Consider the following 58,456-nt stretch of genomic DNA (forward strand, 5'->3'; position numbering starts at 1 on the left):
GCAGACACACAGACAGAATATTGTATACATAATAAATAAATAAATATTTTAAAAAATGTTTTATTTATTAATTTTTTTAAGGTTTTACATTTTAATTTGTGAAAGTTTGTGCACACAGGTGCATGCATGTGCTGCTGATGGCCACAAGAGGGCACCAGATCCCCATGAGCCTGAATTTGCTAGGTGGTTGTGAGTTGCCCATGTGGGTGCTGAGAATTGATTGAACTTGGCTCCTCTGCAAGAGCAAGTGCCTTTACCACTGAGCCATCTCTCCAGCCTTGATTTTTTTAAAATTTAGTGCAGAGCCTCGGGCAGTGTCATACAGAGCAATGCACGTCCCCCAACACTAAATGGCTGACATCATTTTTTTTCTTCCACGTCAAGCACTTCATACTGCAAAGACCCATTTTCCTCTGTGTGTGTCTCAGACTCTGACTCAAACAAAGCTATCCTGAGATATTTTGCTGCAACTGGGAAGGTGTTTCCTCAAGTTCTTAGCCAGAGTTTCATCTGGCTGTTTGCCACACCACCAATCCCAATGACGAATGTTTTCAATACTTAGCCTTGGAGATCACACGTTCCTAATATTTCTGAGGGGGTTGGAATCCTCCCCAGCAGGGCTGCGGAGCAGGCTGCACGAGTGTCTCACCGCTGCTGGGACTCAGACCTTGATTATTTTATCCAGCATAGCGGTGGTTAGTGCTAACTGTCCACTCCGCAGGGTCTATACTCACCTAGAGATAACCCCCGGACACAACCGTGAGGGGCTGCCTGAGAAGGTAAGACCCTGAGAATGTAAGGATTATCTTTTTACGTTTATGGATGTTTTGTGGGCAGTGTGGGTGGGGACCAGAAAGGGGGACGTCGGATCTCCTGGAACTGGAGTCACTATGGTTGTGAGCCTCCATGTGGATGCTGGGAATAAAACCTGGGTCCTGTTGAAGAACAGCCTGCTGAGCTGTCGCTCTAGCCTCTCACCAAATTTTCTTAATTCTGTTTCTAAACCTTGCTTTCCATCGTTATCAGCAGCGCTCATCACGTGGCGCCCGTGCCTCCCCACCTGTTGCCTCTCAGCGCTGAATCTGTGTTCTCACAGCCGTGTCCTTCTCAGCCAGCGCAATTTTACGTTTTGCCAGCAGATGGCGCAGGAAGGACGCTGCCCAAGGAAAACGCTGGCTGCTGGTGTCTGCGGGCTTCATGGTGGCTACAGTCGGGGGTTAGCGAGGCAACACTCAAGGGTCTCGGTCCCAGCTGCGTGCTAAGGGCAGGCCTTCCTTCCACGCCCTGGTCTCTGCCCCTCTCCCCTCCAGACTTCTGCCACACCCGCCCCAGACCGTGACCCCAGGATAGAAGGGATGTCGTCTGTAAGCCTCATGCAGCTTGCCCTGAATTCTGGTGCAGAAATGAGAGGCAGCGCCTTCCACATTAGCCTCTCATGGGTGCTCTCACTCAGCCCGGGAAGGCTTCTGGGTTGTCCTTACTTGGCTGTAGCTGCTCCCCCATTGCTTACTAAGCGACAATATCTGTCAAATACTTAGGTTACAGGTTGACTCCTGTCTACTGACTGTACCTTGAATCCTTGGCGGACATCTTTTTGCTTGATTGGTTTTCGGATTTGGGGTTTGTTTTTAAATGTTTATTTTCATTTTATGTGTGTGTGAATGCTATGTCTGCTTGTATGTATGAAAATCACGTGTGTGCCCGGTGTCTATGAGGGCAAAAGAGGTCGTCGGATCCCCTGGAACTGGAGTTAGTGACAGTGTGAGCCACCTTGTGGGTGCTGGGAGCCAAAGGTTTGCCCGTCCCCTGGAAGAGCAGCCAGTGCTTTTAATCGCTGAGCCATTCATCTCTCAAGTCTTATATTATTTTAGAAATCGTGTGTGAGTGTGTGTATATATTAGTGTGTGAGTGTGTGTGTCTGTGCGTGTGTGTAGGTCACAGGACACTAGGAAGAGGCTGGGTTTCTCCTTCCATCATGTGGGTTCTGGGGATCAAACTGGAGTTCTGAGGCTTGGCGGCCAGCTCCTCTGCCTGCTGTGCCATCTTCCATACCCACCTGAGAAATGTTTATGTCATCCCGAGTTTATGAGTATGAAAAATAGACATTCAAACCAAACACATTGACAGTAAGTTATAAATTTATAGAAGGTAGGCATAGAAATCAAACATTGATAGTAACAAGTTTATTTTAAAAGACTTGTTTGGTATACGTAATTTTACTCCTTATTTACTTATTTAGAGAAAGAGCAGATTGCATGTTGGCTAGATGGATTCGTTAGCTTGTCTAACCTAATGCACTCTGGAGATAAACTGATAATTACGTGGTGAGGAATGACAAGGAAACATTAAGTGTTTGCTTTCCATCATCAACCCGTCATGATCTGTAAGAGCAGAAACAGTGTATATAGAGAGCAAACAGTGCGGTTCGTCACGTAGAAGAGTCTGCAATCTGAGCATCGGTCTTTCAGGCAGCGTTTGTTGGTCTTTCCGACAGTGAGCTCAGGTGTGAACGTTGTGTGTTCCTGTCAAGGCTGCATTGGGGTGTCAGCATGCAGCACAGGCTAAAAGCACCCTAGATTCGTTAGGTCTTCGATTTTGAATTTATTTGGGGGAATTTTGTATTCTCAAACCTTTATTGTTGAAAATATTCATGACGCCCGCGTTCCACGGTTTGAAAACCTTGGAGCCCAGAATCTTGGCAGCTGGCGAAGGCATGGCGCACTCTTCCCACTAGGTGGCGCGGTCGCATCGTTCAACGCGTGAGACACCGCACCACCTCCATCCCTGTTAGAGCATTGAACATCTCCCTTCTCTGTATTCTCTTCCAATGAGTACACACACACAGACAGACACACACACACTATGTTTATTAGCACATGTGGCTTTCTGGGACAGCTCTAAAATAAATTTTGCTATGGAAAAGCTTTGAACTTGCCCACAGTTAGGAAAAACTGTACTGTATAGGTTCAGCAATAGTTAACATACTCCAGTCTTGAAAGAAATTTTCACATTGGTTTATCTTATCACTCATAAAGAGCTATAGCATTGCCTGAGTGTGGTGGCACCTGCCTTTAATCCCAGGACCCGGGAGGCAGAGGCAGACTGGGAGTTTGAGGCCAGCCTGGTCTACAGAGTGAGTTCCAGAACAACCAGGGCTATGTAGAGACTCTTGTCTTTAAAAAAAAAAAAGGGGGGGGCACATAGGATGGATCAGTAATGTCCTGGGCTTAGCAATCCACATATCATAGGAAATTTCTGGAAACACACCATATTTCACTTGGTATTTGTTCTGGGGATCCCTCAGGCTCTAACACAGGAGGGGATACTCCTTCTTTTTCTGCTCTCCAGTTTCCGGATTAACATGTGATGGTCATGTCTGAACTCTCTCCAGATAAGACCATCCTCTCCACCCTGTGTCCCTGGGCTTGGGACAGAGCCTGGAACCTTGTTCCCGCACCACGCAGTGATCTCCCTGTGGTTCACACACGCAGTGATCCCCCTGTGGTTCACATACACAGTGATCTCTCTGTGGTTCACATACACAGTGATCTCTCTGTGGGTGTACACCACGTAGATTTCTCTCTGAGTAATAATGAGAAGAACTTCTCCGCTGGAAGTTCAGTGAGGGGAGCTAAAAACATCCTGAATTGCTGGTTTTTACAAGAGATAGCAATGGGCCCACCCTGTATGAGGTATGGACTCCGAGTACAGCAGACATGAAGACTCAAGTCATATAAAGCATTAGTAAAGTGCATCCCGCCCTTGGCAGGCATACCACGTTGCTAATGAGCCACCCACATCCTCCCTTCGGGATCAACCTCTTTCCTGCACTGACATGACTATTGGCAGTTACAGATTGTCTGGAATGTCTCTCATCTGAAGGGTATGCCCTGCTGGCAGGAGGCATCGCTTGCTCTCAGGACACCTGCCTTTGGAGCATCCTCATCTGGGGTTTCTGCTCCTCGTGCTTTCCTCAGATCTCGGTAGGGCACCGACGGCAGCACTGATGGAGTGCTTCAGGAGTTTGGAACCTCGTCTGCATTTCCTAATCTTTAAAGACTGATCTGCCTCTGACAGAGCCTAGAAACATAGCCAAGAGGTGGTTCAGTGGTTAAGAGCGCTTACAGCTCTTCCAGACGACTTGTATTGGTTTGCAGCCCCTGTTGGGTCCCTCACAACCACCTATAACCACAGCTCCAAGGAATACAGTGCCCTCTTGTGGCCGATTCAGGCACCTGCAGTCATAGGGACACACCTCTCATGAACATAAATGAAAAGTAAATATAAAGCCCAAAAACAAAAGCAAGTTAACTTCATGAGTAATTCTAAAAGTACAGTTGAGGAGGAGAGGTGTCGTCTGTGTGCACAGAGCTCCGGGAACTCGGGCCTAAGCCATTGGAGACTCTCAAATCTCAAGAGCAGCTGTCTTTCTCTTGGACTCTGGCCAAGCCTGAGGGGACACACAACACACAGAACACGGCGGATCCCATTAGCAGAAGGCTCATCGGGTCCTGGGTATCTGGAAGAGTGGTGGGAATCAGGAGAGGACCAGACAGCACCAAGGAAAAGACAGGGCTCTGTAAACGATGCCATGGTTTGAAACCTGTGAACTGCACTGCGCTCAGCTCTGGACAGGAGGATTCGTGTCAGCGGAGACATCTACAGTGTGCCGGACAGGAAGCCAAGAGGCTCATGGCTCCCATGCACAGGACTGGAAGCTGAGAGGCTCATGGTGCTCACGAAATGTTGCCTGATACATTTGTAAATCTCCAAGAATGTGGGAATGTCCAGACACCACTGTAAAAGGGAAGAGCAACTCTTCATGGATGGTGGAGATCTTTCCTGGTTGCGTTTTTGAAACATGTTTTATTTATTTATTTTTTAAAGTTTTACTTTTTAATTTTGTGAATGTCTGTGCAAACAGGTGCATGCAGGTGCTGTTGATGGCCACAGGAGGGCACCAGTGAGCTCAGGTGTGAACGTTGTGTGTTCCTTCCAAGGCTGCACTGGGGTGCCAGCATGCAGCACAGGCTAGAAGCACCCTAGATTCGTTAGATCTTCGATTTTGAATTTATTTGGGGAATTTTTCATTCTGAAACCTTATATTGTTGAAAATGTTCATGACGCCCGCGTTCCACGGTTTGAAAACCTTGGAGCCCAGAATCTTGGCAGCTGGCGAAGGCATGGCGCACTCTTCCCACTAGGTGGCGCTGTCGCATCGTTCAACGTGTGAGAGACCGCACCACCTCCATCCCTGCTAGAGCTTTGAACATCTCCTTTCTCTGTATTCTCTGTATTCTCTTCCAATGAGTACACACACACACACACACACACACACTATGTTTATTAGCACATGTGGCTTTCTGGGACAGCTCTAAAATAAATTTTGCTATGGAAAAGCTTTTTAACTTGCCCACAGTTAAGAAAAACTGTACTGTATAGGTTCAGCAATAGTTAACATACTCCAGTCTTGAAAGAAATTTTCATATTGTTTTATCTTATCACTCATAAAGAGCTATAGAATTGCCTGAGTGTGGTGGCGCCTGCGTTTACTCCCAGAACCAGGGAGGCAGAGGCAGACTGTGAGTTTGAAGCCAGCCTGGTCTACAGATGGAGTTCCAGAACAGCCAGGGCTATGTGGAGCCTCTTGTCTTTAAAAAGAAGGGGGGGGGGCGCATAGGATGGATCAGTAATGTCCTGGGCTTAGCAAAATCACACTATCTTAGGAAAGTTCTGAAACACACCGTATTTAAGTTGGTATTTGTTCTGGGGATCCCTCAGGCTCTAACACGGGAGGGGGTACTCCTTCTTTTTCTGCTGTCCAGTTTCCTGATTAACATGTGATAGTCATGTCTGAACTCTCCAGTAATGACCATCCTCTGCTCCCTGTGTCCCCTGGGCTTGGGACAGAGCCTGGAGCCTTGTACCCACAACATGGAGTGATCTCCCTGTGGTGCACACACGCAATGATCTCCCTGTGGTCCAAAGACACAATGATCTCCCTGTGGTCCACACACGCAGTGATCTCCCTGTGGGTACACACCATGCAGCTCTCTGAGTAATGATGACAAGAACTTCCCCTGCAGAAGGTCAGAGAGGGGAGCTGAAAACAACGTGGATTGCAGGTTTTTAGAAGAGATAGCAGTGGTCACACCATGTATGAGGTATGGACTCTGAATACAGCAGACGTGGAGGCTCAAGTCATATAAACCATTAATAAAATGCATTCAGCCCTTGGTAAGCATACCACGTGGCTAGAGCATCATCCACATCCTCCCTTCGGGATCAACCTCCTTCCTGCACTGACATGACCATTGGCAGGCACAGATTCTGTCTGGAATATTTCTCAACTGAAGGGTATGCCCTGCTGGCAGGAGACATCGCTCGCTGTCAGGACACCTGCCTTCCGGAGCAGCCTCAGTTGGGGTGTCTGCCCCTCATGCTTACCTCAGATGTCAGTAGGGCACCGAAGGCAGCGCTTCTGGAGTTTGGAGCCTTGTCTGCGTTTCCTCATCTTTAAAGACTGATCTGCCTCTGGCAGAGCCTAGAAACACACCCGAGAGTTGGCTCAGAGGTTAAGAGCGCTTACTGCTCTTCCAGAAGTTCTAGATTTGACTTGCAAACCCTGTCGGCCCCTCACAACAACCTATAACCACAGCTGCAGGGGATACACTGCCCTCTTGTGGCCCATGCAGGCACCTGCAGTCATATGCACACTCCTTTCATGCACATAAAAAAAAAGTAAATATAAAATCTAAAATAGAAAAGCAAGTTAACTTCATGGGTAATTTTAAAAATACAGTTGAGTAGGAGAGGTGTCGTCTGTGTTCACAGAGTTCCGGAAACTCGGGCCTAAGCCATTGGAGACTCTCAAATCTCAAGAGCAACTGTCTTTCTGTTGGACTCTGGCCTTGCCTGAGGGGACACAACACAGCTAGTCCCGGGCACAGAGCACGGCAGATCCATTAGCAGAAGGCTCATCGAGTCCTGGGTATCTGGAAGAGTGGTGGGAATCAGGAGAGGACCAGACAGCACCATGGAAAATACAGGGCTCTGAACACGAGGCCATGGTTTGAAACGTGTGGACTGCACCGTGCTCAGCTCTGGACAGGAGGATTCATGTAAGCGGAGACACCTACAGTGTGCCGGACAGGAAGCCGAGAGTCTCAGGGCTCCCGTGCACCTACAGGAAGCTGATGGGCTCATGGCTTTAGGAGGTTTTGCCTGATACATTTGTAAATCTCCAAGAATGTGGGAATGTCCAGACCCCACTGCCAAAGGTAAGAGCCAGTCTTCATGGGTGGTGGAGATCTTTCTGGTTGAGTTTTTGAAACATGTGTTATTTATTTTTTAAGGTTTTACTTTTTAATTTTGGGAATGTCTGTGCACACAGGTGCATGCAGGTGCTGCTGAAGGCCACAAGAGGGCACCAGATCCCCATGAGCCTGAATTTGCTAGGTGGTTGTGAGTTGCCATTGTGGGTGCTGAGAATTGATTGAACTTGGCTCCTCTGCAAGAGCAGCAAGTGCCTTTACCACTGAGCCATCTCTCCAGCCTTGATTGTTTTAAATTTAGTGCACTTCTTTAGTGCCTTAATGTATATCAATTCCTAAAGAGTCCACAGTCTCACTCAGGAGCTGCAACATGCATGCACCAGGCCATCGCTACCACTAGTAGGGTTCAAAGCCCCTGCATTGTTTTTCTATTTAAGTATTTATTTTTATGTGCACGAGTGTTTGCCTGCTTGTATATGTCTGCACACCACATGTGTACCCAGTGCTTACTGAACACAGAAGAGGAGTTACAGATGGTTGTGAACCTGAGTGTGGATGCTGGGACCTAAACCCGGGTCCTTCCCAAAATCAGAGTGCTGCCCTTATCTTCCAAGCCATTCTCTCCAGCCTCAGTGTTCTGTTTTATCCCTTAGCAGTTTGTATCTACCAAGCAGCGTTTAACGCCCTGGCATAGAGGTTGCTTATGTGTAGTAAACAGGAAGGGATTACACAGAGGAACTTAGAAAGCCGAGTGAGCAGGTGCAGAGCCTCGGGCAGTGTCATACAGAGCAATGCACGTCCCCATGTTCACCTGTTCTGATGTTGGGATCACAGGTCTATGAACCTGCCACTGAGTTTCCAGGCACTTTTCCCATCGAGTAGCTCTAATCTCCAATCAAAGTCTTACATTCTTCTTGTTTATTGATTTTTATTAAGAAACTGTTTTTAGTGAGGCGTAGTGTTGCATGCCCTTTAATCCCACTGTAGCACGAATTCTAATTGGTCTTTATAATAAAAACCTGGAGTTAACGATCAGGCATGAAAGCAGAAAGATCAAAGAAGCAGAGCAGCCAGCCACTAGTTCTTACCTCTGCTTCAGACCAAAGAATGATCCTGTTCCTATGAATTCTCAGACTGAACCCTGAGCTCCTGTCTCCTCCCACCTTATATTTCTCTCTCCTCTTTAGATCTCATTTTATCTAGGTAAACAATCTCCCAGGTGATGGTGTTCATTTCTTGTGTTTGTTTTAGGTACATGGGTCGCACATGGCCATCCAACTACCCTGGAAGGTCCTGAGTATCCATGTACTCTTCTTCTTAATTCTTCATATCTGATGGTCAGAAAGTAGCCTCAGACGCACATGGTGTCCAGTGACTTACAATTAAAGAGAAGGAAACCTTCTGCAATTAAAATGAGAACCGTTGAGCATTTGCACGGCTGCTGGTCCCTCAGTGCCCTGGGGTTTCTTCCCAACACTAAACGGCTCACATCATTTTTTTTCTTCCACGTCAAGCACTTCAAGTACTTCATACTGCAAAGACCCATTTTCCTCTGTGCTTGTCTCAGACTCTGACTTGAAGAAGCTATCCCGAGATATATTGCTGCAGTTGGGAAGGTGTTTCCAGAATTCTTAGCCAGAGTTGTCATCCGGCTGTTTGTCACGCCACAAATCCCAGGGACGTATGTTTTCATACTTGACTTTGAAGATCACACCTTCCTAATATTTCTGAGCGGGTTGGAATCCTCCCCAGTAGGGCTGCGGAGCAGGCTGCACGAGGGTCTCACACACCGCTGCCCATACTCAGCCCTTGATTATTTTATCTAGCATAGCGGTGGTTAGTGCTAACTGTCCACTCCGCAGATTCTAAACTCACCTAGAGATAACCCCCGGACACAACTGTGAGGGGCTGCCTGAGAAGGTAAGACCCTGAGAATGTAAGGATTATCTTTTTATTTTTATGGATACTATGGATACTTTGTGTCGGTGGGGGCCATTAGGGGATGCCGGATGTCCTGGAACTGGAGTCACATATGGTTGTGAGCTTCTTGGGAATAAAACCTGGGTCCTGTGGAAGAACAGCTTGCTGAGCTGTCTTTCTAGCCTCTCACCAAATTTTCTTAATTCTGTGTTTCCAAACCTTGCTTTCCGTCTTTATCAGCGGCGCTCATCACGAGGCGCCCGTGCCTCCCCACCTGTTGCCTCTCAGCTCAGAGTCCATCTTCTCACAGCCCTGTCCTTTGCAGCCAGCGCAATGTTAGGTGTTGCCAGCAGAGGGCGCGGGAAGGACGCTGCCCGAGGAAAACGCTGGCTGCTGGGGTCTGCTGGAATTCTGGTGGCTGCAGTTGGTGGTTAGGGAAGCCACTCAAGGGTCTCGGTCCCAGCTTCGTGTTAGGGACACGCCTTCCCTCCATGCACTGGCCTCGGCCTCCGGTCCACTCCAGACTGTACCCCAGGATAGAAGGGATGTCGTCTGTCAGCCAGGGCCTCATGGTGCTTGCCCTGGGTTCTGGTGCCGAAGTGAGAGGCAGCGCCTTCCACATTTGCCTTTCATGGGTGCTCTCACTCAGCCCGGGAAGGCTTCTGGGTTGTCCTTAGTTGGCTGTAGGTGCTCCCCCCATGACTTACTAAGCGACAATCTCTGTCAAATACTCAGGTTACAGGTTGACTCCTGTCTACTGACTGCACCTTGAATCCTTGGCGGACATCTTTTTCTTTGATTGGTTTTTGGATTTGGGCTTTGTTTTTATTTATTTCTCTTTATGTGTGTGAATGCTATGTCTGCTTGTATGTATGAAAATCACGTGTGTGCCTGGTGTTCACGGACGGCAGAAGAGGTCGTCGGAAACCCCTGGCACTGGAGTTAGTGACAGTGTGAGTTGCTGGGAATTGAACTCAGGACCTCCGGAACAGCAGCCAGTGCTCTTAACCGCTGAGCCATCTCTCAAGTCTTAGATTATTTTAGAAAACGTGTGTGAGTGTGTGTGTGTGTGCGTGTGTGCGTGCGTGCGTGTAGGTCATAAGACACTAGGAAGAGGCTGGGTTTCTCCTTCCATCATGTGGGTTCTGGGGATCAAACTGGAGTTCTGAGGCTTGGCAGCCAGCTCCTTTGCCTGCTGTGCCATCTTCCATACCCACCTGAGAAATGTTTGTCATCCCGAGTTTATGAGTATGAAAAATAGACATTCAAACCAAACACATAGACAGTAATTTACAAATTTATAGAAGGTAGGCATAGAAATCAAACATTGATAGTAACAAGTTTATCTTAAAAGATTTGTTTTGTATACGTAATTTTACTCCTTATTTACTTATTTAGAGAAAGAGCAGATTGCATGTTGGCTAGATGGATTCGGTAGCTTGTCTAACCTAATACAGTCTGGAGATAGACTGATTTGATAATTACGTGCTGAGGAATGACAAGGAAATATCAAGTGTTTGCTTTCCATCATCAATCCGTCATGATCTGTAAGAGCAGAAACAGTGTATAGAGAGAGCAAACAGTGCGGTTCGTCACGTAGAAGAGTCTGCAACATGAGCGTCGGTCTTTCAGGCAGCGTTTGTTGGTCTTTCCGACAGTGAGCTCAGGTGTGAACGTTGTGTGTTCCTGTCAAGGCTGCATTGGGGTGCCAGCATGCAGCACAGGCTAGAAGCACCCTAGATTCGTTAGGTCTTCGATTTTGAATTTATTTTGGGGAATTTGCATTCTGAAACCTTTTATTGCTGAAAATGTTCATGACGCCCGCGTTCCAGGTTTGAAAACCTTGGAGCTCAGAATCTTCGCAGCTGGCAAAGGCATGGCGCACTCTTCCCACTAGGTGGCGCTGTCGCATCGTTCAACGCGTGAGGGACCGGACCACCTCCCATCCTTGCTAGAGCTTTGAACATCTCCTTTCTCTGTATTCTCTTCCACTGAGTACACACACACACACACAAACACACAAACACACAAACACATTATATTTATTAGCACATGTGGATTTCTGGGACAGCTCTAAAATAAATTTTGCTATGGAAAAGCTTTGAACTTGCCCACAGTTATGAAAAACTGTACTGTATAGGTTCAGCAGTAGTTAACATAATCCAGTCTTGAAACAAATTTTCACAATGTTTTATCTTATCACTCATAAAGAGCTATAGCATTGCCTGAGTGTGTTGGCGCCTGCCTTTACTCCCAGAACTCGGGAGGCAGAGGCAGACTGTGAGTTTGAGGCCAGCCTGGTCCACAGAGTGAGTTCCATAACAACCAGGGCTATGTGGAGATTCTTGTCTTTAAAAAAAAAAGGGGGGGTGGCGCATAGGATCGATCAGTAATGTCTTGTGCTTAGCAAAATCACACTATCTTAGGAAAGTTCTGAAACACAACGTATTTAAGGTGGTATTTGTTCTGGGGATCCCTCAGGCTCTAACGAGGGGAGGGAATACTTCTTTTGCTGCTGTCCAGTTTCCTGATTAACAAGTAATAGTAATGTCTGAACTCTCTCCAGATAAGACCATCCTCTCCACCCTGTGTCCCCTGGGCTTGGGACAGAGCCTGGAGCCTTGTGCCCGAACCACATAGTTATCCCCTGTGGTCCACACACACAGTGATCTCCCTGTGGGTACACACCATGCAGCTCTCTTTGAGTAATGATGACAAGAACTTCCCCTGCGGAAGGTCAGAGAGGGGAGCTGAAAACAGCCTGGATTGCAGGTTTATACAAGAGATAGCGTTGGGCCCACCCTGTATGAGGTTTGGATTCTGAATACAGCAGACGTGGAGGCTCAAGTCATACAAACCATTAATAAAATGCATTCAGCCCTAGGTAAGCATACCACGTGGCTAGCGCACCACCCACATCCTCTCTTAGGCAACAACCTCCTTCCTGCACTGCCATGACCATTGGCAGGCACAGATTCTGTCTGGAATGTCGCTCATCTGAAGGGTATGCCCTGCTGGCAGGAGGCATCGCTCGCTGTCAGGACACCTGCCTTCTGGAGCAGCCTCAGTTGGGGTGTCTGCCCCTCATGCTTCCCTCAGGTCTCAGTAGGGCACGGATGGCAGCAATGATGGAGTGCTTCTGGAGTTTGGAGCCTTGTTTGCGTTTCCTCATCTTTAAAGACTGATCTGCCTCTGGCAGAGCCTAGAAACACAGCCGAAAGGTGGCTCAGTGGTTAAGAGCGCTTACTGCTCTTCCAGATTACCTAGATTTGGCTAGCAACCCCTGTGGGGCCCCTCACAACCACCTATAACCGCTGCTCCAAGGGACACTGCGCCCTCTTGTGGCCGACGCAGGCACCTGCAGTCATATGCACACTCCTCTCATGTAGATAAATAAAAAGTAAATATAAAATCCAAAAACAAAAGCAAGTTAACTTCACGAGTAATTTTTTTTTTTTGGTTTTTCAAGACAGGGTTTCTCTGTGGTTTTGGAGCCTGGCCTGGAACTAGCTCTTGTAGAACAGGCTGGTCTCGAACTCACAGAGATCCGCCTGCCTCTGCCTCCCAAGTGCTGGGATTAAAGGCGTGCGCCACCACCGCCCGGCACGAGTAATTTAAAAAATACAATTGAGGTGGTGTCGTCTGTGTTCACAGAGCTCCGGGAACTCGGGCCTAAGCCATTAGAGAGTCTCAAATCTCTAGATCAGCTGTCTTTCTGTTGGACTCTGGCCAAGCCTGAGGGAACACAACACACCTAGTCCCGGGCACAGAACACGGCGGATCCCATTAGCAGAAGGCTCATCGAGTCCTGGATATCTGGAAAAGTGGTGGGAATCAGGAGAGGACCAGACAGCAGCATGGAAAATACAGGGCTCTGAAAACGACGCCATGGTTTGAAACCTGTGGACTGCACTATGCTCCGAACTGGACAGGAGGATTCGTGTAAGTGGAGACACCTACAGTGTGCCGGGCGGAAAGCCAGGAGGCTCATGGCTCCCGTGCACAGGACTGGAAGCTGAGAGGCTCATGGTTCCCAAGAAGTGTCACCTGATACATTTGTAAATCTCCAAGAATGTGGGAATGTCCAGACACCACTGCCAAAGGGAAAAGAAAAGCAACTCTTCATGGATGGTGGAGATCTTTCCTGGTTGAGTTTTTGAAACATGTTTTATTTATTTTTTAAAGTTTTTCTTTTTAATTTTGTGAATGTCTGTGCAAACAGGTGCATGCAGGTGCTGCTGATGGCCACAAGAGGGCACCAGTGAGCTCAGATGTGAACGTTGTGTGTTCCTTCCAAGGCTGCACTGGGGTGCCAGCATGCAGCACAGGCTAGAAGCGCCCTCGATTCGTTAGGTTTTCGATTTTGAATTTATTTGGGGAATTTTTCATTCTGAAACCTTTTCTTGTTGAAAATGTTCATGACGCCCGCGTTCCATGGTTTGAAAACCTTGGCGCTCAGAATCTTCGCAGCTGGCGAAGGCATGGCGCACTCTTCCCACTAGGTGGCGCTGTAGCATCGTTTAACGCGTGAGACACCGCACCACCTCCCATACCTCCTAGATCATTGAACATCTCTGTTCTCTGTATACTCTGTATTCTCTTCCAATGAGTACACACACACACACACACACACTATGTTTATTAGCACATGTGGCTTTCTGGGACAGTTCTAAAATAAATTTTGCTATGAAAAAGCTTTGAACTTGCCCGCACTTAGGAAAAACTGTACTGTATAGGTTCAGCAATAGTTAACATACTACAGTCTTGAAACAAATTTTCACATTGGTTTATCTTATCACTCATAAAGAGCTATAGCATTGCCTGAGTGTGGTGGCGCCTGCCTTTACTCCCAGAACCCGGGAGGCAGAGACAGACTGTGAGTTTGAGGCCAGCCTGGTCTACAGAGTGAGTTCCATAACAGCCAGGGCTATGTGGAGATTCTTGTCTTAAAAAAAGAAGGGGGGGGCGCATATAATGGATCAGCAATGTCCTGTCTTAGCAAAATCACACTATCTTAGGAAACTTCTGAAACACACCGTATTTAAGTTGGTATTTGTTCTGGGGATCCCTCAGGCTCTAACAGGGGAGGGGATACTCCTTTTTTTCCTGTCCAGTTTCCTGATTAACATGTGATGGTCATGTCTGAACTCTCTCCAGTATTGACCATTTTCTCCACCCTGTGTCCCCTGGGTTTGGAACGGAGCCTGGAGTCTTGTGCCCACACCATGGAGTGATCTCCCTGTGGACCAAACACTCAGTGATTTCCCTGTGGTCCAAACACACAGTGATCTCCCCGTGTTCCACACACGCAGTGATCTCCCCGTGGTCCATACATACAGTGATATACCTGGTCCACACGTAGTAATCCCCCTGTGGTCGACACATGCAATGATCTCCCTGTGGTCCACACACACAGTCATTTTCCTGTGGTCCACAGACACAGTGATCTCCATGTGGGTACACACCATGCATCTCTCTCTCTGAGTAATGATGACAAGAAATTCTACTGCGGAAGGTCAGAGAGGGGAGCTGAAAACAACCTGGATTGCAGGTTTTTTCAAGAGATAGCAATGGGCACCCCATGTATGAGGTATGGACTCCAAATACAGCAGATGTGGAGACTCAAGTCATATAAAGCATTAATAAAATGCATTCAGCCCTTGGTAAGCATACCACGTGGCTAGCGCGCCACATCCTCCCTTCGGGATCAACCTCCATCCTGCACTGCCATGACCATTGGCAGGCACAGATTCTGTCTGGAATGTCGCTCATTTGAAGGGTATGCCCTGCTGGCAGGAGGCACCGCTTGCTGTCAGGACACCTGCCTTCCGGAGCAGCCTCAGTTGGGGTGTCTGCCCCTCATGCTTCCCTTAGACCTGAGTAGGGCACCGAAGGCAGCACTGATGGAATGCTTCTGGAGGTTGAAGCCTTGTTTGCGTTTCCTCAACTTTAAAGACTGATCTGGCTCTGGCAGAGCCTAGAAACACACCTGAGACTTGGCTCAGTGGTTAATAGCTCTTATTGCTGTTCCAGAAGTCCTAGATTTGGCTAGCAACCCCTGTCGGGCCCCTCACAAAGACCGATAACCACAGCTGCAAGGGATACACTGCCCTCTTGTGGCCGTTGCAGGCACCTGCAGTCATATGCACATTTCTCTCATGTACATAAATAAAAAGTAAATATAAAATCTAAAAAACAAAAGCAAGTTAACTTCATGGGTAATTTTTTAAATACAGTTGAGGAGGAGAGGTGTCGTTGTGTGCACAGAGCTCCGGGAACTCGGGCCTAAGCCATTGGAGACTCTCAAATCTCAATATCAGCTGTCTTTCTGTTGGACTCTGGCGAAGCCTGAGGGAACACAACACACCTAGTCCCGGGCACAGAGCACGGCGGATCCCATTAGCAGAAGGCTCAACGAGTCCTGGGTATCTGGAAGAGTGGTGGGAATCAGGAGAGGACCAGACAGCACCATGGAAAATACAGGGCTCTGAAAATGACGCCATGGTTTGAAACAGGTGGACTGCACCGTGCTCAGCTCCGAACAGGAGGATTCGTGTAAGCGGAGAAACGTACAGTGCTCCGGACGGGAAGCCAAGAGGCTCATGGCTCCCGTGCACTGGATGGGAAACTAAGAGGCTCACGGCTCCCGTGACCAGACAGGAAGCTGAAAGGCTCATGAGTCCCAAGAAGTGTCACCTGATACATTTGTAAATCTCCAAGAATGTGGGAATGTTCAGACCCCACTGCCAAAGGGAAGAGCAACTATTCATGGATGGTGGAGATCTTTCCTGGTTGAGTTTTTGAAACATGTTTTATTTATTTATTTTTTAAGGTTTTACTTTTTAATTTTGGGAATGTCTGTGCACAGAGGTGCATGCAGGTGCTGCTGAAGGCCACAAGAGGGCACCAGATCCCCATGAGCCTGAGCTGTTCTATGTGGTTGTGAGTTGCCCCTGTGGGTGCTGAGAATTGAATGAACTTGACTCCTCTGCAAGAGCAGCAAGTGCCTTTACCACTGAGCCATCTCTCCAGTCTTGATTTTTTTTTTAAATTTAGTGCACTTCTTTAGTGCCTTAATGTATGTCAATTCCTAAAAATGTCCTACAGTCTCACTCAGGAGCTGCAACATGCATGCACCAGGCCATCGCTACCACTAGTAGGGTTCAAAGCCCCTGCATTGTTTTTTCTCTTTAAGTATTTATTTATTTTTATGTGCATGAATGTTCCGCCTGCATGTGTATGTCTGCACACCACATATGTACCCAGTGTTCACGGAACCCAGAAAAGGAGTTACAGACGGTTGTGAACATGAGTGTAGATGCTGGGACCCGAACCTGGGTCCTTCCCAAAAGCAGAGTGCTGTCCTTATCTTCCAAGCCATTCTCTCCAGCCTCAGTGTTCTGTTTTATCCCTTAACAGTGTGTATCTACCAAGCAGCGTTTAACGCCCTGGCATAGAGGTTGCTTATGTGTAGTAAACAGGAAGGGATTACACAGAGGACCTTAGAAAGCCGAGTGAGCAGGTGCAGAGCCTCGGGCAGTGTCATACAGAGCAATGCACGTCCCCATGTTCACCTGTTCTGATGTTGGGATCACAGGTCTATGAACCTGCCACTGAGTTTCCAGGCACTTTTCCCAGCGAGTAGCTCTAATCTCCAATCAAAGTCTTACATTCTTCTTCTTTATTGATTTTTATTAAGAAACTGTTTTTAGTGAGCCGTAGTGTTGCATGCCCTTTAATCCCACTGTAGCACGAATTCTAATTGGTCTTTATAATAAAAACCTGGAGTTAACGATCAGGCATGAAAGCAGAAAGATCAAAGAAGCAGAACAGCCAGCCACTATTTCTTACCTCTGCTTCAGACCAAAGAACGATCCTGTTCCTCCGAATTCTCAGACTGAACCCTGAGTTCCTGTCTCCTCCCACCTTATATTCCCCTCTCCTCTTTAGATCTCATTCTATGTAGGTAAACAATCTCCCAAGTGATGGTGTTCATTTCTTGTGTTTGTTTTAGGTACATGGGTCGCATATGGCCATCCAAGTACCCTGGAGGATCTGAAAGTTGCATACCCGCGTACTCTTCCTCTTAATTCTTCATATGGGATGGTCAGAAAGTAGCCTCAGATGCACATGGTGTCCAGCGGCTTATAATTAAGAGATGGAAACCTTCTGCAATTAAAATGGGAACCCTTGAGCATTTTCAAGGCTGCTGGTCCCGCAGTGCCCTGGGGTTTCTTTCCAACAGTAAACAGCTGGCATCATTTTTTTTCTTCCACGTCAAGCACTCCAAGTACTTCATACTGCAAAGACCCATTGTCCTCTGTGTTTGTCTCAGACTCTGACTTGAAGAAGCTATCCCGAGATATATTGCTGTAACTGGGAAGGTGTTTCCTCAAGTTCTTAGCCAGAGTTGTCATCTGGCTGTTTGCCACGCCACCAATCCCAGGGACGAATGTTTTCATACTTGGCTTTGGAGATCACACCTTCCTAATATTTCTGAGCGGATTGGAATCCTCCCCAGTAGGGCTGCATAACAGGCCGCATGAGGGTCTCACACACCGCTGCTGGGATTCAGCCCTTGATTATTTTATCCAGCATAGCGGTGGTTAGTGCTAACTGTCCACTCCGCAGATTCTAAACTCACCTAGAGATAACCCCCGGACACAACTGTGAGGGGCTGCCTCAGAAGGTAAGACCCTGAGAATGTAAGGATTATCTTTTTATTTTTATGTGTATGCATACTTTGTGTCGGTGGGGGCCATTAGGGGACGCAGGATGTCCTGGAACTGGAGTCACTATGGTTGTGAGCTTCCTGGGAATAAAACCTGGGTCCTGTGCAAAAACAGCCTGCTGAGCTGTCTCTCTAGTCTCTCACCAAATTTTCTTAATTCTGTGTTTCCAAACCTTGCTTTCCATCGTTATCAGCGGCGCTCATCACGAGGCGCCCGTGCCTCCCCACCTGTTGCCTCTCAGCTCAGAGTCCATCTTCTCACAGCCCTGTCCTTTGCAGCCAGCGCAATGTTAGGTGTTGCCAGCAGAGGGCGCGGGAAGGACGCTGCCCGAGGAAAACGCTGGCTGCTGGGGTCTGCTGGAATTCTGGTGGCTGCAGTCGGTGGTTAGGGAAGCCACTCAAGGGTCTCGGTCCCAGCTTCGTGTTAGGGACACGCCTTCCCTCCATGCACTGGCCTCGGCCTCCGGTCCACTCCAGACTGTACCCCAGGATAGAAGGGATGTCGTCTGTCAGCCAGGGCCTCATGGTGCTTGCTCTGGGCTCTGGTGCCGAAGTGAGAGGCAGCGCCTTCCACATTTGCCTTTCATGGGTGCTCTCACTCAGCCCGGGAAGGCTTCTGGGTTGTCCTTAGTTGGCTGTAGGTGCTCCCCCCATGACTTACTAAGCGACAATCTCTGTCAAATACTCAGGTTACAGGTTGACTCCTGTCTACTGACTGTACCTTGAATCCTTGTCGGACATCTTTTTCTTTGATTGGTTTTTGGATTTGGGGCTTGTTTGTTTTTATTTATTTATTTCTCTTTATGTGTGTGAATGCTATGTCTGCTTGTATGTATGAAAATCACGTGTGTGCCTGGTGTCCACGGACGGCAGAAGAGTTCGCCAACCCCCCTGGAACTGGAGTTAGTGACATTGTGAGGCACCTTGGGGGTGCTGGGAGATAAAGGTTTGCCAGTCCTCTGGAAGAGCAGCCAGTGCTCTTAACCGCTGAGCCATCTCTCAAGTCTTAGATTGTTTTAGAAATCGTGTGTGCGTGCGTGTAGGTCATAAGACACTAGGAAGAGGCTGGGTTTCTCCTTCCATCATGTGAGTTCTGGGGATCAAACTGGAGTTCTGAGGCTTGGCAGCCAGCTCCACTGCCTGCTGTGCCATCTTCCATACCCACCTGAGAAATGTTTATGTCATTCAGAGTTTATGAGTATGAAAAATAGGCATTCAAGCCAAACACATTGACAGTAATTTACAAATTTATAGAAGGTAGGCATAGAAATCAAACATTGATAGTAACAAGTTTATCTTAAGAGACTTGTTTGGCATACGTAATTTTGCTCCTTATTTACTAATTTAGAAAAAGAGCAGATTGCATGTTGGCTAGATGGATTCGGTAGCTTGTCCTACCTAATGCGGTATGGAGATAGACTGATTTGATAATTACGTGGTGAGGAATGACAAGGAAACATTAAATGTTTGCTTTCCATCATCAATCCGTCATGATCTGTAAGAGCAGAAACAGTGTATAGAGAGAGCAAACAGTGCGGTTCGTCACGTAGAAGAGTCTGCAATCTGAGCGTCGGTCTTTCAGGCAGCGTTTGTTGGTCTTTCCGACAGTGAGCTCAGGTGTGAACGTTGTGTTCCTGCCAAGGCTGCATTGGGGTGCCAGCATGCAGCACAGGCTAAAAGCACCCTAGATTCGTTAGGTCGTCGATTTTGAATTTATTTGGGGGAATTTTGTATTATGAAATCTTTTATTGGTGAAAATGTTCATGACGCCCGCGTTCCACGGTTTGAAAACCTTGGAGCCCAGAATCTTCGCAGCTGGCGAAGGCATGGCGCACTCTTCCCACTAGGTGGCGCTGTCGCATCGTTCAACGCGTGAGAGATCGGACCACCTCCATTCCTGCTAGAGCATTGAACATCTCCTTTCTCTATATACTCTGTATTCTCTTCCAATGAGTACACGGGCTCGCGGGTGCACACACACACACACTGTATTTATTAGTACACGTTGCTTTCTGGGACAGTTCTAAAATAAATTTTGTAATGGAAAAGCTTTGAACTACAGTTAGGAAAAACGTATAGGTTCAGTAATAGTTAACATACTCCAGTCTTGAAAGAAATTTTCACATTGTTTTATCTTATCACTTTTAAAGAGTTTCAGGATTGCCTGAGTGTGGTGGTGCCTGCCTTTAATCCCAGCAACTTGGAGGCAGAGGCAAACTGTAAGTTTGAGGCCACTCTGGTCTACAATGTGAGTTTCAGAACAACCAGGGCTGTACAGAGACTCTTGTCTTTAAAAAAATGGGGGGTGGTGGAATCGCATAGGATGGATCAGTAATGTCCTGTGCTTAGCAAAACCGCACTATCTTAGGAAAGTTCTGTAACACACCATATATTAGTTGGTATTTGTTCTGGGGATCCCTCAGGCTCTAACTGGGGAAGGGATACTCCTTTTTCTCCTGTCCAGTTTCCTGATTAACAAGGGATGGTCATGTCTGAACTCTCTCCAGATAAGACCATCCTTCCATGCTAGGACCCCTGATTTGGGACGGCACCTGTAACCTCGTGACCACACACGCCGTGATCTCCCTGTGGTCCTCACCATGCTGCTCTCTCTCTGAGTAATGATGACAAGAACTTCCCCTGAGGAAGGTCAGAGAGGAGAGCTGAAAACAGCCTGGATTGCAGTTTTTTACAAAAGATAGCAATGGGCACCCCATGTATGAGGTATGGACTCCAAATACAGCAGACGTGGAGACTCAAGTCATATAAACCATTAATAAAATGCATTTCATCCTTGGTAAGCATACCACGTGGCTTGCGAGCCACCCACATCCTCTCTTAGGCAACAACCTCCTTCCTGCACTGCCATGACCATTGGCAGGCACAGATTCTGTCTGGAATGTCTCTCATCTGAAGGGTATGCCCTGCTGGCAGGAGGCACGCTTGCTGTCAGGACACCTGCCTTCCGGAGCAGCCTCAGTTGGGGTGTCTGCCCCTCATGCTTCCCTCAGGTCTCAGTAGAGCACTGACGGCAGCACTGATGGAGTGATTCGGGAGTTTGGAGCCTCGTCTGCGTTTCCTCATCTTTAAAGACTGATCTGCCTCTGACAGAGCCTAGAAACACAGCCGAAAGATGGCTCAGTGGTTAAGAGCGCTTACTGCTCTTCCAGATTAACTAGATTTGGCTAGCAACCCCAGTCGGGCCCCTCACAACCACCTATAACCACTGCTCCAAGGGACACTGCGCCCTCTTGTGGCCGATGCAGGCACCTGCAGTCATATGAACATACCTCTCATACAGATAAATAAAAAGTAAATATAAAATCCAAAAACAAAAGCAAGTTAACTTCATGAGTAATTTAAAAAATACAGTTGAGGTGGTGTCGTCTGTGTTCACTGAGCTCCGGGAACTCGGTCCTAAGCCATTAGAGAGTCTCAAATCTCAAGATCAGCTGTCTTTCTGTTGGACTCTGTCCAAGCCTTAGGGGACACAAGAACACACCTAGTTTCGGGCACAGACACGGCGGATCCCATTAGCAGAAGACTCATCGAGTCCTGGGTATATGGAAGAGTGGTGGGAATCAGGAGAGGACCAAACAGCATCATGGAAAATACAGGGCTCTGAAAACGACGCCATGGTTTGAAACGGGTGGACTGCATCGTGCTCAGCTCCGAACAGGAGTATTCGTGTAAGCGGAGACACCTACAGTGCTCCGGACGGGAAGCCAAGAGGCTCATGGCTCCCGTGCACTGGATGGGAAACTAAGAGGCTCACGGCTCCCGTGACAGACAGGAAGCTGAAAGGCTCATGAGTCCCAAGAAGTGTCACCTGATATATTTGTAAATCTCCAAGAATGTGGGAATGTTCAGACCCCACTGCCAAAGGGAAGAGCAACTATTCATGGATGGTGGAGATCTTTCCTGGTTGAGTTTTTGAAACATGTTTTATTTATTTATTTTTTAAGGTTTTACTTTTTAATTTTGGGAATGTCTGTGCACAGAGGTGCATGCAGGTGCTGCTGAAGGCCACAAGAGGGCACCAGATCCCCATGAGCCTGAGCTGTTCTATGTGGTTGTGAGTTGCCCCTGTGGGTGCTGAGAATTGAATGAACTTGACTCCTCTGCAAGAGCAGCAAGTGCCTTTACCACTGAGCCATCTCTCCAGTCTTGATTTTTTTTTAAATTTAGTGCACTTCTTTAGTGCCTTAATGTATGTCAATTCCTAAAAAGAGTCCTACAGTCTCACTCAGGAGCTGCAACATGCATGCACCAGGCCATCGCTACCACTAGTAGGGTTCAAAGCCTCTGCATTGTTTTTTCTCTTTAAGTATTTATTTTTATGTGCACGAGTGTTCTGCCTGCATGTGTATGTCTGCACACCACATGTGTACCCAGTGTTCACGGAACCCAGAAGAGGAGTTACAGACGGTTGTGAACATGAGTGTAGATGCTGGGACCCGAACCTGGGTCGTTCCTAAAAGCAGAGTGCTGCCCTTATCTTCCAAGCCATTCTCTCCAGCCTCAGTGTTCTGTTTTATCCCTTAACAGTGTGTATCTACCAAGCAGCGTTTAACGCCCTGGCATAGAGGTTGCTTATGTGTAGTAAACAGGAAGGGATTACACAGAGGACCTTAGAAAGCCGAGTGAGCAGGTGCAGAGCCTCGGGCAGTGTCATACAGAGCAATGCACGTCCCCATGTTCACCTGTTCTGATGTTCGGATCACAGGTCTATGAACCTGCCACTGGGTTTCTAGGAACTTTTCCCAGTGCGTAGCTCTAATCTCCAATCAAAGTCTTACATTCTTCTTCTTTATTGATTTTTATTCAGAAAGTTTTTAGTGAGGCGTAATGTTGCATGCCCTTTAATCCCACTGTAGCACGAATTCTAATTTGTCTTTATAATAAAAACCTGGAGTTAACGATCAGGCATGAAAGCAGAAAGATCAAAGAAGCAGAGCAGCCAGCCACTATTTCTTACCTCTGCTTCAGACCAAAGAACGATCCTGTTCCTCCGAATATTTCAGACTGAACCCTGAGCTCCTGTCTCCTCCTACCTTATATTCCCCTCTCCTCTTTAGATCTCATTTTATCTAGGTAAACAATCTCCCAAGTGATGGTGTTCATTTCTTGTGTTTGTTTTAGGTACATGGGTCGCATATGGCCATCCGAATACCCTGAAGGGTCCCGAGTATCTGTGTACTCTTCCTCTTAATTCTTCATATGGGATGGTCAGAAAGTAGCCTCAGATGCACATGGTGTCCAGCGGCTTATAATTAAGAGAAGGAAACCTTCTGCAATTAAAATGGGAACCCTTGAGCATTTTCAAGGCTGCTGGTCCCGCAGTGCCCTGGGGTTTCTTTCCAACAGTAAACAGCTGGCATCATTTTTTTTCTTCCACGTCAAGCACTCCAAGTACTTCATACTGCAAAGACCCATTGTCCTCTGTGTTTGTCTCAGACTCTGACTTGAAGAAGCTATCCCGAGATATATTGCTGCAGTTGGGAAGGTGTTTCCTCAAGTTCTTAGCCAGAGTTGTCATCTGGCTGTTTGCCACGCCACCAATCCCAGGGACGAATGTTTTCATACTTGGCTTTGGAGATCACACCTTCCTAATATTTCTGAGCGGTTTGGAATCCTCCCCAGTAGGGCTGCGGAGCAGGCTGCACGAGGGTCTCACACACCGCTGCCCATACTCAGCCCTTGATTATTTTATCCAGCATAGCGGTGGTTAGTGCTAACTGTCCACTCCGCAGATTCTAAACTCACCTAGAGATAACCCCCGGACACAACTGTGAGGGGCTGCCTCAGAAGGTAAGACCCTGAGAATGTAAGGATTATCTTTTTATTTTTATGTGTATGCATACTTTGTGTCGGTGGGGGCCATTAGGGGACGCAGGATGTCCTGGAACTGGAGTCACTATGGTTGTGAGCTTCCTGGGAATAAAACCTGGGTCCTGTGCAAAAACAGCCTGCTGAGCTGTCTCTCTAGTCTCTCACCAAATTTTCTTAATTCTGTGTTTCCAAACCTTGCTTTCCATCGTTATCAGCGGCGCTCATCACGAGGCGCCCGTGCCTCCCCACCTGTTGCCTCTCAGCTCAGAGTCCACCTTCTCACAGCCCTGTCCTTTGCAGCCAGCGCAATTTTAGGTGTTGCCAGCAGAGGGCGCGAGAAGGACGCTGCCCGAGGAAAACGCTAACTGCTGGGGTCTGCTGGCTTCCTGGTGGCTGCAGTTGGGGGTCAGCGAAGCTACGCTCAGGGGTCTTGGTCCCAGCTGCGTGCTAGGGACACGCCTTCCCTCCACGCAGTGGCCTCGGCCCCTCTCCCGTTCAGACTTCTGCCACACCCGCCCCAGACTGTGACCCCAGGATAGAAGGGATGTCGTTTGTCAGCCAGGGCCACATCCCCCCCATTGCTTACTCTGCCTCCCAAGTGCTGGGATTAAAAGTGTGGGCCACCACCTCCCTGTGCCCCTGAGATTTTGTTAAAAATAGTATTTATTTTTTAAAAGTAAAATATATTTATTCTTTTTTTATTATTATTTCATTTTTTTATTCTTTTTTAATTAAAATTTCCAACTGCTCCCCGTTTCCCATTTCCCTCCCCCTCCTCCCACATATTGCCCCCTCCCCCCGCTCCCCTCCCCCTATCCCCACTCCTCTTGTCCTCCCCCCAGTCCACTCCCCCTCCCTCTCGATACTGAAGAGCAGTCCAAATTCCCTGCTCTACAGGAAGACCAATATATTTATTCTTAAAAAATATACATATGTGTGCAATGTGGGTATGTGCTCGAGGGTTCAGTTCCCTTGAAGGTCAGAGGAGGGCACCAGGTCACCTGGAGCTGGAGTTACAGATGGCTGGGAGCCAGCCAAGAAGGATGCTGGGAGCTGAATCCAGATCCTCTACAAGAGCAGTGTGCTTTGGTAACTAAAGAGCCTTTCTCCAGATCCTGGCCCTGAGCTTTTAGATCCACACCAAAAGCAAACATATGGGCTGAGCCTCAGTGTGGGTTACACAGGAATCTGAAGACGTATAAGAGACTTCTCTCTCAGTATGCCTCTACTCTGTTAGAAATGCTGGCTGTTTTGAGACAGGGTGTCAGGTAGACTAGGCTGTCCTTGAAGTCATATGTATCCAAGGCTAGCAACATCACTTGCTCCTCTTGCCTCCTCCTCCCAAGAGACTGGGATTAAAAGCATGTGCCACATACTGGGTTTATGCAGCCATGGACTTTCAAACCCAGGGCCTGAGCACGCTAGGCAAGCACACTACCAACTGAGCTACACCGCCAGCCCTTAATGCTTGTTCCTGGCAACCTTGTAATCCCAGCATGTGAAAGCTGAGGCAGAAGGATTGTGAGTTTTGAACCCAGCCTGGGTTTCTCTCTCTCTCTCTCTCTCTCTCTCTCTCTCTCTCTCTCTCTTTCTTTCTTTCTTTGTCTCTCTCTTTTTCTTTTTTTCTTTTTTTTTTTTTTTTTTTTTTGGTTTTTCAAGACAGGGTTTCTCTGTAGATTTGGAGCCTGTCCTGGAACTAGCTCTTGTATACCAAGCTGGCCTTGAACACACAAAGATCCTCCTGCCTCTGCCTCGCAAGTGCTGGGATTAAAGGCATGAGCCACCACCGCCCAGTTCCCAGCCTGGATTTCATAGAAAGACATTATCTCAAAACAGAACAAGAAAGCAGCAATTCTCTGCCCCAAACTGGGGTTCATCTATGGGTTCTTCTGAGTCCCCATTCCATATAGCATCACTAGCAATTCAGCAGCAACTCCTTGCTGTGAAGGGGGCCCTCCCTCCTTAGCTTTCTTACCTCTACAGGCCCAGGGACGGAGAGCTCAGCTTCTCTCTGCCTCGGCTTGTTCACACCCTAGGCTTGTTCACACCCTACGCTTGTTCACACCCTCCGTGGGCATGTTAGACAGGATTAGTTTGCTTTCTAGCATGGCCCCCACCTTCTTAACCAGAAACCCAGTCTTTGTCCTGAAAGTGTGGGGAACCACAGATCCGGACCCAGCTTCTCCTACACCTCAACCCCAGGACAGAAAACCAAGCTGCCTCCGCTCAGGTCTGCAGGAGTGTGTCAGACTTCAGTTCACCGCTATCCACCAAGAAGTTAGAAGACCTATATTTTAAATGTTTAAATTAATATGATCTTATTCTGTGTTAGATGTTTATATACAGCAAGTGATACTGCGTAACACCTATAGGTATCAAGAAAAATTCTGGCGTATCCTTGATTCAAGGGCAGAACAGTTAGGACCTTGGTTGCTGTGGAAACCATAGCCACAGGTACTTTGATATTTTCATTTGTTTGTTTGTTTTTAGGACAAGGTCTCACTATGTAGCCCTGGTTGTCTTGGAACTTGCTACATACAGGCTGGCCTCAAATTCAAAAATATTCTCCTGCCTCTGCCTCCCAAGTGCTGGGATTAAGGACTTTTTTTAAAAAATTATTTTATGTGTATTGGTGTTTTGCCTGGCTAAGGATTTAGGGTCCCCTGGAACTGTGTTTACAGACAGTTGTGAGCTGCCGTGTGGATGCTGGACATTGAACCTGGGTCCTCTGGAAGAGCAGTCAGTGCTCTTAACTGCTGAGCCATCTCTCCAGCCCCTCCTTTGCTTTTCTAAATGCCACTGTATTTTATTCTAAGGACCTCACCGGGAGAAAAATAGCCTTGTCTTGCTAAGCCAGGAGGTAGGTGGAGCAGGCAAGACCTGACCATGTCCATCGATCCATTGCTGCACTGATAACTAACCTGGAGCATAGAGTGATTAATACTGAGAAGCCCAGCTACTGGAGGACGCTGCTGTAGATACCTTATCTGGTCTCTGCAGAACCGCTGACTCAGGCTGTCAGTGTGGCAAGGGTCGTCAGGAGCCTACAGTCAAGTCAGGTGTCCTGTACTCCTGTAGTCCCAGCACTTGGAAGGTAGAGGCCGGCGGATCGGGAGTTCAAAGTTATCCTTGGCAATATATAGAGTTCACTGCCAGCCTGAGCTACGTTCAACCGTGTTAAAAACAAACAAAACAATATAAGATATCCTGCAGTAGGCTGGGGAGATGGCTCCGTGGGCAAAGGCTCTTGCTGCCCAGCCTGAAGACGTGAGTTCAAGCCCCAGGATCCCTGCGGGGAAAGGAGAGAACCAACTCCATAAACTTCTGCTCTCTAGAGCCCTCCTTGTTGAGGTCAGCACTTGCCCCAGAGTTAGCACTTCTTAGGTATGAGTGAGCAAGTGAACCAGCAAGTGGCCCAAGGGTGTGGCTGCTGTGAGCGAGGAAGGGAGGCCCCAGGGCTCAGTGACTCACCAGCCCCTTATCGCCTTTTGTGGGTTATAAACATCATCATTTTCACGTTTAACAGCTCTCGAGTGGAGATATGTCAGCACCAGCGTCAGGTCCTAGCCTGATTGATGACTTTCCTGTCTTAGTGGTGCGTGCAAGGATGGGGATATGCAGCCAGTGGGGTCTTTGTGGTCAGTCAGTGTAAATCCACTTACAGCACAGTGGACGTGTGCTGTGCCTACGCGCCATCAAGTGCTCTCAAGGAGGGAGCTGGGGTGTGACACGGAGCTTGGAGACTTCAGTGTGAGGCGCCGAACCAGGTCAGTCCCCTGAGGTAGTTCTTGTGACTAGATCAGGAGAGGTGCTGATCCCTGGGCCACTACCCAGTTATTGCCACTAGGGGGCTCATGAGCACGCTTCATCTGGGTTTGCAGGCTGTCGTGAGTGTCTCTTCCGGCCTGCCTTTGTTGTCATGGATACTGTTTCCATAGTTATTTGACCGGCGTGGCATGTTTCGCTCCATTATTTACTTTTGCATGCTGAGCATATATTCAGACTTAATCTTTTATCCACGTCAACCTAACAATTTTACCTTCTGCTTTTATCAACCATGACGTTCCTGGGAGTTGACTCGGCTGGTCACCCTCTAAACCGTCCGCAGTTCTGTGGTGCTGCCGTTCACACACACAGGGGAGCAGCAGGCAGCTACAAGCCCAGCGTGAATACAGGTGGGAACCGGAGAGAATAGGTCTGCTGTCCCAGTGAGAGGAAACCTCCGGCTCCACGCTGCAACTGCAGATCCTGGTGGGCACTCCGTGAACGTTTTAATGGCCCACATTTTTTTAAAAAACTTCTCAAGATTTCTAATACAGTCTAGGGGGGCTGGAAAGATGGCTCAGTGGGTCAGAGCACTTGTTGCTCTTGCAGAGGCCTGAGCATCAATTCCCAGTACCTACGTGGAGGCTCATAACCATCAGTAACCCAGATTCCATGGGATCCAAGACTCTTTTCTGCCCTTGGTGGGCACCTGGCACACACATGGTGTTCACACATACGTGAAGGCAACACACACACACACCACACACACACACACACACACACAGACACGTAAAATAAGTAAATCTAAAATAACTTAATATAGTGTATATTGGGAGTCTGGTCTGTTTCAGCCACTTCGCTGCAACACCAGAAGGTGGGACCGCTGCATCTTCTCTGCTTCCTCCTTTGTGTGTAGACAGGCCGACCTGGGACTCCCTGTGTAGACAGGCCGACCTGGGACTCCCTGTGTAGACAGGCAGACCTGGAACTCAGAAGCATCCACTTGCTTCTGCCTCCTGAGTTGTTAAAGTTGTGTGCCAGATACCCTTGTATTTCTTTGCAATTTTTTGTTTACATTTATCTCTCTATTCTCTGTGTGTGTGTGAGCACGCGTGTGTCATGTCATGCATGTGGTGGACTGGGAACAACTGTGGAGTCTGTCCTCTCCTTGTACCTCATGGGTCCAGGGGACGGAGCTCAGGGGTTGGGCCTGTCACATTGCCCTCACTGGCTGAGTCATCTCACAGCCTGTTCTTGTTTTCCTTGATCTTGGCAGATTTGCCTTTTCCTGGCTTTGAGAACAATACGCCTGATTTCCTTAGCTTTTTGAAGCACGGTGATGGGATACAAAGAAAGGGCATGGACCGACAGGTAGCAGTGGCGCATTCCTTTAATCCCAGCACTTGGGAAGCAGAGGTAGGAGGATTTCTGAGTTCAAGACCAGCCTGGTCTACAAAGCAAGTCCCAGGAGAGCCAGGGCTACAGAGAAACCCTGACTTGAAAAACGGCAAAACCCAGAACTCTAGCAAAGGCCAACACATGCCCTGAGCGTCAAAATCAACAGCATGTTCCTCATGTTCCTCATTGTCTGCGGTGGACCTAGGTGAGGTGGCAGGGAAGGCACAAGAGCCCGGGAGTGTGGGAGCCAGAATGACAGAAAGCTGACTAGAACGGGAGCTTCAAGAAACCTTTTTTTTTTTTTTTTTTTTTGGTGATGGTGCAGACTAGGCTCAAAACCCAAAACAGATTTAAAAGAAGTACGCAGACTATGCGAGGCAGAAGAGGATGAAGATTTTCATTCCTGTAAGACTCTGTGAGGTGATGGAAGCTGCTGCCCATCTCCTGGGGTTCAGCTCAAGAGAGGCAGAGAATGATGTGGAGCAAAGGGACCCCAGAGGTCACCAGCTAAAAGCTCTTCCCTTCAGTGTGTGCGTTTTAGTCTTCTTGAGCCTCAGTCTATCCTCCCTCCCTTCTTCCTGCCTCTCACTCTTGTCTCTTTGGACAGGATCTTGTTATGAAGTCAGGTTGGTCTCGAACTTGAGACCCTCCTCTCTCAGCCTTCTGAGTGCTGGCATTAACACACACCCCACACCCAACTTCAGTTTTGCATGTTTTCTTCTTTTTCGTCTTTTTTCCGTCCTTCTTTCTTCTCTTCCTTCCTTTCTCCCTCCCTCCCTCCTCCTCCTTTCTTTCTTGGTGAAGAACGTGGCTGCCTTTTGCCTTGCCTGAAAAGTTGGCCCGAGGCTAAAGTGAAGAGTTTTGGATTAATTCCCCTGGCAAAGGAAATCTCAAAACAGCCTAGTTTAGACACTGTTGTGTGGTCACTAGTGTTACTCTAATGGAGATATAGAATGAAAAGGAGCAAGCTGAGCAGGGAAAAATATCTTGAGAAAAGGGGCACCAGAATGTGGAACGGAGCAAGTTCAGTATTCAAGCAGATAAACAGTGTAAGAAATAGAATAAAGGAAATGGTGACCTCAGGGAAAGATCTAATCCAGCTAAGTTTCCTGATGTAGGATTCCCCTCTGTATGATATGAATATATTTTATTACCATTGGCCAATGGCTTAGCAGAGTAAAGCCAGGTGGAAATCTGAACAGAGATACAGAGAGAGTAGGCAGAGTCGAGGAGATGCCATAGTAACTGCCAGCACCTTGTCTGGTAAGCCACAGCCACGTGGTGGTACACAGATTAATAGAAATGGGTTAATTTAAGATGTAAGAGCTAGCTGAAAATATGCCTAAGCTGTTGGCCAAACAGTGTTGTAATTAATATATTTCTGTGTAACTACTCAGGTGTGGGTGAGCGGGAAATGAATGAGCAGTCCCCAATTACAGTTGCCAGATTGTGAGAGGGAATCAAAGCAAAACCTAGACTGGGTGTGGTGAGCACGCCGCTAATCCCAGTGCTCAGAAGGCAGAGGCTGGCAGATCTCTGAGTCTGAGGCCAGGCTGGCCTACAGAGCAAGTTCCAGAAGAGCCAAGCTTAGGCAGTTGTAGGAAATCATCAAAAACAGAAAGCTGGTGAAGATTCAATTGAAATATCTCTGAGTTAAAGTCCAGCCTGTTCTATAGATTTCAGGACAGCCAAGCATAGGCAGTAAAGGAAATCATGGAAAACAGAAAGTTTGTGAAGATGTAATTAAATGAGGGGGCCATGTTCCAGGCCCAGGAAGTTCCAGGCCCAGGAAGTAGCAGAACTTGGCAGTTTTGGCCACGTGGTTCTGGAGTTAAGGACAGAAGAAAGGGGCTATGGAATTTGCCTCCGTAACTAAGGAAAGCGGCTGAGGCCTGGCACATGTCAGGGTGCCCTTGAATGGAGGTGTAGAGAACTCACTGCATGGAGCTGTGCAATTGAAGCCTGGATTACTTAGGAGACCCCAAGATGCTGGAGACACCAGAGCCATGGGGTACCTGCCGAGGGGAGCTGCTAACAGGAAGTGGAACCAGCCCAAGAGAAAGAAGTGTATCGGAGTCAACAAAGCTGGTTGAAACTGGAGATCTGAAGAGGGTTTTGACATCAGACACGGAGAGGCAGTGTTTGGAGTTTGCCCAGCTGGTTTTCTGTCTTGCTTTGGTCCAGTATTTCCTCACTGTGCTCCTTCCCTATGTTTGAGAATGGTCATATATATCCTGTGCCATTATATGTTGGAAGGGTGTGATCTGCTTTTTGATTGTGATTTCACAGGGGATAATAGTTAATCGATCTCATGAATCTCAGAGAACTTTGGACTTTAAAGCATGGTTGAGACCATTATAGATTATGGGGACTTTTGAAGCTGGGCTGAATGCATTTTTGCATTATAATATGGTTACAAGCTTACAGGGGCCACGGAATGGAATGTGGCGGTTTGAAAGAAAATGGCCTTATTGGGGTAGGTGTGGTCTTGTTGGAGGAAGTGTGTCACTGTGGAAGCAGGCTTTGAGGTCTCATAGATGCTCAAGCCATGCCTAGTAGAAACCGTAATTAAGACTGGCTTAAAACTCATAGCAATCCTCCTGCCTCACCGTTGGGTTACAGGCATGAGGCGCTGTGATTAGCAGTCTTTGTATTTTGAGACCAGATGGCTTTCCTGTCTCATAGAACTCAAGGAGGGGGCTGGGAAGGGAGCAAGTTCGTGGAAGCGACACCTAGAGCCTTAGGAACGGTTGCCTGTGTCTTGGGGTTCTCTCGTGCATGTGCACAGGCTGGAGGAGCCCCCCTACACATCTCCCTGATACACCCCTTGATTACAGCACTCGGTGCTTTTGTGTTAACACTGTGAGTTGTCCCGTGTCTGAGGGCAGGGACTGGGTCACCCCTGTGAGCCTCCTAAGGAGGTGGGCTGGCGAGATGCCACAGGGCAATCTGAGTTGGATCTCCAGGACCCACGTGGCAGAAGGGGAGAACTGGCCTGAAGTTGCTCTATGACCTCCACACTCCTGCGTGGCAATGCAGACCCCCCACACAAAATAAATGAAAAAGTAAATAGATTCGATAAAGATTAAAGAATTCCCATCACATTTAGACACTCGTTTACCCGAGCCTTAATTTCTTTGTGTTTTCAAATAAGACCAAAACAGAAGAATTCGGACCGAAATAAAGCATGCCTACATTCATGTCCTCTGAAACACGTTCCATCAGCTCTAAGATGACCTTGGTACAAAGGCACCATTGCTTATATCCACCCAGTAAGACGTGGCTCCGCCTTAACACGCAACACTGGGGGACTGTGCGCCTGGGATGGATGAATGCCTGATCCCTGAGGACCTGCACTGCTCCACACACTCCCCTTCAGACCCCTGTTCTCAGGGAAATGCCATTCCAGAAGCAGGGTCCCGGCAGTGAACAAACACACCCATGGAAACTCAAGTCTACCTCCTGGCCGGCTCCGCTGCGGTGTTAGAGATTGAAGGCTGGGTCTGTGTCAGATAACCCCGCAGTCTTGACTACACCTAAAACAACAGCTGTGTTTACTAAGGTGTCAAAGATACTGTATAAGGAAGGCGTCAAATCCTTATTGCCGGAAAACGTCACAGTGTCCTTGCTGGTATAGACGCAGGACTGATTGGAATGCCCACGCATGGATGTTTCCGTGAGGGTGGCACGCCAAGCAGGTGTGATTTGGCCCCGGCTGGGCTTGCCTAGGTCCTCAGTCTGGGCAGCATAGTAATCATATGTACTAGTTGAGACCCCTGGGCTTGGTTCCACTCCTTAGCTATACAGAGACTTTACATGGGGTGGCGGTGGTATTGTCGGAGGGGTCCTGAGTTCAGACAGAGTTAGCTGGATGCACTCACTAGAGGGATGGCACAGACAGATATGGATATCTAATCATGAGTGTCGTACCAGCTCTCTGTCTCTGTCTGTCTGTCTGTCTGTCTGTCTGTCTGTCTGTCTCTCTCACACACACACACCCCTTTAATCTTGCTCAGATGTTCAAGCATCTTTCAGGGTATTCAATGCAGGGGCTGTGCATTTCTTCCAGTGCCATGTGGAGGTGGCCGTGCTCTGGGAAGGACCATGACATGGTCATCTGGGGGTTCAGCAAGGACCAGACAAGCCTCTGGTAGAGGTATGGACACAAGGGATGTGGGAACCTGAGGGTAGCAAGGATGAGCCAGTTGTTACTGGCATTTAAGATGTACTTCATAACTCTCAGTCCTGTGTACAACTAGGGTCTTTGCAGGGCAGTGAAGCCAAACTGAATGTCCCTTGAGTTTGGCTGAAAGAAAATGAAAGAATTTGACATTCTTGCATGCCACACTTGCTATGCTGCTTAGAGGTCTCTGGGTTTCCACAGTTGCTCAGAGCTGCCCTTGAACAGAAGATACTCTGTGGGCGGCACATCCCAGGGGCCAGAATCCTGGACTGAATTAGAGAGAGAGAGAGAGAGAGACTGACTAAGGGCTAGAGAGGTAGTTCAGCAGTTATAAGAATTTGGTGCTCCAGGAGACCAGTTCCTAAATATAACCTCAGTAGCACAGACACTGAGAGAAATAATTAATAAATGGGACCTCCTAAAACCGAAAAGCAAAGGACACAATCAACAAGACAAAATGACAGCCTACAGAATGGGAAAAGATCTTCACCAACCCCACATCAGACAGAGGTCTGCAAAGAACTCAAGAAATTGATTATCAAAAGAACAAATAATCCAATAAAAAATGGAGTACAGACCTAAACAGAGAACTCTCAACAGAGGAATCTAAAATGGCTGAAAGACACTTAAGGAAATGTTCAACATCCTTAGTCATCAGAGAAATACAAATCAAAACAACTCTGAGATTCCATCTTACACCTATAAGAATGGCCAAGATCAGAAACATTGATGACAACTTATGCTGGAGAGGTTGTGGGGAAAAGGGAACACTCCTGCATTGCTGGTGGGAGTGCAAGCTGGTACAGCCCCTTTGGATGTCAGTGTGGTGATTTCTCAGAAATTTAGTAAACAACCTTTCTCAAGACCCAGTAATACCACTTTGGGGTATATATCCAAAGGATGCTCAATCGTGCCACAAGGACATGTGCTCAACTATGTTCATAGCAGCTTTGTTTGTCATAGCCAGAACCTGGAAACAACCTAAATGCCCCTTGACTGGAGAATGGATAAGGAAAATGTGGTACATTTACACAATGGAGTACTACACAGCAGAAAAAAAATAATGACATCTTGAAATTTGCAGGCAAATGAATGGAGCTAGAAAACATCATTTTGAGTGAGGTAACCCAGACCCACAAAGACAATTATCACATGTACTCACTCATAGGTGGTTTTTAAACATCAAACAAACAAACAAACCCAAACAGCCTACAAATCACAATTCCAGAGAATCTAAACAACAATGAGGACACTAAGAGAAACATACATAGATCTAATCTACATGGGAAGTAGAAAAAGACGAGATCTCCTGAGTAAATTGGGAGCATGGGGACCTTGGGAGAGGGTTGAAGGGGAGGAGGAAGGCAGGGAAGGGAACAGAGAAAAATGTAGAGCTCAATAAAAATCAATTGAAAAAAAAAAGAATTTGGTGCTCTCGTAGAGGACCTGGGTTCCGTTCCCAGCAACCACATGTTAGCTACCAACCATCTGGAACCATAGTTCCAGGGGATCTGACATCCTTTCTGGCATCCGAGGGCACCAAGTGTGCGCACACACACATGCACACACACCACACACACAGCACAATGCGAGAGAAAGAGAGAGAGAGAGAGAGAGAGAGAGAGAGAGAGAGAGAGAGAGAGAGAGAGAGAGAGAGAGAGAGCGCAGTTGAACAAGAGCACTCATCTTTTTCTCTGTTTCCGAACAGTGGCTACAATGTGACTAACCACTTCCAGCTCTTGCCGCCAGCCTCCCCGACCCTTGGACTGTGAGTCAAAATAAACCCGAGCTTTCTTAACTTGCTTCCTCAGGTGTTTGTCATAGCAAGAAGAAACGTCACTAATGTCTCTCTATCAGAAATTTTTGTGGGTGCTGGGGCTTGCACCCTAGGCTTCCTTAAAGGAAGGAGGAACTCTTCCAATGAGTTATAACCTCGGCCTCTGTCAGTGACTAGTGCATGAATCAAGGACCTGTGGCCACTTCCCTCCTAAATTCTTCCCATCGGCCACCCCTTGAATGCTTTAGCTTCAAGGCATCGTGATCTGAATGTCTTAACCATGTGTGTATCACCCATTTTTTTTTTTTTTCGAGACAGGGTTTCTCTGTGGCTTTGGAGCCTGTCCTGGAACTAGCTCTGTAGACCAGGCGGGTCTCGAACTCACAGAGATCCGCCTGCCTCTGCCTCCCGAGTGCTGGGATTAAAGGCGTGCGCCACCATCGCCCGGCTTCACCCATGTTTTTTAGAGGGTTTGGAAGGTGGCTCAGAGCACTGGTGAGCGCTTCCAGAGAACTCGGACTTATTCCGAGCACCCACATCCTTGTTTTTGTTTTGTTTTGGTTTGTTTTGGTTTTGGTTTTTTGTTTGTTTTTCGAGACAGGGTTTTTCTGTGGCTTTGGAGCCTGTCCTGGAACTTGCTCTTGTAGACCAGGCTGGCCTCAAACTCACAGATATCTGCCTGCCTCTGTCCCCTGAGTGCTGGGATTAAAGGCGTGCGCCACCACCACCTGGCTCTCATCCGTGATTTTACTCACACGTGTGAATGCATTGAGAGCTGGGGCTTTGCCTCTCGGTGCAGAGGTCAGTGCACAGTGGCCGCAGTGATCGCCAGAATTAACAAGGCTTTACCGACCTGCACTAGCTGGCTCTGCTCACGAGCTGCCGCTTGTTAAAATCGCAGCGCGTACCTGATTCTTAGGTCCAGACCACAGAAAGAAGTGGCCATTTCTAGAGGAGCCCAGAACACGGTAAGGCTTGGTCTTCAGATCAAAGGCAGGAGAGGAAGCCACTGGCTGGCGCTAGAGCCTGAGGTTCAACCTTACAGAGCCTAGGGGCCCTCCAAGATGGGAAAATACCTGGAGTGCCCATTGGGAGTCGCTACAAACTGCATCTGCAGCATAGAGCTCATAAAACCTACCCAGCCTAGCTTTAAAAATTCTCACATGAGCCAGGCGGTGGTGGCGCACGCCTTTAATCCCTGCACTTGGGAGGCAGAGGCAGGAGGATCTCTGTGAGTTTGAGGCCAGCCTGCTCTACAAGAGCTAGTTCCAGGACAGGCTCCAAAGCTACAGAGAGGCCAGAAAAAGGCACCAGATCTCTTTACAGATGGTTGTGAGAACTGAACTCAGGACCTCTGGAAGAGCAGCCAGTGCTCTTAACCACTGAGCCACCTCTCCAGCCCTCTGCCTCCTCTTCTACCTTTGAACATTTCCTCTTTCCCCCTCATCTTTTCTACTTTCTCCTTTCTTTTCTTCCCACCGCTCCCTGTCTCTCCACAAAGTTCTCCTTCACATCCCACATCTTCTCTGACTTCCTTTCTTTCCCTGTCCCCAGCACTCACCCCCTCCCCCAAAACATCCTGTGGTGATCTGAGAAGAATGTCCCTTATAGGTTCTCGTATTTGAGCACCTGGTTCCCCTATTGGTGGTGCAGTTTGGGGAGATTTAGGTGATGTGACCTTGCTGGAATGAGGTATGTCCCTGGGGGTGGACTTGTGACCTTCCCTTCTTTGCTCTGTCTGCTTCCTGTTTTATGTTGAGCCCTTGGCTTCCTCCTCTGGCGGCCATGCCTTCCTCTTCAGGAAGCTGTGGTGACCTGCTTAAAATCAAGCCAGCAGACACTCCAGCATGGAGAGGGAGAAGCTCCTGAGGTCTCACCTCATTTTAGGAGCTATTGACTGCTGCTGGTGAAGGGAGACATTTTTCTATGGGGGTGTGGCCAAGGGTAGTCATCCAAATTCCTGCAGACAGCCCTCTTAAGCTTCAGTGAGACACTGGAAAAATAGAGAAGATGGGACTGGAGAGATGGCTCAGAGGATAAGAGAACTGGCTGCTCTTCCAGAGGTCCTGAGTTCAATTCCCAGCAGCCACATGGTGGTTCACAGCCATCTGTAATGAGATCTGGTGCCCTCTTCTGGCCCACAGGGATACATGCAGACAGAATATTGTATATATAATAAATTTTAAAAAAAGAAGAGGAAGTGGGGGTGTGTGAGGGGATGTGTGCGGGTGTGAAGGGGATTGTTGGGGTGTTTGTTGGGGTGTGATGGGATGTGTCAGGGTGTGAGGAGGATTGTTAGGGTGTGAGGGGGATTGTTGGGGTGTGAGTGGATGTGTCAGGGTGTGAGGGGGATTGTTGGGGTGTGAGTGGATGTGTCAGGGTGTGAGGGGGATTGTTCGAGTATGAGGGATAGATGAGGGGCAGAGGAGTCAGAAGTGAATATAACCAAGAGACAGCGAATACATGTACATAACTATCAAAGGATAAATAAAAGCATTTTTTTAAAAAGTGCTGGACAGATTTCCTGAAATCCCCATTTTATTGTTTCCTTCCCATGCATGTTGGGGACCCTGGATATATTTGCTGGGACATTGGAAGAGCTTTCTGACTGGATTCTGCCCTTCATGTTCTACTTGTTCAGGTAACTCCCCCCCCCCCCCCAGTCTCTTACACCCTACGCTGCCCTGCTGGCTGACTTCCTGTTACAACAGGCTGAACTCCTGACTCCAGTGTGTGGCACTTTCCCTGTGTGATGCTATCTAGTTCCATGAGTCTTCCGACCCCTTGTTAGCCATGCCCTGACTTGCAACCACAGCCTGCCTTGTGCTCTCGTCTCTGCCCCATAACTCTTCAGACCCTACCTGTCTACCACTGTGTGAGCAGCCCCACCTCTCCTGGGCAAAGTTCCCTGTGTCCCTCCGGGGAAGGACAGTGGAAAAGCCTTGATCACAGCCTACTAGTCTTCTGTCTATAAACCTGTCCCTCCACAGTACCCTCAGGTCATCCTTGCCCCCTGACCAGCCTACCCCATCTCCCCCTCCCAGGGACCTTCTTAGGTGCCAAGCAGACTCTTTGTACAGAGCAAGAGAAAGCAGATGGAGGTTTTAAGATAAAGGATGAGGGACTGGATTGGCCGAAGGGGAGGTGGCTGAGTGACAAATCACTGCTTCAGGATATTGTTTTATGAAACCCATGACATTGTTCTTATTTTAATAGAGGCAAAATTCACATTATAATATACAGATCTTAAGCATTCAGTTAGATGAATCTTAATGCTTTTTTAGGATTGACTTTATTTTTATTTTATGTGTATGGATGCTTTATTTGTGTTTAAGTGTACCGTGGGCATGCATTGTCTCTGTGAGTTTGATGTCAGCCTGGTCTGCAAGAACTAGTTCCAGGACAGGCCCCAAAGCTACAGAGAAACCAAACCAAAACAGACAGAGAGAGAGAGAGAGAGAGACAGACAGACAGACAGACAGACAGACAGACAGACAGACAGAGAACAAACTGCATCACTGGGGTAGGCACCTGTCTTCAGTGATGTGTAAACATCCACAGTCGGGCTCCTGTGCACGGAAGATTCATTTAGTTTTATTTCATCACACAGTCTTAGCTGTAGACTTTTCCTTTTCCTTGTGGGAAGGAAGGCAGGAGGGAGGCTACTTGGCTGCTCCCCTGGGGCTGGGTCCTCCAGGTCAGCTCCCGACCTGCTGAGGATGCTGAGCTGACTTTTGCTTTTTGGATCACACAGACAGCTCTTCCAGTTAGCTCCATGGCTGCAGGGGGACTCTGGTCCCTGAAGCCAGTTCCAGGGGTGCTTGGCCCATGTTAGCCTTGAGGGTGTAACCTGTGGCTGGGGCCCTGGGGGTAGCTCAGATTTGTGGGGAGGTTTCTTATGCAAGGGCAGTTTTTCTAGGAAGCAAGATGAAGCCCCTCAGGGGCTGAAGTCCTTGAGAGGCAAGTCCCTGCTTCCATCTCTCCATCCGCCGCACCCTTAGCCCTGTGGGAGCTCACTCCTTACTTCGGCCCAGCTATACATGATCTAGATAGTACCTGGCTTTCCCAACCCTCTCTCTTGCCTGTTCTAGCCCACCATTTCTGTGTAACTCTTTCTCAGTCCCTCTCCTTGTTACCCCCACTAAGAGGCTCTGCTGTCTACCCTCTTGCCTGCACTCCTGGTTAGAAAAAGGATTCCTACTTGGTCAGTACTCACAAGAGAGGCTGTGAGCCCTGCAGCAATAACTGTAGCCAGGGTAACTGAGGCCGACTCCATTAGGGCAACTTCCCATGGTCTCAGCTGGCCCGCTAGGCTTCCCTCACTTCCTGCAGTGGGTGAGCCTGCGCTGGTGACACTGAAGGCTGTAGCTGCTGTATTGTTGATGTTGGAGGCTGTTGTCACCGTGCTGAACTCACTAGACCCAGGAGCTGCCACTGTTATAATTGTCCCAGGTGTGGTGGCTCCAGAGGGATTCACTGTGGGGCTCCAGGAGCAGGGCTTATGGAGCTCTAGCTGGAAACTGTGCATGGCGTGGTGGGGTAGGAGACAGAGAAAGTGTTGCTGGTCAATTCCACCATAAAGTTAGCTTAGTTCAGCGGCTACTATCTCATATTGCTCCTTACAGTGACGATAATGATAGCTGTCACTTATGGAGTCTCACCATGTTACAAGCATCATGCAAAGTGCCACCCACATAGGAATTAGTATCTCAAATCTGTATGGTCTCTTCATGAGGCATAATCTGTCATCCCCCAAATTTTAGAAACAAGGACACTGAAAATCAGCAAAATAAAGCAACCATTCTGGGCAGACAGTAGCAGAGCAGGCTTAACTCAAAACAACCCGACTCCAGAGTCAGCGTGTAGCCCATAACTACCCACATCTGTTGGGAGCACATTCCACTCCTTCAGCCAATATCATTTAAGATACCAGCCCACCTTCTCCAAAGCTGTGACTAGACATGCACCACCATGCACGGCTTACATCTCATTTGACATTTGATAGGACCAGGGGAAGGGGTGCAAAGTCAGTCGAATTATCAGGATGGAACAGAGATGCTGATGGGATGAGGTGTTGGTGGCATGTCTGACCATAGTTCATGGTGAAAGCTTTGGGCTAGACTGTGGGAATTTTAACTTTATATGATGTGGGACCAAACAAGCTGTTGTTCCGTTCTCCAGGAACCTGGCTTCTTGGCAGAGGAAGGATCTCAGAGTGTTGAGGGGTACACATGAACCAGTGTGTGTATGCGGCCCTGAGAGGGAAGGATGCTGACAAGCAGGCGACTGATATTTCATGAGTGTCTACTGGGTACTGTCGTTAACCTTCAGTGAGCAAGATGGGACTTAGGAGCTCGTTTGGGGCCTGTCATTCAAATATACAAGAAAGCCTGAGTGAACAAGTTCTAGAAGTAGGAAGAGAAGGGGTAGAAAAAGGGGTTTTGGTTGGAGATGGGGCAGGAATCACGATCTTATAAAGTCTGGGAAAAGGCTTGGAAGATGAGCTGGGTATGTGGCTCCGTTGGTTCTTGCCTACCATTCACAGAGCCCTGGGTTTGATCTCCGGTACTGCATAAAATCTGGGTGTTGTGGTGTACACCTGCAATCCCAGAATTCAGGAAGCTGAGGCAGAAAGATCAGAAGTTCAAAGCCATCCTCAGCTACATAGTGAGTTTGAGGCCAGTCTGGGATTCATGAGACCCTGTACTAAAAAGGGACAATGGGGAGCAGTTGTAAGTTGATTTGGAGTGGAATGTTCCATGTGGGGGATAGACAAGGAGTGTGGTCGGTGACCCTGTGGAAGAAGTAAAATTTCTCACACTTTTTTCCTTTAAAACAAACCAAAGGGGCTGGATAGATGGCTCAGCAGTTAGAGCACTTATTCTTGCAGAGGACCTGGGTTCCATTCCCAGCACCCACGTGGTGACTGACAGCTGTCTGTAAAACCAGTTCAAGGGTATTTGAGCGCCAGGCATGCGTGTGATATACATCCATACGTTGGGGAATATTGTTTTAAGGTGTGTGACTTTTGTTTGTGCTGCAATTTGTTTAAGTCTGTGAAGCTGTGATTCTTTGCCTGTCTGAAACACCTGACTGAACAGCCAATAGCGAGGCAGGAGAAAGGATAGGCGGGGCTGGCAGGCAGAGAGAAGATATTGGTCGCTCAGCTCCTTTTATTCATTCGTTCATTGATTCATTTATATTTATTTTTCTTCTTATGAGATTTATTTACTTTATGCAGATGAGTGTTTTGTCTGCATGTGTTATGTCCATGTAACACATGAGTGCCTGGTGCCTTGGAGGTCAGAAAAGGACACTGGATCCCCGAAACTGGAGTTGTAGATGGTTGTGATCCACCACACGGGTGCTGGAATCAAACCCTTGTCCTCTTCTGGAGCAGTCAGTGCTCTTAACCACCGAGTGTCTCTCCGGCTCCTTTATTTTTCTTTAAGATAAGAGTCTCACTTTGTAGCTCTGATTGTCCCGGAACTATCTCTGTAGACAGGCTGGCCTTGAACTCACAAAGATCTGCCTGCCTCTGCCTCTCAAGTTCGGATATCAAAGGTGTGCTCACATGACTAGCTATATTGGAACTGATTTAATTGTGTGACCCAGTGTGTCCTCCCAGAAGGGTTGATGGAAGTTTCCTTAATCTATCCTTTAGAAGGGAGAGCACCGACCGACCAACATCTTTGACAAGATCTGGGCAGCTCTTTGTCAGGTATGGTGGTGGGACGCCTGACCTTGATTGCAGCGGGGAGATTTGGGGCTGTAGCTCAGCCATAGAGTTCTCATCTAACGTGCACAGAACTTCACGTTCCGCCCCCAGCACTGCAGAAACATTATGGGCTGAATCACTCCTTTGTTGATCTCAGGGGTATGGTAGGGTTGCCAGGAGACAACAGCCTGTGGTTGAACTCTTCCTCCACGGAAGCCTCAGCATGGCCAGGTCAGGATTCAGGATCCTTGGCCACCACAGTGACTTAATCAGAGTGCACCTGGGAATCAGATGCTAATCAGCCACTAAAATCTCACCTGGGGGCCTGGAGCGGCTAAAAGTCTGTGTCCTGCTTGCAGAGGACCCAGGTTCAGTTCCCAGCACCCACAAGTAGCAATTAACTGCCTGTGACTCCAGTTCCAGGGGATCCCACACCCGTTTTTGGGCCTCTTCAGGCACCACACACATACAGGGTGCACGTATACACATGCAGGCAACATACAACATTGTAAACATCTTAAAACTTGAGTTTTTCCATGTGAGGGAAAGTGGGGGTTTGGAGGGTGTCGCTCTGTGACTGACATGTTCCATGGCCTCTGACTCCTTAAGGGTGGAGAAGGTGGGTGTTGACTGAGTCCAGCTTCTGAGGTCCTATAAAGCAGGCTGTTGTCCTCTTCCAGGAGTGGGGAGGAAACTCAGAATCACCCATTCTTCTGGGCCTGTCTTTCATAATGATTTCTCAGCATTGACCATGGTTCTAACCACCAGGAGCCCTGATTTTATGTTTCTCAAAGCAGTGAGCTTCGGTGCATGCCACCGGGTCACAGGTGTCAGGGAAAACACACTCCTGTTTGCTGTCATTGCTTAGTACTTGGACCCTCATTTCTATTGGTGGCACAGAGGACCATCCTTCCGGTGGGAATTCACGTCTAAATTTCCTAAATACTGGTGCTTCAATTCCAATCCTTCAAAAGGATTTCTAGCAGTGGCTATTATTGCGTGGCTTCATTTATGAAGAGGGCAAGTTCAGGGAGAAGTCAACTAATGATGATTAAGTTAAAATAGTGGCTACTTCAGGCTGGTAGGAATGAGGAGGGACAGGGAGGGGCAGGGAGGAGCCCCAGGAGGAGAAGGTGGTGTATTCTGAAGAGTCACTATGAGTGTGTGCCTGAGTTAAAACCCAATGATTTAGAGCAGGCTCGGGCTGAGGAGGCCTTAGAATTGTCATGCGTGGGAAGCCAGCCAGAGCGACACACAGTGAGACCTTATCTCAAAGACCAACAAACAAACAAAAACTAAACCAGTGTGGCGCTGTTGGGAGGGAGTGGAAACTTTGAGATGGGGCCTAGTTGGAGGTTTTCTAGCCACTGGAGACTGAACCTTGAAGAAGATGGGGGCCCCCTCCTCTCTCCTCTTCTGCCACCCACAGACCCACAGCAACAGGGTCAGGTGATCATGGGCTGAAACCCATAAAATCTGCAGTCAAAATAAAGCTCTCTTGGTAAGTAGCTCATCTCAGCCTTTTGTTACAAGGACAGACCACTGAGAACACTTTGTTTCAATGACAGAACACTGAGATACTTTGTTACAAGGACAGACCACTGATGAACACACTACTCCATCAATAGGATAGACCGGTTCTGGATTAAAAATTCTGGGGTGGTCATGGTTAGAATGTATCTAGACTATAAAACCACCAATGCTGAGGAGGCCCCGCCATGTAAATTTGAAAACAGTGTCATCAGAAGAGACAGGTCACCGTGAATGACTCGGGAGCAGTTTGACCTAGGGAAGTTGTCAAGTCTGAGGACACTTTCTGTGTGCTTCTTTGGAGAGCCAACGGCTGCAAAGGGAGACACTTGCAGGGGCTTCAGGCTTAGAGCCCATGCTTGTTTTCAGTGAGAGGGGTCAATTTTGGATGAAAAAAAAGTGAGGACATGACTGCTTCTAGGTATGGTTGGGGAGAAAGTTACTGTAGATATGAGGGACAGCCAGCCAGAGGCTTCTGGAAGGGTCCAGACTGAACTGGGTCATGAGCTGGGGTCTAGGGGCGGGTTGGATGGAGAGCGAGAGAAGAGGAGAAGAGAGAGGGGAGCAAGCAGACCAAGAGGCCAGGAGCAAACCAGGAGACAAAGAGACCGTGTGTCCAAAATGGCTAAGTTATAGAGGGGCCAGAATCTGGGCGAAGGGAAGGAAGTCCAGCCCCTGAGAGGGAGGGGCTCAGGGTAGTGGGCGGGGCAAGAAGTGCTGGAAGGAGCCACACATGAGTATCAACAGCTCCTTGCTGTCTGTTGTATGAAATTCTGTATGAAATTGCCTGTGACCTTGGGGAGGAGCTAGAATATATAAGGGCCAGGGAACACAGCCGAAGGGGTTCTATCTATGTAATTATGGGGAACCTTGAGCCCTGCTGGGCAAAGCCTCTCCATGTGTCACTTACTGTGGGTTATGTGGGGATTGGACGGATCCCTGAGTGGATGTGTGTTGTTGGCGTGGACAATCGTGCCAAGGACTCCATAACCTCAGACTCATGGAAAAATGGCAAAGCCTTCCCCGCTGGTTCAGAGGAACAACAACGCCTCCTCTGGTTTGGGTCTTGATAGTGTGCCCAGAAAACACCCATCACTTTCACTTCTGGGTGCTTACAGCCCGAAGACTGTTCCTGCCAAGATTAGCTAAACAGGTCTCTGATTCAGCTGTGCACTCCAAACCCAGCCTCCTTGTTTAGCTGTACGCAATACCCACCCCAGTTCAATACTATATTATAAATGTGCCGAGCTTCCTGGGGGCTGCAGCTTCATCAGAGAGCACCGCCCACCTGCATTTCTCTGTGTATCTGTCTTGTCTTCATTTTTCTGCTGCCCTAATCATGTCCACCCCTGAAGCCATACTGGATGTGCCCAAGGACAAGTGAGCACCCACAGCCTTGTAAACAACCCCTTCTCTATGCTCCATGGGGAAACTGAATAAACGCTGGTGGAACTGTGCCTCGGTTTGTCACAGGGACTCTAGGAAAAGGGGGAAGATTGTTCATGTCTTCCCCCTGGAAAAGAATTTTAGCAGTAGGTGTAAAGGACCCAGTGCAGCTTTGAAACTGACCTTGTGTGGCTTAAGCTGCTTACTTTGCAAATACCATAGTTCCTGATTCTCACCATCATATCATCTTTTCAACATGGCTCTAAGTCTGCCTTGTTTCTAAGTTTAGCCTATTCCCAGTCCCAGCGTGATTCTCCTCATGCAGACTTGAAGGCTGTTTCCACAGTGCTGTGGAGGCCAAGGTGCCTTCCTACAGGGCACGTGGTTTACAAGAAAACAAATACACGAGAGAGCTGGGAGCGAGCTTGGAGGCACACTGCGCTCTGAACACAACCCTCAGCATTGAGAAAGAAGAAAACGCGAACCAGAGATGGCTCAAGGGTAAGAACACTGACTACCCTTGCAAGGTGGCTCACAACCACCTGTAATTCCAGTTCCAGGAAATCAAACGTCCTCTACCGTCCGCAGCACACTCTTGGCACACATGAATGCAGGCAAACATCTCTGCACATAAATAAATGGAAATGAGACATTTGTGAACTCAGTGTGGTTGCTCCAAGCCTGTGTTCTGTCTTCACAAGCTGCCCCCAGCAGCGGTGGCACCCATCCCTCAGGCTCATGAGGCTACTAGGCTCTGTTGACTGACAGAGCCTCCACTGGTGTGGGACGCCCTTGTGTCCCTGAACAGCAGTCTTAGTTGTCGTTTAATCTTCTGTGGATATGTTCTCAAAAGGAAATTTTGAAAAATCGTATTCTCCTATGTATTTAACTTTTTTGTCATAAATTTAATCATCCCGCCGGGCGGTGGTGGCGCACGTCTTTAATCCCAGCACTCGGGAGGCAGAGGCAGGCGGATCTCTGTGAGTTCGAGACCAGCCTGGTCTACAAGAGCTAGTGCCAGGACAGGAACCAAAAGCTACAGAGAAACCCTGTCTCGAAAAATCAAAATAAATAAATAAATAAATAAATAAATTTAACCATCCCAAAGAATCTAGTTTGTACTACACTGCAGATTTAGACACTGAAATGGTAGTTTGAGTGTACTCAGTACTCTTTCGAGTGTTTTTGTCTAAGTCGGGTGGTCTTGGTGGACTTGGACATTGTCAGGATAAAGAAATAGAACACCTGGCACAGACCCTTCCCCCCTCCCCTCCCCACTTTTGTCAACTCAGTCTTCCTGAATCTCCAGGTGTAGTGGTTTGAATGAGAAGGGCTGTCTTAGGCTCCGATGTTGACTACTTGGTCCGCAATTGTGCAGCTGTTTGGGAAGAATCAGGAGGTGTGGCCTTGTCAGAGGAGGTGTGTCACTGGGATTGAGCTGTAATGTTTCAAAAGTCTATGTCATTCCCAGTGTTTTTATGTCTTTTAGTTATGCCTCAAGATGTGGGATCTCAGACACTGCTCCAACAACATGTCTGCCAATTCACCTGCTGCCATGCTGCTCACCATGTTGGCCTTGGATGCTGACCATCTGAAACCGTAAGCTCCCACTACATTCCTCTATACATTGCCTTGGTCATGGTGTTTCATCACAGCAACAGAAAAATAGCTAAAATACCAGGATAATGGATCCTGCTTGGGGCAGGAAGACTAAGAAAATGGGAACACAAGAATCTCAAGCGAGGTCTCTGGAGTTTGCTGTGGAGATTGTGAAGACTGCACAGATTCCACTATGAAAGCTCTCTCATGTAACCGGACAGTTCCCTCCAGAGCTCTAGACACCCACCCATACACATAGGTTCTCTCTTTAGACATGTTGGATGTATTTATTTCTTTGTGAAATGACCAATGCATTATCCTCCTTCTTGGGTCTGGTAAAAACCAGGAAAGGGAAGAATGCATCTTTCTCAAGGGACCCAAACAGAGTCGGGAAGAGATTCCTGGGGGATACGGAATACGAAGCAGCCCCCATCTCCTCTGAAGGATGCAGTCCTTGTTATCTCTCATTCATCTCCATGACCCCAGATGTTACTGGTCTCCTCCAGGACCAGGTAGGGCTCCGTGGAGGCATGTGGGGTTCTCCAGGACCAGGGTGGCAGTTGTGGGGGCTGTAGACAGCTATGTCAGCAGCATTTCTCAGAGACAGGAAACTCTTCTGCAAAAAGAGTCCATAGTTTAAGAACCATGTCTCCCTCTCCCAGGCACATACCATGGATGACTCTGTAACCGTCCCCCTCTCCCCACAGCTCTTTCTTATGTTACAACCATCTCCTCCTCTAACCACCCCTCATTCCTCTTAACACCTGTAGCTCGGACTCCGTGGTTTCCTCGGGATGTGAATACATCCTTCTGACTATAACTTGTTGTTTCTACTTGTAACTCCTGATCTCTACTTCTTCCCTATCTACCTCTGACTTGGGGCCTCTGTAATCCACCAATCGCTCCTTTCCCTAAGCACCTTATTACATATCAGGCACTCACCACAAAAAGGAAGACTCCAGCAAAGAGTGCTGTGGCCACAACAACAGAGGCCAGGGTGATAAGGATGGTTTCCCATGGCTCCAAGGACCCACTGGGCTTTGCCTCGCTCACTGGGGTTACACCTGTGGTGGTGTGGTTGGAGGTAGAGGTTGAAACTGCAAGGCTAGAGTCGCTGTGGGGGGTTGTCCAGCCAGAGCTGAAGGAGGAATTGGTCTCAGCAGTGGTTGGGGTCGGTGTAGAGTTGATGGCTGTGCTGGTCCCATCTGTGGTTGAGTTGGGTGTAGAACCAGGCAATGTGCTGGTACCAGCTGTCGTTGACGTGGGTGTAGAGTGGATGGTTGTACTGGTCCCAGCTGTGATTGGGGTGGGTATAGAGTTGATGGTTGTGCTTGTCCCATCTTTCGTTGAGGTGGGTGTGGAGTTGATGGTTGTACTGGTCCCAGCTGTGGTTGGGCTGAGTATAGAGCCAATGGTTGTGCTGGTCCCAGCTGTGTTTGGGGTGGGCGTAGAGTTGATGGTTGTGCTGGTCCCAGCTGTGGTTGGGGTGGGTGTAGAGTTGATGGTTATGCTGGTCCCATCTGTGGTTTGGGAGTATATAGAGTTGATGGTTGTACTGGTTCCACCTGTCATTGGGGTGTGTGTAGAGTTGATTGTTGTACTGGTCCCATCTTTGTTTGGGGTGGGTGTATAATTGATGGTTGTGCTGGTCCCAGATGTCCTTGCGGTGGGTGTAGAGTTGATGGTTGTACTGGTCTCATCTGTGGTTGGGGTCGTTTTAGAGCCAGGCACTGTGCTGGTTCCAGCTGTCTCTGAGGTGGGTGTAGGGTAGATCATTGTACTGGTCCCAGCTGTGGTTGGGCTGGGTGTAGAGTTGATGGTTGTGCTGGTCCCAGCTGTTGTTGAGGTGGGTGTAGAGTTGATGGTTGTACTGGTCCCCTCTGTGGTTGGGGTGGGTGTAGAGTTGGTGGTTGTGCTGGTCCAAGCTGTCATTGAGGTGGGTGTAGAGTTGATGGTTGTGCTGGTCCCAGTTGTGGTTGGAGTGGGTGTAGAAATAATGGTTGTACTGGTACCAGCTGTGGTTGGGCTGGGTGTAGAGTTGATGGTTGTGCTGGTCCCAGCTGTCCTTGAGGTGGGTGTAGAATTGATGGTTGGGCTGGTCCCAGCTGTTGTTGAGGTGGGTGTAGAGTTGATGGTTGTGCTGGTCCCAGGAGTTGTTGAGGTGGGGGTAGAGTTGATGGTTGAACTGGTCTCATCTGTGGTTGGGGTCATTATAGAGCCAGCCACTGTGCTAGTCCAGGCTGTTGTTGAGGTAGGTGTAGAGTGGATGGTTGTACTGGTCCCAGCTGTGGTTGGGCTGGGTGTAGAGTTGATGGTTGTGCTGGTCCCAGCTGTCGTTGAGGTGGGTATAGAGTTGATGGTTGTACTGGTTCCATCTGTGGTTGGGGTGGGTGTAGAGTTGATGGTTGTACTGGTCCCATCTTTGGTTGGGGTGGGTATAGAGTGGATGGTTGTACTGGTCTCATCTGTGGTTGGGGTTGTTGTAGAGCCAGGCACTCTGCTGGTCCCAGCTGTCGTTGAAGTGGGTGTAGAGTGGATGGTTGTACTGGTCCCAGCTGTGGTTGGGCTGTGTGTAGAGTTGATGTTTGGGCTGGTCCCTACTTTTGTTGAGGTGGGTGTAGAGTTGATGGTTGTACTGATCCCAACTGTGGTTGGGCTGGATGTACAGTTGATGGTTGTGCTGGTCCCAGCTGTCGTTGGGGTGGGTGTAGAGTTGATGGTTGTACTGGTTCCATCTGTGGTTGAGGTGGGTGTAGAGTTGATGGTTGTACTGGTTCCATCTGTGGTTGTGGTGGGTGTAGAGTTGATGGTTGTACTGGTTCCATCTGTGGTTGAGGTTGGTGTAGGGTTGATGGTTGTACTGGTTCCATCTGTGGTTGTGGTGGGTGTAGAGTTGATGGTTGTACTGGTCCCAACTGTGGTTGGGCTGGATGTACAGTTGATGGTTGTGCTGGTCCCAGCTGTCGTTGGAGTGGGTGTAGAGTTGATTGTTATACTGGTCTCATCTGTGGTTGGGGAGGTTGTAGAGCCAGGCGCTGTGCTGGTCCCAGCTGTCGTTGAGGTGGGTGTAGAGTTGATGGTTGTACTGGTTCCATCTGTGGTTGAGGTGGGTGTAGAGTTGATGGTTGTACTGGTTCCATCTGTGGTTGTGGTGGGTGTAGAGTTGATGGTTGTACTGGTTCCATCTGTGGTTGAGGTTGGTGTAGGGTTGATGGTTGTACTGGTTCCATCTGTGGTTGGGGTGGGTGCAGAGTTGATGGTTGTACTGCTTCCACCTGTCATTGGGGTGGGTGTAGAGTTGATAGTTGTACTGGTCCCATCTTTGTTTGGGGTGGGTGTAGAGTTGATGGTTGTGCTGGTCTCATCTGTGGTTGGGGTCGTTGTAGAACCAGGCACTGTGATGGTTCCAGCTGTCATTGAGGTGGGTGTAGAGTTGATGGTTATACTGGTTCCATCTGTGGTTGAGGTGGGTGTAGAGTTGATGGTTGTACTGGTTCCATCTGTGGTTGTGGTGGGTGTAGAGTTGATGGTTGTACTGGTTCCATCTGTGGTTGAGGTTGGTGTAGGGTTGATGGTTGTACTGGTCCCAGCTGTGGTTGGGGTGGGTGTAGAGTTGATGGTTGTACTGGTCCCATCTTTGTTTGGGGTGGGTGTAGAGTTGATGGTTGTGCTGGTCTCATCTGTGGTTGGGGTCGTTGTAGAACCAGGCACTGTGATGGTTCCAGCTGTCATTGAGGTGGGTGTAGAGTTGATGGTTGTACTGGTTCCATCTGTGATTGAGGTGGGTGTAGAGTTGATGGTTGTACTGGTTCCATCTGTGGTTGTGGTGGGTATAGAGTTGATGGTTGTACTGGTTCCATCTGTGGTTGAGGTTGGTATAGAGTTGATGGTTGTACTGGTTCCATCTGTGGTTGAGGTGGGTGTAGAGTTGATGGTTGTGCTGGTCCCAGCTGTCGTTGGGGTGGGTGTAGAGTTGATGGTTGTACTGGTTCCATCTGTCGTTGAGGTGGGTGTAGAGTTGATGGTTGTACTGGTTCCATCTGTGGTTGAGGTTGGTGTAGAGTTGATGGTTGTACTGGTCCCATCTATGGTTGGGATGGGTGTAGAGTTGATGGTTGTGCTGGTCCCATCTGTGGTTTGGGTGTGTATAGAGTTGATGGTTGTACTGGTTCCACCTGTCATTGGGGTGGGTGTATAGTTGATGGTTGTACTGGTCCCATCTTTGTTTGGGGTGGGTGTAGAGTTAATGGTTGTGCTGGTCTCATCTGTGCTTGGGGTCATTGAGGAACCAGGCACTGTGATGGTTCCAGCTGTCATTGAGGTGGGTGTAGAGTGAATGGTTGTACTGGTCCCAGCTGTGGTGGGGCTGGGTGTAGAGTTGATGGTTGTTCTGGTCCCAGCTATGGTTGGGGTGTATGTAGAGTTGATGGTTGTACTGGTCTCATCTGTGGTTGGGGTCATTGTAGAGCCAGGCACTGTGCTCGTTCCAGCTGTCGTTGAGGTGGGTGTAGAGTTGATGGTTGTACTGGTCCCATCTATGGTTGGGGTGGGTGTAGAGTTGATGGCTGTGCTGGTCCCAGCTGTTGTTGAGGTTGGTGTACAGTTGATGGTTGTACTGGTTCCATCTGTGGTTGGGGTGGTTGTAGAGTTGATGGTTGTAAGGGTCCCATCTTTGGTTGTGGTGGGTGTAGATTTGATGGTTGTACTGGTCTCATCTGTGGTTGGGGTTGTTGTAGAGCCAGGCACTCTGCTGGTCCCAGCTTTCTTTGAGGTGGGTGTAGAGTGGATGGTTGTACTGGTTCCAGCTGTGGTTGGGCTGTGTGTAGAGTTGATGGTTGCGCTGGTCCCTACTTTTGTTGAGGTGGGTATAGAGTTGATGGTTGTACTGGTCCCAGCTGTGGTTGGGCTATTTGTAGAGTGGATAGTTGTGCTGGTCCCAGCTGTCGTTGGGGTGGGTGTAGAGTTTTTTGTTATACTGGTCCCATCTTTGGTTGGGGTGGTTGTAGAGCCAGGTGCTGTGCTGGTCCCAGCTGTCGTTGAGGTGGGTGTAGAATTGATGGTTGTGCTGGTCCCAGCTGTCGTTGAGATTAGTGTAGAGTGGATGGTTGTACTGGTCCCAGCTGTGGTTGGGCTGGGTGTAGAGTTGATGGTTGTGCTGGTCCCAGCTGTCGTTGAGGTGGGTGTAGAGTTGATGGTTGTACTGGTTCCATCTGTGGTTGTGGTGGGTGTAGAGTTGATGGTTGTACTGGTTCCATCTGTGGTTGAGGTTGGTGTAGAGTGGATGGTTGTACTGGTTCCATCTGTGGTTGTGGGTGTAGAGTTGATGGTTGTACTGGTCCCATCTTTGTTTGGTGTGCTTGTAGAGCCAGGTGCTGTGCTGGACCCAGCTGTCATTGAGGTGGTTTTAGAATTGATGGTTGTGCTTGTCCCAGCTGTCATTGAGGTGGGTGTAGAGTTGATGGTTGTACTGTTCCCAGCTGTGGTTGGGGTGGGTGTAGAGTTGATGATTGTACTGGTCCCAGCTGTGTTTCGTGTGGATGTAGAGTTGATGGTTGTACTGGTCCCATCTGTGGTTGTGGTGGGAGTAGAGTTGATGGTTGTACTGGTCCCTTCTTTGGTTGGGGTGCTTGTAGAACCAGGCGCTGTGCTGGTCCCAGCTGTCGTTGAGTTGGGTGTAGAATTGATTGTTGTGCTGGTCCCAGCTGTCATTGAGGTGGGTGTAGAGTGGATGGTTGTACTGGTCCCAGCTGTGGTTGGGGTGGGTGTAAAGTTGATGGTTGTACTGGTCCCAGTTGTGGTTGGGGTGGGTGTAGAGTTGATGGTTATGCTGGTCCCAGCTGTGTTTGGGGTGGGTGTAGAGTTGATGGTTGTTCTGGTCCTAGCTGTAGTTGAGGTGGGTGTAGAGTTGATGGTTGTGCTGGTCCCAGCTGTGATTGGGGTGGGCGTAGAGTTGATGGTTGTGCTGGTTTCTGCTGTCATTCGTGTGGATATAGAGTTGATGGTTGTACTGGTCCCAGCTGTGGTGGGGTTGGTAGTAGAGTGGATGGTTGTACTGGTCCCAACAGTGGTTGGTGTGGGTGTAGAGTTGATGGTTGTGCTGGTCCCAGCTGGGGTTGAGGTTGTTGGAGACTCAGTGGCTGTACTTGACTCTGTGGTCTTTGGTGTTGATGCAGAGGTAAAGGTTGTTTTGGAGGTATTATTGCTATATACTATAGTATAAGAGAAGATTTTTTTTCTGAATATGATCATGAACATAACCGTGCATGTTGAACGTATTTGCTATCTGCTTCCTGCTTTGTCAAATTCACTGCATGGGTGACTTTATTCAGTGCTCATGACCTGCTCTGTGGACACCATTATTATCAATTATCTCACGATGAGATTAGAAATATTGATTTTTGCCTGCTGCCTCTAGAGGGCAGAAGAGTGTGTTAGATGCCCCGGAACTGGAATTACAGAAGGTTGTTGTGCATTCTGGGAGTGGAACCTGGGTCCTGTGGGAGAGCAGTCAGTGCTTCAAACTACTGAGCCATCTCTCCAGCCCCATAAAAATATCATAAAGGAATTACAAGGGCTGCACTTTAGTGGTGTTTGCCAAGTGTGGGCAAAGCCCTGTATTTGAGCCTCAGTGTAAATATAACAGATTCTGTTGCTGTTATAAAATCCAACAAAGCAGCCTTACGGGTGGAAGGATTTAGTCACAATTCCAGATTATGGTTCCCCCAGCCCTTGCAGGGAAGCCAAGGATGACCCAAGTAGAATTGACATGAGAAAAGGGTGGATTTGACTGGGAATGTTTTGAATGATAAAAATAAAATAAATTGTCTACAATATGAAAAATTGATATTAAAAAACAACCAACTCAGGGCTGGAGAGATTGCTCAGTGCTTAAGTTTACAGACTGCTCATCTAGAGGATCCAGGTTCAGTTCTCAGCACCCGCATGACACAGCTCATGACTGTCTGTAACTCCAGTTCCAGGGGATCTGACACCCTCACACAGAAGACATACAGGCAAAAACACCAGTGCAAATTAAATAAATAATAAATAAATCTCTCTTAAAAAACCCAGCAAACTCAGCAAACTCTTCTTACTCAACACCTGACCCATACCACACAGGTGTCACCCTTTCACAGATGTGTAAACTGAGGCACAGGGAAGCCAGGTTCCACAGCGTTGCTAGTGGAGCCATGACACAGGTCGTAGCAATGTAAGACCAGAGCCCACAGTGTCAGCTGCTGGCTCCTCCCGGGCTCTGGGGAGAACCGGGGCTTGCCACAATCTCTCCCACCTCCTCAGCGGCTCCCATACCATCCACATTTAGATAAAATCACTCACCACCATCTCCCAAAAGCAGGAGCTGCAAAAGCAGCCAGCACCAGAAATGGCTCTCCCTCCGTGTCGCCATCTGCCTCCCTGTGTCTGGCCAGCGAAGATACCTGGATCCCAAATGCGGCCAAGTTCTAGAGAGTTCTTGAGAAAGAAGAGATGAAGATGAGCTCCCAGGAGTCCTGTTAGAAGAAGGGAGGGGGGTGACTGGATGCCTGAGCTGTTAGGTTTCCTGAGCTCCAAGCTGTCACCTCATTCTGATCATTGAGACCTTTATAGATTCCTGTGGGTCAGGGAGCGGTTGGGCACTTACCCTGACGGGCTGCCAATGCTGAGCACGTAAGGAAACAGTCCTGAGCCTGGGAAGGCAGTGGCCTAAGGTTCAAGGGGATGGTACAAAAAATGACACAGTCACACTGGGCTGGGTTAAAACAGGAAGAGAAAAAGGAAAGGAGATCAAAATTGCCAGTGAGAAGGGACCCACCCCTGAGGCAGGGATGGGTTCAGAAACCTGTTCTAGCTCAAGATTTTGTTTCCTGGTCAAGAAATTCTGTGGTTTGACTTCAGCAGAGAAGAAGCCCCAAAGACCCCAACTGAAGGGCAGGGCCCTACGTCACCCAAGCAAATGAAAACGTGAGGCTCCGAAGGGAGCAGTGGTCGGTAGGCATCTGGGCTCCTGGGTGGCAGTGAGTGGCAGACACCCATCAACTTGCGTTGAATCAATAGAGGAAGAGAGAGCCATCGTTAGCAAAGCCTTCTTTGGGTTCCTTGTTTATTTTCTGTTATTATAACAAAGTGCCTGTCCTATTTGATCTCTGTTGCTGTTTCATACACTCTGACCAAACGCAGCTTGGGGAGGAAAAGATGTATTTATTTGACTTGCACTTCCAGGTCATGGTCACTGAAGAAAGTCGGAGAAGGGGCTCAAAGAGAAGCAGAGAGCTGAAACCATGGAGAAAGGCTGCTTCTCTGCCTTACTCCCTGGCTCCCTTGCTGGCCCCATGATCAGCTAGCTATTTTACACAGTGAAAGACACTGCCTAGGGATGGTGCTGCCCACAGTGGGCTGGGCCCTCTTCCACCTGCCTAGGGATGGTGCTGCCCACAGTGGGCTGGGCCCTCTTCCACCTGCCTAGGGATGGTGCTGCCCACAGTGGGCTGGACCCTCTTCTATCAATTAAACTCAATGGTTTCCTACAGACTTAATGTATTAGAAGAACAATTTCTCCATCCAGACAGCTCCTCTCAGATGATGCTAGGCTGTGTTGACAATTATAGTTAATCAGGATAATGCCTGAAGTATTTTTTAAAATATTTTTTTAAGTTGATTTAGCTCATAGTTTAAGAGGCTCAAAGTCCAGGATTAGGCAGCCCCAATCTGCTTGCCTGTAGTGAAGGCTCTTCTTTCCAACATGATGGTTGATGCCATGGTGAATCAGGTCATGGCAGAACACGTGTGAGCAGAACAGATCACATGGTGAGATATGAAGAAAGGATTTTTAGGAATATCATAGGTTCTCTGATAACACCCTGCTCTCTCCAGAGCAAGAAAGCACCCCACCCCCATCATGAGACAAACATTGACCCCTCTCAAAATCCCAGTCACCTCTTGCTAGGTCCCACCTCTTGACTCTCAACCATGGATGTGCCCCTCCTTCCAACATGCCATTTCATCTTTCCAAACAAGGCGCCTCTCAGGAGTATACACCTGGGTGAAGCGCAGGCAGGCCCTGCCTGGGAAGACTGAGTCTAACGGAATTGGGCTTAGACAGTCTGGGTCTTCTGGGAGTGTTGAGTTTGGTCTGGACACTTGGATGTTGCCAGCAGAGATGTCGCAGGATGTTGCAGTACATGGTCAACTAAATGACTGCAACAGCACAGATCCAAATGAGCAGAGGGTTTCGGAAGTACAGGGGTGGGGGGGGCGCTGGTCTGTCAGTCCCTGCCCCTCACCCTCCTGTGCAAGAGGAGAAGCCTCACGCAGGAGGAAACGTTTCTGGTAGTCTGTGTGCAGGCGAGCAGACGTTCTTCACGAATAAGATCTGTCGTGAGGAAGCTGGCGGTTAACTGGGACGCAGCTTGAAACGAGAGGGTCTGAGAGAGCGAGGGATGTGGCGTTGGGAAAGGCTCAGAAGCGGGGCTCCCCTGTGGCCACGATGAGCCACTCCTGTGACTAAAGCAAGAGCCTGCAGTGACAAGTGAGGTTTTAGGCGCCCAGCAACTCTACAGCTGAAAAACTGCCGGCTCTCCAAGAAAGACCTTGCCAGCCCAATCCAGACTTAGCCGGAGGGAAGGATCTTAGCTGCAAATTTAGAGTCTGTGATTTAGCTGCTTTCCAAAAGTTGTGCTGGGTGTACTGATCAGAATCTAAAAGTAACTAATCTCTCCACTCAAAACAGGGAACTTGGAACACCTCAATAACTCTCATGACTCATCTCCAGGGTCACACCTGAATGCCATAAGTTAGTTTGTTTGCTTCCTGAGACAGGGGCTTGCTATGTAGCCTAGGATGGCCTCAAACTCCAGGCCCCCCAGCCCCGCCCTGTCCTTCCTGTGCACCACCACAGCCAGCAATCTGTGTTGCCTTTTTGTGTCTGTGTGGTGCTTGGCCTGAGCCCTCTGCATGTCAGGCAGCTCTCTACACCCCCACAGAGCTGCAGCCCCCAGGCTTAAATTCTACTGTATCTTTTTTCCTTCAGGAGAGACTAACATTACTGGTTTGTTTAAATGCCATCAGCCGAACATTGTCACACAGCTACACGAAGGCACAAAGGACACTGAGGTACACAACTTGAGCAACCGTACTGCGTGTGATAGCACACACCTAGGATGCCAGGACTTGGGAGACAGAGGCAGAAGAATACAGGGTTCAAAATCAGCCTCAACTACATAGAAAGTTCATAGCCAACCTAGGGTACATGAAACTCTGTCTCAGTTCACATCTAACCCACCCCTCAAAAACAAACAGCAAAACTAAAGATGGCCGTGGATATTTGTGGGTAGTTATGAAGCCATGACACACATTCAAACCCATTTACTTTACAGTTACGATGTTTCTAACAGCAAAAGTCTTTATAGACTTGAGCCTTCTTTATTTCGTGTTTGTTTACATTTAGGATTTCTGACAGTGTGGATTTCTCTTAGAGTACCTGTCTGAAGGCCAGGCTGAAAGAATGACCTTCCTTCTAAAACAAAGCACACACAGGTGTGGCCGGTTGGAGAGTCTTTAGATTGGCTTGTAAGAAAGGGTTTTTGTTTCTTTTGTTGTGTTTTGAGACTGATGGCTTTGAACTCACAGAGATCCCACCACAACTTCTGCCTCCTGGGCGCTGGGAGTAAAGGTGTACACCACCACACTAGGTCCCATTTCCTCCTTAAAAATAGAATACTAGGGCTAGCGAGATGGCTCAGCGACTAAGGCATTGCCTGCTCTTCCAAAGGTCCTGAGTTCAATTCCCAGCAACCACATGGTGGCCCACAACCATCTGAAATGAGATCTGATGCCCTCTTCTGTCCTGCAGGCAGACACACAGACAGAATATTGTATACCTAATAAATAAATAAATAAATAAATAAATATTTTTTAAAAATAGAATTCTAGCTGGGCAATAGTAGCACATGCCTTTAATTCCTGCACTTGGGAGGCAGAGGCAGGCAGATCTCTGTGAGTTCGAGGCCAGTCTGGTCTACAGAGTGAGTGCCAGGCAGAGAAACCCTGTCTCAAAAAACCAAACCAAAACAATCCTATGTCAGGCATAGCGGCTCAGGCCTTTAACACCAGTGCTCAGGAGGCAGAGGCAGGGGAATCTCTGTAAGTTCAAGGCCATTGTGATCTGTGCGTCAAGTTTCAAGACAGTCAGGACTACAAAGAGAGACTCTGTCTAAAAGAACAAAATTTACTAGTACGGAGGTGGTGCAGGAGAGGGTACTGGATCCCTGCAGCTGGAAAGTCACCTTGTGGGTGCTGTGTAGTGAACCATGTCTCCAGCACAGCAAATGCTTTGAACTACATTGAATATATTGTTTAAATCATTTGTTTATTTTGGTTTTTCGAAACAGGGTTTCTCTGTGTAGTCCTGGCTGTCCTGGAACTTGCTTTGTAGACCAGGCTGGCCTCGAATTCAGAGCTCTGCCTGTCTCTGCCTCCCAAGTGCTGGGACTAAAGGCGTGCCCCACCTGGCTTTTAAAAAGCTTTTGTAGGGGCTGGAGAGGTGACTGAACAATTAAGATCACTGTTCTTCCAAAGGACCCAGGTTAGGATCCTCACACCCACGTGATGGCTCACAGACAATTAAAGCTCCAGGTCCAGGGAATCCACTGTCCTCGTCTGGACCCTGGCTGACTACACTCATGTGGCACATTTACACATATGTAGGCAAGACACACATAGACAAAATAAAAATAACAAATTCAAGCTAGGCATGGCTCATAACCCTTAATCCTAGTGCACGGGAGGCAGGGACAGGCAGATCTTTGTGAGTTTGAGGCCAGACTGATCTACAGAGTGTGAGTCCCTCTTTTAAATAAATAAATAACACTAAATAAATAAATTCAAATATTTTAAAAAAGATCTCAACTCTAGCGGTTAAGCCTCAAGTATCACAGGACTGAGGTCTTTGGAGCAATGTGACTCTAGCTGCAAGTTACATTAGATACTGCTGTGTTTGTTCTCGAGGCTCCTTACCCTCCTCTGTACCATGCCTAGAGGCAGGTGATTTTACTTGTATTTCCTTGTATAAAGGATGATTTTAATTTTAGCTTATATTCTCGGGGAGGGTTCATGATTTAAATGAGGACTACTGGACAGGCCACTTGGACTTCCTGAAGAAGATTTGCCAGCCCCTCTCTTTTTCCTCAGCATATTTTCAGCCAGGACCCCGGTCCATTACAGAGTGTTACAGTTTCATCCTGTTGTTACAATAAAACCACTAATCAAAAGCAAACTAGAGGAGAAAAGGGTTTACGGTTCCAGGCCCGTCTGAGGGAAGTCGAGGCAGGAGTGGGAGGTAGGTCTA

At 48.2% G+C, this 58,456-nt stretch overlaps 3 pseudogenes; all 3 read right to left on the minus strand.

The window, feature by feature from the left end:
- Positions 1–7,202: 7,202 nt before the first annotated feature.
- On the minus strand, positions 7,203–8,967 carry LOC130890431 (nicotinamide riboside kinase 1-like; annotated as a pseudogene).
- Positions 8,968–17,121: 8,154 nt separating this feature from the next.
- LOC130890432 (nicotinamide riboside kinase 1-like) lies at positions 17,122–17,656 on the minus strand (annotated as a pseudogene).
- Positions 17,657–22,980: 5,324 nt separating this feature from the next.
- Positions 22,981–23,509, minus strand: LOC130890433 (nicotinamide riboside kinase 1-like; annotated as a pseudogene).
- Positions 23,510–58,456: the final 34,947 nt, after the last annotated feature.

This window comes from Chionomys nivalis, chromosome 19, assembly GCF_950005125.1.
Source record: "Chionomys nivalis chromosome 19, mChiNiv1.1, whole genome shotgun sequence".
NCBI classification, from domain to species: Eukaryota; Metazoa; Chordata; class Mammalia; order Rodentia; family Cricetidae; genus Chionomys; species Chionomys nivalis.